The 72,089-nt window shown below is 30.1% G+C and overlaps 5 protein-coding genes and 1 pseudogene across 6 annotated transcripts; 3 read left to right on the top strand and 3 right to left on the bottom strand.

Moving 5' to 3' along the window:
- Positions 1-2,609: 2,609 nt before the first annotated feature.
- On the bottom strand, positions 2,610-9,371 carry LOC112805932 (uncharacterized; annotated as a pseudogene).
- A 4,955-nt stretch (positions 9,372-14,326) lies between these two features.
- On the bottom strand, positions 14,327-18,983 carry LOC112697555 (NADP-dependent glyceraldehyde-3-phosphate dehydrogenase). The gene is made up of 9 exons (XM_025750787.3): positions 18,686-18,983; positions 18,235-18,428; positions 17,800-17,928; positions 17,523-17,642; positions 17,001-17,137; positions 16,468-16,623; positions 15,622-16,000; positions 15,142-15,258; positions 14,327-14,679 (listed from the first exon to the last, which is right to left on the bottom strand). The coding sequence occupies exons 1-9, from the start codon at positions 18,828-18,830 to the stop codon at positions 14,566-14,568; spliced, it is 1,491 nt and encodes a 496-aa protein (XP_025606572.1). The 5' UTR covers positions 18,831-18,983; the 3' UTR covers positions 14,327-14,565.
- Positions 18,984-43,254: 24,271 nt separating this feature from the next.
- LOC112697550 (nudix hydrolase 14, chloroplastic-like) lies at positions 43,255-47,129 on the top strand. Of its 2 annotated transcripts, none has more exons than XM_025750786.2 (5): positions 43,255-43,732; positions 44,974-45,080; positions 45,648-45,740; positions 45,837-45,908; positions 46,783-47,129. In XM_025750786.2, exons 2-5 carry the CDS (start codon positions 44,976-44,978, stop codon positions 46,813-46,815), a joined length of 303 nt encoding a protein of 100 aa, XP_025606571.1. In that variant the 5' UTR covers positions 43,255-43,732; positions 44,974-44,975; the 3' UTR covers positions 46,816-47,129. The 2 variants fall into 2 exon arrangements, with proteins under 2 accessions (XP_025606571.1, XP_025606570.1); XM_025750785.2 differs by having other exon boundaries at positions 45,837-45,920.
- Positions 47,130-58,316: 11,187 nt separating this feature from the next.
- LOC112805931 (uncharacterized) lies at positions 58,317-62,600 on the top strand. The gene is made up of 2 exons (XM_025848249.1): positions 58,317-58,937; positions 62,487-62,600. The coding sequence occupies exons 1-2, from the start codon at positions 58,317-58,319 to the stop codon at positions 62,598-62,600; spliced, it is 735 nt and encodes a 244-aa protein (XP_025704034.1).
- Positions 62,601-66,775: 4,175 nt separating this feature from the next.
- Positions 66,776-68,992, top strand: LOC112698311 (stromal cell-derived factor 2-like protein). The gene is made up of 5 exons (XM_025751613.2): positions 66,776-66,910; positions 67,244-67,384; positions 67,659-67,708; positions 67,805-67,937; positions 68,777-68,992. Exons 1-5 carry the CDS (start codon positions 66,797-66,799, stop codon positions 68,870-68,872), a joined length of 534 nt encoding a protein of 177 aa, XP_025607398.2. The 5' UTR covers positions 66,776-66,796; the 3' UTR covers positions 68,873-68,992.
- Positions 68,993-70,647: 1,655 nt separating this feature from the next.
- LOC140180307 (uncharacterized) lies at positions 70,648-71,526 on the bottom strand. The gene has a single exon (XM_072220774.1). It carries the CDS (start codon positions 71,524-71,526, stop codon positions 70,648-70,650), a length of 879 nt encoding a protein of 292 aa, XP_072076875.1.
- Positions 71,527-72,089: the final 563 nt, after the last annotated feature.

Genomic DNA, 72,089 nt, shown 5'->3' with positions numbered 1-72,089 from the left:
TAGTTCTAAAAGGATAAAATTGAAAAAAATGTTGTTGACTATATTTTGATCAGAAGAATTTGAAGATAGGGATAAAAATAATGCAAATCGAAAACATTAAGAATAAAATTAAAACAAATTAATATTTGGAAAAGTATAGATAGATAATGAGAATACTAAATAATGTGAACAATGGATATGTCGGATGTTCAATTCAATAGGTATGCAGAAGATTATGTTCATTAGTTTTAATTGGATGGTTATTTCTTTTGATTCGATTTACTCATACAAAGTTAACAATGACTGGATGTTCAATTCACTTGGTGTACAGATGGTTATCCTAATAATGTTAAGGTTTATGAGGTAATTTGGAGTGGAGTGTTTTTTTTTTTACTTTATTGGGTCAATTTTAGAATCTATTATTCACATTGTTTACAAAAATTATTGTCTACCTAACAAAATCAATAAAATTTAGATATATTTTTAAAATTTTTAATAAATTTTAAAAACAAAAAATATACTATTAAATGAATACTAGTTGAGGATTGTGTCCCACATTTTTTATGAGGGAATAATAGGCATCCAAATGAATTATTGGACTAATCTGTTTAGTCCATTATTTTTTTGAATTAATTGGACCCATTTTATTTAACCCATAATTTAAATAAATTTGATTTTAATAACAAAATATATCTGTTTAAACAAATGAACAGATTAATGCAATAAATTTAACCCATTTTGAGAGGCCCTAGTCCCTTTCGTACTAAAATTAAAAAAAAATTGCATCCTAATTATTCGGAATCTAGGATGGATAAACATGATGTGGCTGAATTGACAATTCAAGTCATAGTAGGGAATAAGATTCCAATATGATCCCACTAAACATTACGCACTTGCCGCCGGCAAAGATATTAACTATGCCTCGAGCCAAATTATTAGGCCCCAAGTAATTTGGTCCAAAGTATTTCATAAATATAAAATTACCAGAATTAATTAAATTTTTTAAAAAATTATTTCTTTTAATAAAACAGTCAATTTTCTATAAATATAAAATCTAGACATGCCACATATCATTGATTAAGTACATTAGTGCATGGCATACCATCAGTCAATACTACGTCTATATGTCATAACACAAGCCACATCAATGTATCGCTACTGACTAGTGTTATTGGCTGATCAATAAACAGAATAACTTATAAAATATAACTAGTATTTTACCCATAATAACATTACAAAAATATAATCTTTTTAAAACTACGTCGATTTTATCCTGATATTATAGATTATACTACAAAAAATTTAATAAAATCAAACTATTTTTATAAAAAAAAATCGCAAAGAAATAAAAGTCCTCATCGACTAACAAGATCAGGGTTTTCATAAATAAAAAAATTAAATAATAAATTTTTTAGTTATTATTTTTATATGAAAAAATTTATTTACAGAGACTCTGATCTTCTTAGCCGACGGAGACTTTTGTCCTTTACGACCATTTTGTAAATGTAATTTAATGCTATAAATTTTGTTTTATAATCTATAATATCAGGATCAACGTAATTTTCAAAGATTTATATTCCCATAATAGTATTACGGATAAAAATACTAGTTTTAGTTGTAAAGTTAGAAATAGACAATTAACGAATGGTAAAATTTCAATGTTTAAAATAATGCAATTATTTAAATAACTACTAGTTTTTACTCAATATACAACTACTGACCTTATTTGAAATGCATGATAAAGAGAAATTACCATAAAATTTTCAAAAAATTAACGGAATTACGGATAAAAATACTAGTTTTAGTTGTAAAGTTAGTAATAGACAATTAATGACAGGTAAAATTTCAATGTTTAAAATAATGCAATTATTTAAATAACTACTAGTTTTTACTCAGTATACAACTACTGACCTTATTTGAAATGCATGATAAAGGGAAATTACCATAAAATTTTCAAAAAATTAACGAAACAATTACTTTTTATTTTGTTTAATCTAAAGGATGTGTTCAATTTTTAGACTCTCGCCTTTCGGTGTCCATAAAATGTTAAACAATACATTTAGGTCATATGGTCGTACATAAATGCCTATTTCGAATATAGAAATTGTTGCAATTACAAGTATGAATTTCAAGACCAAAAAAAGAAAGTTATGAATTTTATATTCCTATACTTCTAAAACATTTTCGGCGAGCTTTAGAAATATTCCCGACTATTTTTTTTATTTACAATACTTCAAGAAAAGCTTCTATAAGACATTAAATATACCTAAAAAATTACAAGTATTTCCATGATAGGACAGCCATTAGCTTCGACACTTGAAAGGAAAAAAAATTTGCTTAAAGAAGGCTCATTTAAGTTCGAATTAAAAGATATAAAATCACATGACATAAACAGCATGACTTAAATAATGTTACGCCATTTTTTTTCCTTTCACCAACACAACCCTAATCTCCACTTGTGTTGACAATAAGAATTGGAAAGAACAAAAGATTTGCTGTAAACCTTTAAATAAATTTTACTCAAAACAGCATATACAGGATACAAAATTTATGCTACCAAAAGTAAGCAGGTTAATGCTCACTTTGATCTCCATAGGTACACGTGTCAGTCATTTTAGTTCTCATTGATTTTAACGAGTCAAGTAAAATGATTCACGCGTGTACATGGAAGAACCAAAGTAAGCATTAACCTGCAAAAAAATCATTGTGTAAACTAATTTGTGCATGCCTTCCATGCTCGGCTAAATTTCGCTAGTCTATAACTTGTGTGTGTAAGCCTTAACTCCATATGTGTATGTTAAATTTCAATTTTGACCTTATCAAATCGATTAGTTCCGATTTCATTGCTGGAATATTTTTCTTGGCATGATGGAAATGGAGCACAGCAGGAAGCAATGTCGATTCCGGCCACCTCCATAGCATTGCAGACCCATTCAGGAACATCACCTTTGGGGAACTGCAGTAGAAACGTGTGAGAAGATTTAATAACAGTCAACAAATATTTTTGATAGTTTGAAAAAAATGATATTGGTAAAAATATCTTTCAATTCGAAGATAAATATTTAAATTTCAAACATACAAACATTAACATGAATGCAGATGAAATTGAGAACAATAACGAAATGAAGTATTAAATACCATTGTTTGTAAAAAGTCACATACAAACCTACAAAAAAATAAAAATAAAAGGGTTAGTGGCATATAGGGAGGCTTTGAACTTCTCAAGGGGAAAAAGCTATAATTAATAATAGAAAAGAGATCCAATGATAGGAACACATAATTAAATATAAGCATACATTGGGAACCTTCCCTCAACTATTGATGTGTGTAAATTCCTGCTAAGCTGCAAATTTAAAAATACAAGGACTTTAGTTGAACATATATATACATATACTGATCATTAATTTGCAAAATTTTATATAATGTAGAGTTTTCTACCGGCATCATGTAATATAAATTATGATATGATAGAAGCTGAGACCCCATGGCGTCTTTAGTGACAAGGCAATGGATGTAGGCCTTGGTGTAGTTCTTGCAAACCTATGAGGAAAAAAGAAAAAATATATATATAAAAATATGTCAATTTCGTCAAATAACTCATCAAATAAAGAAGTACCCTCTCAGAAGCATACCATACAAGGGCAGGTAGATCAATTGGTCGAGTATCATCAGCCGTGGTTCTATGTTTTAGTTTTAGTACTCCCTACAAACACACCACAAAGATAAGTTTAAAATCATGCGGATGCATCAACAAGTGGACTATGATGGCATGAAAAAATTATAAGGTTATGTTCAGTTAGACGGAAAAGAAGGGCTACATTTTGTGGTGCTAAATTTTAAAGGAAGAAAGAAAAATTTTCAGAGTAAAATTCACTAATTCTACGGATTTTACTTTATATTTGACTAGGGTAAATGTTTGCCCCTGTTTAGTGAAATGCATATTTGAGCTCTTGAGAATTTTTATTTTCTCTGTATACCAAACAACTTGTAATTTTAAGGAGATAATATTTTCCTCCTTTAATTTTTATTCCATAAAGTTTTGTTCCCAAAAATTTTAATTGTAACATAGCCTAAATTGTCCATAAAATGGAAAAAGATCACCTCAGGAATAAGGGCAGTCCCAAAACGTGCTGTCCGGGTGGGGTAGACACAATCATACATGTCTGCACCCAAAGCACTACAAACAACAATATCAAGTGGATAACCAACTCCCTGGAACAAGTACAAGCAAATGGTATGAAATTGATTTAATTTGAAATGTATATCAAAGTAATGGCTGCTATGATGAAAGTTATTCTGACCATAACGTATCACGGTTTATCCTCTGGCAAAGCAGTAGTGCACTGAGCAACAACTTGCCAAAATGAATCTTTATCTTCGCCTCCTGCAAGACCACCAATAGCATAGCTGTGACAAAAGAAAATTATATTAAGCTTCTTAGCAACATTACGAAACTATTGATTCCACATGTCCTCCTTTATTTCACAAGGTTACTTCTAACTGTAGTATGTCAATGAAAGAAGACCTTTATCTATTCATGCATATTTTTGGAATGCTATACTATTTTTCTTCACTTTTTTGATAAGTACTAGATACTAGATCAACAATCCTAGTTTTTCTTTTCTTTTGTTAAATTGAATTAGGAATAACACATTAAATTGTCTCGAGTTAGTTTAACTCACAATTTATAGTTTAACTTTAACAAATTACCCAGTAATGATTCATGAATAATATGACCAAGCCCATTTTATGTGGTGCCTAAACAAAAAGAAACTGGAGCTGACATTCAAACCAGCTAGTATTGTATATTGTCTAGTATAGTTCTAAAAGACAGCACAAAATAAATAAATAATATTAGAAATGGCAATAAGCTTGAGACCACAAAATAGACTATATGACTAAATAAACTTACACTTACCCAGGCAAGTTGCGGTCTACCAAACCTTTGACACAGATGTCCCTGAGTACAGCATATTGCAAATTATAAATTTATAGTTAGCTACTTGTTTCACAACATCCACGTTGATAATAGGAAGAACATCATGGTTTGTGCTAAAATTTACCTCAACTCAGGATCTAAACCACCTTGTACAATACCAAACAAGTTCTGATCGTGAGGTCTCTTGTGCGCTGTTAACAGAAGGAATGTCCATTATATTTATCATTGGAAACAACCAAAGACTTAAATGATACACTTCAATAACATAATTACCTGCTATGCATCTGTCTATCCATCTAAGCGTTTGATACATAGCTTCCTCAATTCTTGGACCAGTAATGGTGGTCTTTACGACATCATCCAAATCCATAATAACATCTGCTCCAATTCTATTCTGTACAATTTATGACGAACATAAGAAAGAAAAATCAATTTTCTTAAAATATATTGTTACAGTTTGCTAGCCGTAAGCTCCAACCAGAAACTCCAGAAGCAGGTACAAGAAACCAGAAATTATTGAAGGGATCAAGAAAACGTGCATAAGAACAACGAATCAATTTCCAGTGCTATACTTTGTAGTCAGTACTACAATCTGTTATGCATTGTCACTTGCAATTTTCTATGAGGCTTAAATTATAAACATTAATTGAATATCTAATAAAAGATCATCTTTTTCAATTTGGAAATACTATATTGGGAATAACTATAACTTAAAATAAGAATTCAATGAACAACTTCTATCTGAAAGCAAATCATAATATGTGGAGTCCTAAAAGTTTTTCAAATTTTAAATAAACTATCAAGTATTGATTGAAAGAAACATATGGAGGAAAAACAATTAATCTACATACTTGTATCTGAATTGATTCTTCGGGTGTAAGAAGCATTGGCTTGCCATCCACCGGTGACTGAAGCAAGAAAATAATTCTATAGTTACAAATAACATAATTTCATTGTAGATTACAATTGCAACCTTTTCTTATTATAATTTTTTGTCTTGTTTTAAAATGGAAAAAAGGTTAGATACAAACTTGCCTGCGAAACTTGAAAATAATATATACCTGAAATGTCACACCTTCTTCTGTGATATCAGCAAGATGCAACAATGAGACCTAAAACATTAGTGAGGTAGATTGGTAAGATTTTTAACAAAAAATATAAATGATTTTTTTCAACATTGTCCCTGAATACAGTTATCAATTAGCGAAAAGATAATACAAATTCACTTCACACAACAAATTTAGCTCCAATGTCATTTTTTTTGTCCTGCCTAAGTGCCTATCTACACAGCCTTAGGCTTCTTTCTGTTATAACCTTGATTACTTTCAATACTTCTCTTAGTATGATCAACATCATTCTTCATTTTGAAGTGACATTATACTATAACTTTTGATTTTGATACAGATAAACTTGTACAAAGGTTGAAGACAGAGACACAATAATAAGAAAAAACACAAGCCACAAACAATGTTGTGCATGAAAAATTATTAGATAAAATTAGTATGCAACAGTATTACTTGATGGAACCCGATGATAATAATATAATTACTAGAATGCTCGAAATTACAACAGTAAAAGGAAAAGGTATACATTAAGTCAAACAACAACCATTTGAAAGCCACCAGAGTCTGTAAGCATAGCCCGTGGCCAGTTCATAAAATTGTGAAGACCACCAGCTTCTTCGAGAAGCTCGGAAGTAGGTCGAAGGGCCAAGTGATATGTGTTTCCCAGAATTATTTGGCAACCAATTCTCTCAAGTTCATTATTTGTCAAGCCTTTGATTGTCCATGTTCATTTAAAACCCTCCAATTAGGAATGCAAAATTGTGACATCTATAGTGCAAGATAACCATTTAGAAATCTGTCAAAAGCCTAGGAAAGAAAAAATCAACTCAACCAATGCAAATATCAACATTGAATGTTCTATGGACATGAGTAACCGATGTCCATAATTTCCCCCCAAAACAACAAACTCAATATGAATGCAATATTATATTATAAAAATATGAAACAATTTGGCAACAACTTTGAAGGTGAACTTTGTTATCTTATAGCATGAAATGGCTTGTGCATGAGAATGAAAAACAGAAAACTTCATTTGCTGTATATCTGATACGTGGTCAGGAGCGCATTTTCGAGCTAAGGGACGGAATGGTAATCTTGTCATATTCAAGGATCTGAATACTAGAAGAATTGTACCAAGCCAGTCGACATCAAGAAGACCAAGAATTCGTCTCTCAAAAACAGTGGTGCTGAAAGGGCGACAACTCATAAGGCCCATTTAGCTAAGTCAGGATAGCAAGACGCCCAATAATGCTTTTCAAATTCATTGGGAGGCATAATTTATTATTAATTTTTGAATTTTCAGGCATTTATTTTGGTTTGTTTGTTGTTAGAGTTTGTTGGAAGATTTGATTTGCTTAGTAGTATTTTTAGGGATTTTAAATTTAAATCAAATCTGATCTAATCCAATAAGATCAAATCTGATTTAAATTAGTTATCTTATCTTATCTTTTAACTAGTTTGTTTGGGGTCTATTTAAACACCTTTGGTGAGACAATTTACATAACTTTTGACGAATAAATTTCTGCGCTTGTTGCATGAGGAAGATTGGAGGATCCAACACTAAGGTGATATGCGTGGTGGTTTCTTTTGATTTTCGTCCCTCTGATCTAGGTTGTCAAGGACAAGTTATTTGAAGGTCTAGTAGGAAATCCTTTCCAGTGACCTAGGTTGCTAAGAACAGGCATCTTAGAGGTCTAGTAGGAAAACCTTTATCTATCTTTTATGTTTTCGCGGTGTCACTTTATGCCAATAAATTCCTCTTCTTGTTGTCATTCTTTTCTTGTCCCCTTTACTGAATAATCCTTATCTATTGTGATATAACTCCTAAGCCCCAATCTAATTCTTATCAATGATAAGGAATAGACTGGGATTTAGGGGTTTTATCACAATAGATAAGGATTATTCAGTAAAGGGGACAAGAAAAGAATGACATCAAGAAGAGGAATTTATTGGCATAAAGTGACACCGTGGAAACATAAAAGATAGATAAAGGTTTTCCTATTAGACCTCTAAGATACCTGTTCTTAGCAACCTAGGTCACCGAAAAAGATTTCCTACTAGACCTTCAAAAAACTTGTGCTTGATAACCTAGATCAGAGGGATGAAAATTGAATCACCGAATTTTATCCATGCAACAAGCGAAGCGAAGCAAATCACTCACCTCACTTCTCACACAATAAAACGTGCTTAAAAGCAACTGAAACTTATTCATCAAAAGTGATGTAAATTGTGTCACCAAAGATGTTTAAATAGACTCCAAACAAACTAGTTAAAAGATAAGATAAGATAACTAATTTAAATCAGATTTGATTTAAATTTTAAAATCCTAAAGATATGATAACTAATTTAAATCATATTTGATCTTATTATATTAGATCATATTTGAGTTAAATTTAAAATCCCTAAAAATACTACTAAGCAAATCGAAAGTAAATCAAATCTTCTAACAAACTCTAACAACAAAACAAATCAAAATAAATGCCTGAAAATTCGAAAATTAATAATAAATTATGCCTCCTATTGAATTTGAAAAGCATTATTGGACTTCTTGCTGTCCTGACTTAGCCCAATGGGCCTTATGAGTTGTCGCCCTTTTAGCACCACTGTTTTTGAGATGGATTCTTGGTCTTCTTGATGTCCAAGACTGGTTTGGTACAATTCTTCTAGTATTCAAATCCTTGAATATGACAAGATTACCATTCCGTCCCTTAGCTCGAAAATGCACTCCTAACCATGTATCAATATTAGAAATGATAAATTGGAAACTCTAACCTTGAGTACCCACTGGCATAAATAATGGTGTTTGACACACAAAGTGAGGGAGGGTCAATTGAGCTGCACGAGCACGAATGAACCGGCCAAGAATCTGAGAAAGCAAACATAATAATAAAACTTCAGGAAAAAAATAACCAAAGAATGGTTCAACAAGTGCACACAGTGCTTCTCAGCCCTTATTTAGAGTTATCACTTATTCTCTTGTATGCATACACATATCATTCTTTCAGCCTCAGTCATCCAAAGGTAAAACAACAACAATAGCAATAAATGAATGTCGTTGATTTTCACATAAATAAGACAACAAAACTTCAGCAATGTAGAGGCGTAAGAGAACTAAAATAGAATGGGAAGTTGAACCTCGAAATGAAGCGCCATGGGCTTTGTTTGAGGAGGGGCGTAGGGGACGCAACTAATGGTATGTCCTAGCATGGAAGAAGAAGGGCCGTAAGCAATGACATTATGAACAACACAAACAAAGAAGTATTACATGAATAGAAGTTTTAGATAGAAAGAACTTACAGAGAGAGAGAGAGGGGAGGAACAAGAACATGCGACGAATGAAGTGCCATAAGCTATTGAAATCGTTAAAGCTGTGGTGTGCGTACCTTCATGGCTGTGAAAGCAGGTTGGCCGGAGCTTGTGATGTGGTAGAGTGTTGCTAATGTTTGGTCTCAATCTCAAAGGAACCGCAATGGCAATGCTATTTCTCATTACAGGATGAAAACTAACCAAACTATACCTTGCATTAAACAAGCTACGGCAACTTCAGACTAAGCCTGGCCTGTAACATGTTAAAAAATCTATCACTACACTAATAATAGAAACTAAAAAGGATTCAAGAGATAACTATCCCAATTGGTGTCCAACTTGCATACTAAATTATCACAAAAACAAGGGGATATATGAAACAAAAGAAGAACCAAATTTGAAAATAAATAAACTAGCTTACTACTTTATAAAAATATTGTCTAAAACAGGATAAGTAAGTAAAACGTGCAGTAGATGAAAATTAAATGATTAAAAGTTAATCATTGTGAACAAAAATTGCAGAAATCAATACACATGGAACAACGAAAATAGATGTGACTCAAAATGCTAACAAGAGCGTGAATGAAACTGATACCTAAAACAGAAAACTCAATAAGAATCAGTATTTAAAAAATAAAATTAGCTTACTATAGCTAGCACGTTCAATTAACTAGGACAAAATAATCAAACATGGTCACATGGACCGTTATGGAAAATTAAAGAAGTCAATGCAGATTCAAGAAAGAAAATGAAAGAAGAGAAAAATTGTAAGGGGGCAGAAGAGAAACCTGTGACGCGAGGGAGAGGAGAACGGGGTGAGGGGGCTTTGAAATGTGAAGAGGGGAGGATGAAAATTTTGAGGGGGGCGGCTAACAAAGCTTCGTAGAGTTGAGTTGAATTGACAATTGAGCACCATTAAAGTGGGTTTAGGGTTTTAAGGTTGAAGTTTAAAATTTAATTATTTCATTAATTAATCCGTCGGCGGAATAGAATTAAAGGACCGCACTATTTCTGTCTAAAGTAAGATAAAATAAATGCAATGGTTGGATAACCTAGCTCGGGGCTTTGGGCACGTGTTAAAGACTTAAAGTACAAAGAACCCACAGCGGTAAGCCGGTAAATGTTTTTTTATTTTTCACCGTACTTTTTAATTCGGTACATCAAAAATTAATCTATTACAAATTAAAATTTTATTTAAAAGCTTGTTGCATAGTTATCAAAATCGAACCGGTAATCAATCCGGTCATATGACCGGGTCACCAGATTACTGGTTCAACCGGTGGGTCACTGATTCACCCAATTAACTCGGTCATAATTAAAAAAATATAAAATTATATAATAAAATTAAAATAACATCTTAAAACTTAAAATACAAGTCTTTACAAACATTAATAATCTAATATCAATGTTTAAACGTAACTAATGATCTAAAAAAGATAATAAAGTGGTTTCTAGTACAAAATATGTTCTCAATTTAAATCAACAAGGACGAACGAAGAACACAATCGATAAATCAAGTCCAAGGAATTGCTGATGATGCTTGTTCTTGAGATGGTGGCGTTTCTAATGGTGTTTGAGATGAAAACATTTTTAAAATTCTAGTAAAAGAAATAAAATATTTTCAGCAACCAAAAATTTACCTAAATGAGTTTTTAAGCAATACAACAACAACCACCAAAGTATTCAATTCAAAGTTTCAAACATTATCATCCAGCAACAAAATTCAAGTATTCAACTAAACCATTATCCAACAAGCAACTCTGTTATGTAGCTAAGTATTCAAATTTTCTCAAAATACAACAGCAACATTAACCAAATTCAATAACAATTCTAAGTTTCTAACTCAAATTTTTTCAAATTCAACAACTCTAAAACCAAATACAACAGCCACATTAACCAAATTCAATAACAATTCTAAGTTTCTAACTCAAATTTTCTCAAATTCAACAACACAACAGCAACATTGACCAGATTCAATAACAATTCTAAGTTTCTAACTCAATTTTTTTAATTTCAACAACTCAAACCAAATATAACAGCAACATTAACCAGACTCAATAACAATTCTAAGTTTCTAATTCTCTCCAGTTCAACAACTCTAAAACCAAATACAACAGTAACCACCAGATTCAACATTGATTCTAGTGAAAGAACAGAGTAGAAAACTTGAAGGGAGCTCACCTAATTGACCGGTTCCAACACCGCGACTGCTGCGACACAAGATGACGACCACCTCCACCCGAGGAAGCAACGGTTGCTTGACTGGTTCCGTCTGCTTCTGCCGCCGACGAACCGAACGCAAGGGCACGGGACAGCGACGGTGACCGAGGTGAGGGGACAAGATGAGAGACTGAGAGAGCGACGAAATGAGGCCGTGGGAGGCTGAGAGCGACGAAGTCAAGGTGAGGCCATAAGCCAGTAAGTGAGACGGAGAGAGCACAGACCACAGAGATGAGGCTGGAGCTTAGCTGGGTGAGGGTAGTTCCACCGTTCCACACTCTCACTCACATTCAGAGTCTCAGATTTTGGATTTGGGCATTAGATTTGAAAGGGAAAAGAGAAGGAGGGGTGTCTTTTGAACGACGCCATTTTACTTTGTTGTTGGCGGACATAAAATAGGCTCCGATTTTCATGACCATAAAACATCTGAACTATTAATGATCTTAATAAGAAAACATATATTTTAGTGTTTTTTTTCTGTGACTATATATTTTAGTGTTTTAATAACTATCAAATAATTTATATTTAATTTTATTTATTAATTAATTTTTTATATATTATTTCATTTTAAAATTTACTTTATATTTTATAAATTATTATTTTATTTTTCATGATATATTTTATATTTAGAATTTTATCAATAAGTTATATGAAGATCAATTTTAAAATCAATTTTATTTTAATTTAAAAATTCTAGTTTTATCTTTTCTCAACCTTAAAATTATTAATTTCATAATATAATTTATCATCAATTTATTTTTCAATTATCTAATTCTATAATTATAATCATTTACGAATTTTTTCTTACTGTAATTATCAATTTGTTGTAGTGACGAACTGACAATCATTGTTTATGAATTGACAGATATGCACATTACACAAATTACAATCGATAGAAAATTAATAAAAAAATTAATTGGTTAGTGAACAAAAGTCCTTTCCTTCTACGTTGTTAAAAAACAATCAATTTTTATTTTCAACTAATCGATTAGTTCGCAAAAAATCTTCTTTTAAAACTGCTCGTAAACTAATCGATTTTTATATCGATTGATTAGTTATTTTTTTTTTTCACAATCGATTGTTTTGTGAGGAAAAGTCAGCTTTTGTGTAATTGAATCGATTTTATTACTCATTCGATTGATATTTATTTAAACAGATTAGTAAGATAACTACTAAACCTATTCAAATTAGTTACTACAGTAAAACTTTTATTAGACATATAAAAACCAATTTTTATTTAGTCAATATTAGTTAATTTTAAAATTTAGATTTATAATTTAGAATTTAAAATTAAGAATTTATAATTTATAATTTATAATTTAAAATTAATAAAAAAATTAGATGATATTGGTCCAAAAATAATAACTTTCTAATATTATTATTATTATGAGTAAAGTAACGTTTTTTTTTTCCAACGTTTGGGATAAGTCCTAAAATTGTCTCTAATATTTAAATCGTCCTATTTAAGTCCATAATGTTTCAAAATTGACTCAATGTTGTCCTGCCGTTGGGTATCTGTTAACAGAATTGAAGGCATGACAAAATTGAGACTATTTTGAAACGTTAGGGACTTAAATAGGACGAAAATATTTGAAAAAAAAAAACGATATATAGAAATAAATTTTAATTTTATCTTTTAATAATATCAATTTTTTACGGTACATAGTTATTTAATTTTTTTAATCACATATAAGTAAATTACACTTAATCACATTACTTTCATTCTAAATAAATTTTTATAATTTTTCTCTTAAAGATTTTTACTCATCATCAAATGTTTGTAGAATGACTAGGATCACATTACTATATTGTATATGTAAAATTTTTTTCGCAAGTTTATGTACTAGTCATTCTACAAACATTTCATGATAATTAAAAATCTTTACGAGTAAAATTATAAAAAAATAAATTTATTTAGAATAAAAGTAATGTGATTAAGTGTGGTTTACTTAGATGTGATTAAAAAATAATTAAATAACTATGTACCATAAAAATTTGATATTATTGAAGGATAAAATTAAAATTTATTTCTATATATCGTTTTTGTTCCCAATGTTGTCGTCCTATTTAAATCCCTAACATTTCAAAATCGTCTCAATTTTATCAATTTTATCCCGCCGTCACAATTTTATCAATTTTATCTCGCCGTCAATTCTATTAGCAGATCCCTAACTGCCGGACAACATTGAGTCAATTTTGAAATATTAGAGACTTATTTAAATAAGACGATTTAAACGTTAAGTACAATTTTAAAACTTACCCCAAACGTGGAAGAAAAAACGATACTTTACTCTTCTATTATTATTATTATTATTATTATTATTATTATTATTTCCTCACGAGTTGTAGCTTGTAGGGGAGAAAACGATTAATGTCTGACTTTATTGAAGTTCGTTTTTTGATGGATATGAGATTGACTACAAAATTTATGGCACATATTGTTATTCTAAATATTGAATTTGGAATATAATAATTAAATTAAACAACTTAAACTCCCCCAAGTTAGAGCAATAGGGGAACCAATCTAATCGGTTTAGTTAACCAAAGTACCAAACTCTTTGCATCGAATTAGGGTTATCATGCATAGTCACTTCTTAAAAGTCATAAACATTTATGTAAGAGAGAACTGATGATTCTTTTGTATTTAACTGTGCTTCGGACAAAAAAAAAAAAAAAAATCTATATCACATTTCTATTTGAAACTTTTTTTATTTATAATTAAATATTTTGGAATGTTTATTCTGCATCACATTAATAACTAATTTGTGTAGAATTATCATATGATTTTTGAATATAAAAAACTCAAAACCATCATTCATGGAGAAATAGAGCCATAAAATTATTCAATATCCATACCCTACATAATGTACAAATAGCCATAGATAGTGACATAGCATTGCATATATATATATATATATATATATATATATATATATATATATATATGTGGGAGCAAACCCCTCAAAGATTGGCACTCCATAATGCATGAGAGATTGGAAGTACGTCCTCCTAATTATATATGTTTATTTGGCATTATTATTACTAATATTATTTACTTCATCCCATGGTGTAAGATGGGGCTGGTAAGTTGATTACTGTAGTCTTAACCTTTGTCATCATATGAATGCTGTTGGTGATTCCTTGAGAACCAATTCCACTATCCTTAATACCCTGCACAAATCAGTTTTTAAGAATGTTTACTGGAATAATATTTTTTTAACTTTCATGGGTAAATATTAGAATGTAACGAATCTAACTCAACTCCAAAAGCTAGTTTAAAAAGTGAAGATCAAATGACATAATATCTCCATATTCACTTAAGAGGTCGCGGGTTCGAATCTCCCTATCTTTGGTAAAAAAAAAAAAAAAAGTAAAGAATGTCTCGCACTTATTAGCTATCTAAAAATCATATTTTGGAATAATGTGTGACTTGTAATACACACCTTTTTCTCCTAAGAATGATCATCTGAAGCAGTATTAGAATTGAGATTGGATAGGCCTAACTCAATCCCAAGCGTTAGATTTTAGGTCAAGTTAGAACCAATCAATTCTACTATCAAACTTCCCAAAATAAATTTTAATTCTACATTTAAACTTGAGAATAATTAAGATGGAGGAGGAGAAAGATTTCACCTGAAATGGAAAGTGATCTGGTCCGCGAGCTGGAGCTGAATTAATTTGAACTGTTCCTGTCTCCATTGCATCACTTATCATTATTGCTTTGTTTATGTCACTTGTGAAGACACATCCCTAAATTACACAAAAAAGGAAATAATCATGGACATGGATCAATGAACTGATTGTGTTGGAGCTAGTTGCTTCCTATAATTATAATCAACATGTTGTAGTGTTAAATGGACAAGAATGATGAGAAGTGGTAACCCTATTAATCCATATAACCAACTCCACTTCATGAAGAAAATACTTAATCCATAAGGTCTCAAGTGTGATATAGAAAAAATAACAATGATGACAACAATATTTGAAAGATATCCACCCAAAAAAGTGAAATGAATCAAAAAATAATGAAACATAAATTGCAATAATTTTGAATGAAGGTTCTCTTATCCTTCCAGTTATGCATATTGTTTAAAAGTGATGCTATATGAATACCTGAAGACCAAAATTGCTAGCATTACAATGGTGGATTCCTTCTTCAACAGAATTTATTCTGATAACTGGCAAAACTGGTCCGAACGGCTCCTCCCACGCAATCCTCATATCCGGACGAACATTATCCAGCAGTAATGGCCATATGAGATTCCCTTTCCTCTTGTATTCCTGGCAGAATGTTGCCTTTTTCTCTTTAGCATCCATTACCAACCCTTCAATGAAGTTAGCAGAGGACTCTGTCACAACCGGCGTGATGTCACAGTCATCCTCCGGCGGACCAACAGTTAGCTTTGCAACTTTTTCGTTGACTTTCTTAACGAGAGAGCTCGCCACCTTTTCCATGACCAAAACAACCTTCACTGCTGTGCACCTTTGGCCACTGAACACAGAATATTATATAATTTATAGTTTGTCAGTGTTTGAGTTAGGAAATTAAGAATTGTCCTTCTTATGAATCTAGAAATGAGCTATATCTGTTGTGCTTAAACATGGTAGGTCCTGATGTTTAATTTAACAAAAGATTGAATTAGTGTAAAGATTTTTTAATGATATTCATTCCAGTTAAATGATTAAACAAGAATATGATAGTGATGGTCCTTTCATGAAATGTTTTCCTTCTTTGGATATGTTTCAAGTAAAGAAATTGATTTCCTAACTATAGATTTCCTACATTACACTCTTTGAGTGCAATTCTTTCTCGGACCCTGCATTGACGAGCGTTACTTGTGCATCGGGCTACCCTTTTATCTTCGATATCTAGACCCTATTATTAGAAATATGATAAATCCAGCACAAGGTTCAGATTAAGCAATTGGATATATTATCGTGTCGCATTGTTCTTGTTACCTATAGGAGAAGCCTCCTTTTACGATGTTAGCGGCGGCCAAATCCAAGTCAGCATCTTCAAGAACAATGCAAGCATCTTTTCCACCCAGCTCCATTTGAAGAGGAACCATGCCAGCTTTTCTTGATATTGATATCCCAGTGTCTCCACCTGTGAAACTGAGGATTAAGGTGAGTTAGATGTCAAATCTTTCAACTACAACTTGTAAAACATCTGTACTAATAACAAAAGGAACTCAAAGGATCTTTCCTATTAAAACATCTATACTAATAACAAAAACTTCCAAGTTATCTTGCATTTTGAACTATGTGCAAATTACTCACCTAAACTTCTCAAATGTGGAATTCTGATCCCTTAAACTTTGTTAAATGCTGTGTTATTTTTTATAGAAAGTTTGTCTTTGTCAGCATGGTCAGTATGCACATTTAGAAAAGTTCGAGAGATCGATTATCCGATGAGTGAACCTTTTACAAGTAATAGTGGACAACACAAAACACTTGTATGAAGCAGTTGATGAAGTGAAGAGGAAGTTTACCTTATGCAGTTCACACCTGGATGCATTGTAAGAAAGTCACCAATCTCAGAACCCTTTCCTGTGACACAGCCAATAAGGCCCTTAGGGAAACCAGCCAAATGGAAGCAATGCACCATGTGAAGTGCAGCAACAGCACCCTGTAAAAAACATAGACATCTTGAACAACACAAATGTGTTTTAATCATAAAATTGTACAGAATTCAGTGTCTCGAATCAGAAACCAGGGTCTCAACATTTCGAAGAGACACAAAATACATGTCTTTTATGGGTGTCTGTATGTAACCGTGTCCTTCATAAATTTATATGACAGCAAACAAACAGAATACACGTGCCACCTTGTTCATCACTCTGATGGGCATAGACATGATCTTCAAAGTGTAAATTGTTGTCACAAATCTTTCTGAGATTAAACTGATGTCAAATGTATCTTTGAGAGTACAACTAAAATTGCTAGTTTAGTCTAACTTTATTTAATCATTGTAAAATCATCATAATAATTTATAAGCAAAAATAGTTGCAGACCTGAGTAGGGGGTTTGAGAACAATGGAGTTTCCAGCAATAAGAGCTGGAGCAATCTTCGAAATAGCCAGATTAACAGGATAATTAAAAGGCGGAATAGCCAGAACAACTCCAATTGGAATCTGCATACAAAAAATACATGCTTATTAATTTGATCTGACATTAGGTGGAGAAACTAAGAGAAATTAAAGAATAAGAACATATATTTATATGATATATTTCAATGTGAAAAAAAAAGAACTTGGTTAATGCTAGTCTCCAAAAGAGTAAGTGAAATACCTTGGAAGTGAGACAGTATTTGGTTCTATCATTGCCTGGAAAACTATCAGAGACCAGAAACTTTCCTTCTCCAAGAATTCTGACTCCTTCCTCAGCACAATATGATATCAAATCCCCTGATCTCACAACCTTTAATAAAATAGCATATATACCATTTTCATATTAGAGAGCCAATTGGGAAATGGAAATTCTGAAAATGTATTGAGTAAACTATCATTTTCTCCATGTTCAATCTTCAGAACATTGACAAATTTACCCATGAATAAGTGAAACAAACTTTCTACCCGCGAAAGATGAGTAAACTACTATTTCTATCTATGAATATTCATAAATGCTGACAAATCTACCTATGAATGAAATTTTTGTCATGTTTTGTGGGTACAAAGCTAGTTTTTGTGAGCATTCTGAATGAATTTTCAAACTAATTACACATACTTCAGTGACAGAATCTTTGGCTGGTTTTGCAATCTCCTTAACAAGGCACTCAGCAATAGGTGCCTTGTTCTCCTTCAATATTGCTGCAGCCTTGTGAAGCAACTCTGCTCTCTTCCACAGTGGTGTCTTTGCCCACAATTTCTGAGCTTTTTTTGCTGAGTCTATTACATTGTTAACTTCTTCCTGGGTACAAGCTGTCATTTTGAAAATTTTCAATCAGAATTAAAATTGGATCAATACTATAAACACTGACGGTGGAAAAAACCAAAAAAAAAAATAAATAAATAAAAAAGCTCTAACCATGCTATCACTTTCCAATTCCATAAACTAAGCAAACAAAATAACAAAAGAGTAAGTAAAAACCAACATGAAGATCCACAGAATCGTTTGAATCAGGAAAAAAACAAGAAATTGAGATGGTAGATTAAAAGGGTATATGTAAATTAATTACCTTGAACCTTGTAGTGGGTGTTTCTGGTGGTGGGGTTGATGATGGGAACAGATTTTCCTGACGAGGACTTCTTCCACTGTCCATCAACATAGTATTTGTATACATCACCATCTATGATCTCTGAAAATGTTCCACTTCCAGCCATGAGCCAAGTAGAGCAATAATAATAATAATGATATTGATATATGTGATTGAGTAAATAATAAATGATGGTTATTTTGTATGTGTGGATTCAGACTGAGTCAAAGGAGGGGATGCAGATGTTGCTATTATTTAGCACTTAGTTTTGTGCCGCATTGACTGATCAGCGTGCTCTTCAGGCACTTTACAGAACCAAAGTAGGTTGCTGTATTAAAAAATTCACACTTAATTAAGATTGTTCTCAAAATATTGAGAAAATTTTATTTCACTTTTAAGATGTCAATGTATCATTTATTATTGTTACTACTTCAACATGTCATGCTCATGTTGGTGCTTTTGTTTCTATTATTGTTAGTCTATTCACTCGATTGTTCTCTCCGAATATTCAGATATATATGCCTTTTGAATTCTGAGACTCATGGAATATTTAAAATTAGTTTATTTTGGCATAGAGGATAGGCATAGGAGCATGTTTGGTACATAAAAAAAGAACAACCATGTTACATCTTGAAAAATCAACTATTAAGATATAAAATATATATTAAAAATAAATTAAATAATATATTTATTTATACATAAATATATAATAATTAATTTTTAATATATCAATCTCCTTTATCAAAGATTGGGGAGAACTATATTCAAAAGATGAAAAGAGTATACATAGCCTCAAGTATCAGTGGTTATTATATATATAAATGTTAAATACACACACAAAAATTAATTACTAAATTTATTATTTATTTTTATATTAAAAATAAGTAAAATCTTTATCTTTATAGTATACAAATGGAAAGCTCATATGCTGACGTGGCGCTCATACGTTGAGTCTGGGAGTTTATTTGCTTAGGTGTCGTCATTAGAAATCTTTATCTTTATCTTTATAGTAATACAAATGGGGAGCTCATTTGCTGACGTGGCGCTCATACGTTGAGTCTGGGAGTTTATTTGCTTACGTGTCGTCATTAGAAATTTTTAGATTTATATTTATAAATTATAAATTATTATTTGCTTAGGTTGTTATTTTCAAATTTTAAGTTTGGGTTGTTTTACTTAGGTGGTTATTTTTTAAATTTTAAATTGTTTTATTTGTTTGGGTTGTTTTATTTAGGTTGTTGTTTTTTAAATTTTAAATTAAAGTCAACCAAATTTAAAAAAATTTAGTTATGATGCAACTATAAAAGGATAAATTATGAGAGATGTAAAGCACCACAATTTAAAGTACATCAATCCTACAATCGACAATTTGTGTGTACGTATACGAGTGATACAGTTATGGACACTATCAAATTACGGAAATTCTCCATTGCCATACTCAATTGAGATGGTTTGGCTCGATGAAGACACGAGTTTTCTACTAATATCCTTTTATCCATGACTCCAAGGTTATTTATTTATTTTTTTAAATTAAAGTCTATGTACATTTGATTAGATATTGAATAAGTCTATATTTAACTTTTTTTTATGTTATTTTCTTTTTTAAGCAGGTATCGAATAAAGCTTGGTGTCATTGATGGTTCTAACGTGCATGTTATGTAGTCTTTGACAAAGATGTAAAACAAGTTTTGGGAAAGAGCTGTGTAGAGATACTTGATCCACTCCTATTGATAAGATCTAACCAATATTTATTTCTAAAAGCATTAGTGAAGATATTTTTATTGGTACTTTTTATATTATTTATTATTAATATATTATGTAATACCCTGCAGAAAGGAGATCTATCGGATACACCTACACTTTTACTCAACCTAATTGATAAGATCTTTCTCTTCATCGTTGAAGTTCAAATATCTGATAATCCACATTTTTCCCCTTCTTATAAAGTTAAGAAGATAACTGATAATGTGGATCTCATAAATAAATTCAAAGAGGCTCACCGTATTCAAATTGTGAGTATATATAAGTGTACTTTCTATTAAAAATTAATTTATTTTTTGCTTTTTTGGTCATTAGTAGTATCTAATTTATAAATAATAATTAATTATAATTTTAGGAAGTTGACTACACCGGTGGTTTGCTTCCAATTTCAAAGACATCCTCAATCATTGAAGGGGAGAAAGTAAAAGGTGCTAAGGTATTTGTTCAAAAAATATATATTTTTTTTGTTCTCTCAAAATTAGATCTTAATTTTATTCAAAATATATTAGTGAGATAAAATCAAAGGTTAGAAAGAAGTCTTTAATTTAACGTAGTTTTTTGTACAGAATTTGTTGATTGAATTCTCCAATGAAGTTACGGCCAATGATGAATCCGAATTATTGGAAAATGCTATTACACCAACTAAGCGACTATCCTCGGAGTCAGAAGATTCGAAGGTGGAAGGAGATACCTCAACTTGCAAGAAGATCAATATTGAGAAAGAAACTTGAGAATTTTGATGCACATGTTTTGAGAATCCCATTTAGAGTCTATCTAATAGAATAATGCCAAGTATATGTTTGTTTTGGTGGAAACATTGTATTTTCTTGAGTTGTTATTTTTTTTTGTTCTTTTCGATTTTTATGTTTGAAATTTCGAATTTTTTTAAATATAAATTGAAGTTATTTGGTTATTACTTGTGGTTTTATTTTTAATTTGATTCTCACCGTTGATATTCTGATAATTTTTAATTTAATATTTAATGTCATAAAGTTATAAATTTCTTCTTTGAATTATTGTTGATACAATTAAGTTAATTATTAATTTTTAATGTGTACTTATTTAAAAAAATCTAATTATAATTTTTAATTAAAGTATTATGTTTAGAATTTTAAATTTAAATTCAAATATACTTTTTTTTAATTTTTACGTAAGCAATTGAGTTTGAGAATATTTTTTAAAAATTTATATAATTTATAAGCTACTGCTAATTACAAAGGATTATAATAAAGTAAATAGAATTATCTTATTAAGATGTGAAGTTATTTATACTATTTAAAAAAAATATAATACTGTTTAAATTTTAGAAAAAGTATAATAAAGTTAATACTATTTATGATGAAACTAAAAAAAATAATTTTTAAATTAACAAATTTCTATATTCCTAATGGACAATGGATGTTTGATTAGAAAAATTTATTTAAAAATTTAAAATTTATACTAGCTAATTAGAAATTTCTATTTAAAAATTTAAAAATTGAATTTCTAATACTAATTTCTAATTAAGTAAGTTCTTAACCATTTCGATTTTTAAATTTAAATTTTTTTACTTGCCATATTTATAAATTTTTATTATTATTTTTTAGATTATCTCTCCACAATAGAAGTATTTTCATCTTTTTCTCTCTTTTTAAATATTTTTTCTAAATTTACTAATTTATAAGGTTATTAATTTTTAGATTATATTTAATTTTATTTATTTTTATAGATAAATAATAGGATTGATACTATTTATGACGAAACTAATAAAAATTATTTTTAAATTAACAAATTCCTATATTCTTAATGAACAATAAACATTTAATTAAAAAAGTTTATTTAAAAATTTTAAATTTGCACTAGCTAATTAGGAAATTCTATTTAAAAATTTGAAATTTAAAATTCTAATACTAATTCCTAATTAAGTGGCTTCTTAACCGTTTTGATTTTTAAATTTAAATTTTTTTATTTGTCACATTTATAAATTTTTTCTATTTACTTCGTTTACATTGTTATTTTTTAGATTATCTCGGCACAACAATAGATGTACTTTCATCTTTTTCTCTCTTTTTACTTATAAGTTATTCATTTTCAATCTCTTTATTTAAGGAAATGAAAAAAAGATTTTAACTATAACTTGAATTTATTGATCGTGAGATTAAACTTATATTTATTTGAAAAAAAGATACTTTTATAAAAAATATATATATTATTTTTCATAAAATATGTTTATGTAACTAAATAAATGAGAATAAAAAAGAAATTAAAGCAACCAATGAAAATAAAAGCTGTGCGATTTTACATAGACATAAGAAGACACTAATTTCATATTCTATATGGTAAGTTAGACATGAGAAAAAATTGTAAAAAAATTAGTGTCTCGGTATTTTAAAGAGACACAAAATACATATTTTTAATAGGTATTTGTGTATGACCATGTCTTTCATTATTTTTGTGTCAGTAAACAAACACCATACATATACTCTGTATACTCCTATGTCTATGTTTTGATGGACATGTATACCAAAAATAAACGCTGCCATATGTGTACTCCTGTGTACTTTATTTTTTTAATAATATAAAAAAATTAATAATAAAAATGTATTATGTATAATGTATATATATTTTTAATTAGTTAAAAAATTTATTTATTTAGTATTTTCAAGTATATATTGAAAGATGCAAGAAGTCCAAAGAGAAGCAAGATTGAAGAGAAAATTGATATCAAAAGACAAAGAAAATATAAAACGGAGCACAATTCAAGATAGATTTTATACAAAAAAATAACTAACATGTCATGAGTATTTTGGCCGAATGAAAGTCCATAAAATACAATATTCTCTATATATTATTTAGCTATTGACAAGTATTTGTCTGCATGTGAGACTGTGTGGAGAACCTTAGCGTATGATATTCATCAAAGGTGGCCTTCAATGATGAGATTAACCTTTCATTTGCCTGGAGAGCAAAATATTATCTTTAAAGATGATGACGATCTTGAAGAAATCGTGGAAGAAGAGGAAGAAAAATGTACGATATTCTTAGCATGGATGGAGGCCAATAAAAAACTTGAAGCAGGTCAAACTTTGACGTATGGTGAGTTTCCAAATCAATTTGTTTATGATAGAGAATCAAGGGAATGGCATCCATGCAAAAGAGGGTATTCTATCGGGAGGTTAAATTATGTTCCACCGGGTACAAGTGATATTTATTATATGAGAATTTTGTTAGCTGTTCAGAGAGGTTGCACAACATATGAGTATATTAGGACAGTTAATGGAATTATATATTCTAACTTCCAAGATGCTTGCTATTCCATGGGACTACTGTGCGGTGATAGGGAATTCATTGTAGCTATTAATGAGGTAGCTGAACTCGCATCTGGTCATCAATTGAGAAAACTATTTGCGATACTACTGATATCTAATAGCAATAGCAATCCAGAGCGTGTTTGGAATGCAACTTGGACATTATTAGCTAATGGAATACTATATGAGAGGAGAAAAGCTTTGAAAAACCAAAGTATTTTACTATGTCTTTTTTTATATCAAAATTGTATTCTCTTATTATCTTTATTTTTATTAATAATATTAATAGTTTTATTTTGGAATTACTTATTAAATATTTCATAAAATCACCATGTGCTTTTACTAGGACTAAACATGACTCATGACGAATTGAAAAATCTCTGCTTTATTGAGATTGATGAGAAGATACTCAACAGCAATGCGAGATCTTTAAAAGACTATCAATTAATGCCATATCCTGAGATGTCTGATGTTCGCCTTTTTCAAAATAAGCTAATAGAGAAGGATTTAGCATATGACACAAATGAGTTGACTCATACAAACTTATATACGAAACAAAAGATGACTCATGAGAAAAGGTTAGTATTTGATGAGATACTCAACGCTGTTATTACATACTCTGGTGATTTTTACTTCTTTATGGGCATGGTGGGTGTGGTAAGATATTTATTTGGAATGGACTTTCTTCTACTATTCGGTCTAGAAGAAAGATTATTTTAAATGTCGCATCCAGTGGAATTGCTTCTTTACTCCTACTTGGTGGCAGAACGACTCATTCTAGATTTTCAATACCCATTACAATTACTGATGAATCTACTTGCAACATCAAGCATGGCAGTTTGAAGGCTGAGCTACTCATTCAAAGTAGCTTAATAATTTGGGATGAAGCTCCAATGCTCAATAAAATGTGCTTTGAATCACTTGATCGGACGCTCAGGGATCTTATGTCAGTTACCGATCAACATAAGACACATAAACCATTTGGTGGTAAGGTTGTTGTTCTAGGAGGTGATTTCAGACAGATACTTCCGGTGATTCCGAAAGGAAGTAGACACGATATATTGGCATCCGCTATTAACTCATCCCATCTCTGGTCATTTTGTAAGGTTCTGAAACTGCATACAAATATGAGGCTTCTAATGTCTTCTTCGGATCAAGATGAAGGTGAAATGAAGAGATTTGCTAATTGGATACTTGATGTTGGAAATGGAAATATTGGCTCTATTATTGGTGATGAATCAGAAGTTGAAATTTCAGATGATCTATTGATTACAACTACTGATGACCATTTGGTAGACTTTGCATATCCAAATTGTTGTAAAACATGTCAGATTACAGGTATTTTTAGAGTAGGGCAATTCTTGCACCCATGCTTGAGAGTGTCGAGAAGGTAAATGATTTTGTCTTGACAATCTTTCCAGGGATAGAAAAGAAGTATTTGAGCTCTAACACAATATGTCAAGCTGATGAGAATGAAGATGTACAACAAGAGTGGTTCACACCAGAGTTCCTAAATGACATCAAATGTTCGGGACTACCCAATCACAAGTTGACTTTGAAGACAGGAGTCGCTGTAATGCTACTCTGAAACATAGACCAGACTTCGGGTTTTTGCAACGGGACAAGATTAATAGTTAACGAACTTGGCAGCAACGTAATTGGAGGGACGATAGTGACCGGTAGAAATATTGGAGATAAAGTGTACATTCCAATAATGAACTTGATCCCTTCAGATTCAGGATTGCCATTTAAGTTCCAACAGAGACAATTTCCATTAACACTATGCTTTGCAATGACCATTAACAAGAGTCAGGGTCAATCATTATCACATGTAGGACTTTATTTGCCAAAATCAGTGTTCACCCATGGACAACTTTATGTTGCTTTGTCAAGAGTTAAGAGTCGCAGTGGCCTCAGGGTTTTAATTCTAGACGAAGACGGTAATCCAAAGTTATCAACAACAAATGTCGTGTTCAAAGAGGTTTTTAATAATATTTAGGTAAGAATAATATTATTTTCACTTTAACAGCATGTTATGATTTATACTTTTGTACAAATATTTACTATAGATATAACTAATTTATTTATAACTCCTTTTTCAGATTTGAAATGAAATGTGTAACAAGGAGCACAACATCCTATGCCAATTGCTTTTCTAATGAAGTTAGTAAGATACTAGATTGTCGATAAATTTTTATTAGCTTTTTGATAAAAAAATTTAGTGTAAAATTAACATGCTATTATTACAATTATATATGTTTTTATTTTTTTCATGTCTCCCTCCTTATGATTCAAGAATATTATAAATTTCAAACTCTTCTATTTATATTTTACTTTGAATAAAGATAAAACAACATATTTAACACGTTTATTATATAAGGACGATAATAGTGTTATACTAACTTTAAAAAATATATAGATATAAAATATTATTTTTAATTTAACTTATCAAATTTAAATATAAGCCCGTGCATCGCACGGGTTTAACACTAGTAAAATATATATTCATACACACTTATATATACACATAGCATTTTTATTCTATGTGCATCTTAAATTTATGCCTTTAATGTCAAGTAGAGGCACTCATTTGTCGCTCCCACACACACACATATTTGATACATATTATAAATAATTTAGAGAGTATTATAATTAGAATTATAAGAATTATATTACAGTACCATATAAATAACAAGTTATTAATATTCTTATGTTCTGCATAACTGAAAAAAAATGAAATTATTTTTAACTAAAATTATTTTAAAATATTATGTGATTAAGTTAATTTTATAATTAAGTGTGAACCAAACATTATTTACTATACTTTTTGTTTTTTTTAACTCGCAGTCTCGCGCGTTCAGTAGAGCTTTATTTTTATGTTTGGTAGGCCACTTATATAAAGATAGCAAAAACAAATTTTTGTAAAGTTGTTTATTTTTTTTTTATTTTTTTTTTGGTGACTTGTAAAGTTGTTTATTTGATCATGGTTAAAAAATATATTTAAAAAAATATAAATTAATAATAAAAAAGGTAAAGTATTTTTTATTTTAAATATTTTTAAAAATATTTTTGATATTTAATTTGTTTTAATTTTATTTTTAACGTTTAAAATAAATTTTAATTTTTTTTAACTGCTAATTACAATCAACTATTAGTTAACGTTTTATTTTTCAGTGATGTGAAGAAAGGTTTGTTTTAAGGAGCGATAGTGATGATGATGTGATGGGAAGCGGTGCGGTACTGGTTTGGGCCTTTGGGGTTGGGAGGGCCTGTGATGTGGGGAGGGTTGGTTGGAATTTGGAGTGGTCCAACTCCTACCAACTGTAACTGAGGAAAAAAAATTAGTATGTGAAGAATATGTGAGTGTGTATTATATTTAAGGTTGAGAATTGTTCAATTCATTTGAAGACTTAAGATAAGAGTAGAAATTGTTTAATCCACCTCACATAAAAAAGTGATGATGAATTATGGTTGCCCGAATAGTTGAGAGAGAAGGGAAGAGTAGTATATAATGAAAAGAAGGGTAAAATTGAAAGGAAAAAAAAGTGTTGATCACATGTTTGACTGAAAAATTGTGACAACAAAAATAAAATTGAAATTTATAAAAAAAATTAAAGATAAAATTTAAATAAATTAAACGTTAAAAATATTTTTAAAATATTTAAAAATATTAGAAATAAAAAATATATTTTATCCATAATTAAAAAAAAAAACAATCCTCTAATAAAATTTTGGTTAAAAATTTATATTTTAAACAAATTAAAATATTAGTATCAAAATTAAAAATAACAATTTTAATAATATAACAATACTTTTTAATAATGACAATACTTTTAATTTCTGTCATACTAGTGTTAAACCCGTGCGATGCACGGGCTTATATTTAAATTTGATAAGTTAAATTAAAAATAATATTTTATATCTATATATTTTTTAAAGTTAGTATAACACTATTATCGTCCTTATATAATAAACGTGTTAAATATGTTGTTTTATCTTTATTCAAAGTAAAATATAAATAGAAGAGTTTGAAATTTATAATATTCTTGAATCATAAGGAGGGAGACATGAAAAAAATAAAAACATATATAATTGTAATAATAGCATGTTAATTTTACACTAAATTTTTTTATCAAAAAGCTAATAAAAATTTATCGACAATCTAGTATCTTACTAACTTCATTAGAAAAGCAATTGGCATAGGATGTTGTGCTCCTTGTTACACATTTCATTTCAAATCTGAAAAAGGAGTTATAAATAAATTAGTTATATCTATAGTAAATATTTGTACAAAAGTATAAATCATAACATGCTGTTAAAGTGAAAATAATATTATTCTTACCTAAATATTATTAAAAACCTCTTTGAACACGACATTTGTTGTTGATAACTTTGGATTACCGTCTTCGTCTAGAATTAAAACCCTGAGGCCACTGCGACTCTTAACTCTTGACAAAGCAACATAAAGTTGTCCATGGGTGAACACTGATTTTGGCAAATAAAGTCCTACATGTGATAATGATTGACCCTGACTCTTGTTAATGGTCATTGCAAAGCATAGTGTTAATGGAAATTGTCTCTGTTGGAACTTAAATGGCAATCCTGAATCTGAAGGGATCAAGTTCATTATTGGAATGTACACTTTATCTCCAATATTTCTACCGGTCACTATCGTCCCTCCAATTACGTTGCTGCCAAGTTCGTTAACTATTAATCTTGTCCCGTTGCAAAAACCCGAAGTCTGGTCTATGTTTCAGAGTAGCATTACAGCGACTCCTGTCTTCAAAGTCAACTTGTGATTGGGTAGTCCCGAACATTTGATGTCATTTAGGAACTCTGGTGTGAACCACTCTTGTTGTACATCTTCATTCTCATCAGCTTGACATATTGTGTTAGAGCTCAAATACTTCTTTTCTATCCCTGGAAAGATTGTCAAGACAAAATCATTTACCTTCTCGACACTCTCAAGCATGGGTGCAAGAATTGCCCTACTCTAAAAATACCTGTAATCTGACATGTTTTACAACAATTTGGATATGCAAAGTCTACCAAATGGTCATCAGTAGTTGTAATCAATAGATCATCTGAAATTTCAACTTCTGATTCATCACCAATAATAGAGCCAATATTTCCATTTCCAACATCAAGTATCCAATTAGCAAATCTCTTCATTTCACCTTCATCTTGATCCGAAGAAGACATTAGAAGCCTCATATTTGTATGCAGTTTCAGAACCTTACAAAATGACCAGAGATGGGATGAGTTAATAGCGGATGCCAATATATCGTGTCTACTTCCTTTCGGAATCACCGGAAGTATCTGTCTGAAATCACCTCCTAGAACAACAACCTTACCACCAAATGGTTTATGTGTCTTATGTTGATCGGTAACTGACATAAGATCCCTGAGCGTCCGATCAAGTGATTCAAAGCACATTTTATTGAGCATTGGAGCTTCATCCCAAATTATCAAGCTACTTTGAATGAGTAGCTCAGCCTTCAAACTGCCATGCTTGATGTTGCAAGTAGATTCATCAGTAATTGTAATGGGTATTGAAAATCTAGAATGAGTCGTTCTGCCACCAAGTAGGAGTAAAGAAGCAATTCCACTGGATGCGACATTTAAAATAATCTTTCTTCTAGACCGAATAGTAGAAGAAAGTCCATTCCAAATAAATATCTTACCACACCCACCATGCCCATAAAGAAGTAAACATCACCAGAGTATGTAATAACAGCGTTGAGTATCTCATCAAATACTAACCTTTTCTCATGAGTCATCTTTTGTTTCGTATATAAGTTTGTATGAGTCAACTCATTTGTGTCATATGCTAAATCCTTCTCTATTAGCTTATTTTGAAAAAGGCGAACATCAGACATCTCAGGATATGGCATTAATTGATAGTCTTTTAAAGATCTCGCATTGCTGTTGAGTATCTTCTCATCAATCTCAATAAAGCAGAGATTTTTCAATTCGTCATGAGTCATGTTTAGTCCTAGTAAAAGCACATGGTGATTTTATGAAATATTTAATAAGTAATTCCAAAATAAAACTATTAATATTATTAATAAAAATAAAGATAATAAGAGAATACAATTTTGATATAAAAAAAGACATAGTAAAATACTTTGGTTTTTCAAAGCTTTTCTCCTCTCATATAGTATTCCATTAGCTAATAATGTCCAAGTTGCATTCCAAACACGCTCTGGATTGCTATTGCTATTAGATATCAGTAGTATCGCAAATAGTTTTCTCAATTGATGACCAGATGCGAGTTCAGCTACCTCATTAATAGCTACAATGAATTCCCTATCACCGCACAGTAGTCCCATGGAATAGCAAGCATCTTGGAAGTTAGAATATATAATTCCATTAACTGTCCTAATATACTCATATGTTGTGCAACCTCTCTGAACAGCTAACAAAATTCTCATATAATAAATATCACCTGTACCCGGTGGAACATAATTTAACCTCCCGATAGAATACCCTCTTTTGCATGGATGCCATTCCCTTGATTCTCTATCATAAACAAATTGATTTGGAAACTCACCATACGTCAAAGTTTGACCTGCTTCAAGTTTTTTATTGGCCTCCATCCATGCTAAGAATATCGTACATTTTTCTTCCTCTTCTTCCACGATTTCTTCAAGATCGTCATCATCTTTAAAGATAATATTTTGCTCTCCAGGCAAATGAAAGGTTAATCTCATCATTGAAGGCCACCTTTGATGAATATCATACGCTAAGGTTCTCCACACAGTCTCACATGCAGACAAATACTTGTCAATAGCTAAATAATATATAGAGAATATTGTATTTTATGGACTTTCATTCGGCCAAAATACTCATGACATGTTAGTTATTTTTTTGTATAAAATCTATCTTGAATTGTGCTCCGTTTTATATTTTCTTTGTCTTTTGATATCAATTTTCTCTTCAATCTTGCTTCTCTTTGGACTTCTTGCATCTTTCAATATATACTTGAAAATACTAAATAAATAAATTTTTTAACTAATTAAAAATATATATACATTATACATAATACATTTTTATTATTAATTTTTTTATATTATTAAAAAAATAAAGTACACAGGAGTACACATATGGCAGCGTTTATTTTTGGTATACATGTCCATCAAAACATAGACATAGGAGTATACAGAGTATATGTATGGTGTTTGTTTACTGACACAAAAATAATGAAAGACATGGTCATACACAAATACCTATTAAAAATATGTATTTTGTGTCTCTTTAAAATACCGAGACACTAATTTTTTTACAATTTTTTCTCATGTCTAACTTACCATATAGAATATGAAATTAGTGTCTTCTTATGTCTATGTAAAATCGCACAGCTTTTATTTTCATTGGTTGCTTTAATTTCCTTTTTATTTTCATTTATTTAGTTACATAAACATATTTTATGAAAAATAATATATATATTTTTTATAAAAGTATCTTTTTTTCAAATAAATATAAGTTTAATCTCACGATCAATAAATTCAAGTTATAGTTAAAATCTTTTTTTCATTTCCTTAAATAAAGAGATTGAAAATGAATAACTTATAAGTAAAAAGAGAGAAAAAGATGAAAGTACATCTATTGTTGTGCCGAGATAATCTAAAAAATAACAATGTAAACGAAGTAAATAGAAAAAATTTATAAATGTGACAAATAAAAAAATTTAAATTTAAAAATCAAAACGGTTAAGAAGCCACTTAATTAGGAATTAGTATTAGAATTTTAAATTTCAAATTTTTAAATAGAATTTCCTAATTAGCTAGTGCAAATTTAAAATTTTTAAATAAACTTTTTTAATTAAATGTTTATTGTTCATTAAGAATATAGGAATTTGTTAATTTAAAAATAATTTTTATTAGTTTCGTCATAAATAGTATCAATCCTATTATTTATCTATAAAAATAAATAAAATTAAATATAATCTAAAAATTAATAACCTTATAAATTAGTAAATTTAGAAAAAATATTTAAAAAGAGAGAAAAAGATGAAAATACTTCTATTGTGGAGAGATAATCTAAAAAATAATAATAAAAATTTATAAATATGGCAAGTAAAAAAATTTAAATTTAAAAATCGAAATGGTTAAGAACTTACTTAATTAGAAATTAGTATTAGAAATTCAATTTTTAAAATTTTAAATAGAAATTTCTAATTAGCTAGTATAAATTTTAAATTTTTAAATAAATTTTTCTAATAAAATGCTCGTTGTCTATTAGGAATATAGAAATTTGTTAATTTAAAAATAATTTTTTTTAGTTTCATCATAAACAGTATTAACTTTATTGTACCTTTTCTAAAATTTAAACAGTATTATATTTTTTTTAAATAGTATAAATAACCTCACATCTTAATAAGACTGGTAATTATATTTACTTTATTATAATCCACATAAAAATTAAAAAAAAAGTATATTTGAATTTAAATTTAAAATTCTAACCATAATACTTTAATTAAAATTATAATTAGATTTTTTTAAATAAATACACATTAAAAATTAATAACTAACTCAATTGTATCAACAATAATTCAAAGAAAAAATTTATAACTTTATGACATTAAATATTAAATTAGATATTATCAGAATATTAATGGTGAAAATTAAATTAAAAATAAAACCACAAGTAATAACCAAATAACTTCAATTTACATGTAAAAAAATTTTAAATTCCAAACATAAAAATCGAAAAGAACCAAAAGAAAAATAACAACTCAAGAAAAGACAATGTTTCCACCAAAACAAACATATGCTTGGCATTATTCTATTAGATAGACTCTAAAAGGGATTCTAAAACATGTGCATCCAAATTCTCAAGTTTCTTTCTCAATCTTAATCTTCTTGCAAGTTGAGGTATCTCCTTCCACCTTCGATTCTTCCGACTCCGAGGATAATCGCTTAGTTGGTGTAATAGCATTTTCCAACAATTCAGATTCATCACTGGCCGCAACTTCATTGGAGAATTCAAACAATAAATTCTGTATAAAACACCACGTTAAATTAAAGACTTCTTTCTAACCTTTGATTTTATCTCACTAATATCTTTTGAATAAAATTAAGATCTAATTTTGAGAGAACAAACAAACAAAAAAATTATTTTTTGAACAAATACCTTAGCACCTTCTACTTTCTCCCCTTCAATGATTGAGAATGTCTTTGAAATTAGAAGCAAACCACCGGTGTAGTCAACATCCTAAAATTATAATTAATTATTAATTATTATTTATAAATTAGATACTACTAATGACTAAGGAAGCAAAAAATATATTAATTTTTAATAGAAAGTACACTTATAATTATACTCACAATTTGAATAGGGTGAATCTCTTTGAATTTATTTATAAGGTCCACATTATCAGTCATCTTTTTAACTTTATAAGAAGGTGAAAAATGTGAATTATCAGATATTTGAGCTTCAACGATGAAGAGAAAGGTCTTATCAATTAGGTTGAGCAAAAGTGTAGGTGTATCCGATAAATCTCCTTTCTGAAGGGTATTACATAATATATTAATAATAAATAATATAAAAATTACCAATAAAAATATCTTCACTATGTTTTTAGAAATAAATATTGGTTAGATCTTATCAATAGGAGTGGATCAAGTATCTTCACACAGCTCTTTTTCAAAACTTTTTTTACCTACTTGTCAAAGACTACAAAACATGCACAGTCAGAATCATCAATGATACCAAGCTTTATTCGGTACTTGCTTAAAAAAGAAAATAACATAAAAAAAAGTTAAATATAGACTATTCAATATCTAATCCAATGTGCATAGACTTTAATTTAAAAAAATAAATAAATAACCTTGGAGTTATGGAAAAAGGGAGACGGCACAACTTGAACATTTGAAAGTTTTTGTAAAAGCATATGTGGACGTGTTGCATTCACATTGGTCGTACCACCAGTCTGGAGTATCCATAATATGAGTTATAGTAGCCAAGACAACACAAATAGCATTCTAAATAAAAAATTAATGATTAAATCCCTAAATAAACAAATAAATAATATAAATTTAAAATAAAATAGAAAAATCTTTATAGTAATACAAATGGGGAGCTCATTTGCTGACGTGGCGCTCATACGTTGAGTTTGGGAGTTTATTTGCTTACGTGTCGTTACTAAAAATTTTTAGATTTATATTTATAAATTATAAATTATTATTTACTCAGGTTGTTATTTTCAAATTTTAAGTTTGGGTTGTTTTACTTAGGTTGTTATTTTTAAAATTTTAAATTGTTTTATTTGTTTGGATTATTTTACTTATGTTGTTATTTTTTAAATTTTAAATTATTTTATTTAAGTTGTTATTTTTTAAATTTTATTTAGATTGTTCTTTTTTATATTTTAACACTATTTTTTTAAAAATCTGTTAATTCTTTTTAGCATAATTTTTTAAAATTTTATTGATTTTTTTTAAATTGTAGCTATATAAATTCTTTTAAAGAAATTTAGAGTTTTAAAAAAATTTACGTTAATTATTCTTCGGTTGTTACATACTAATATTACAATAAATAATATTTACGTTAGTTTAGAATTTTTAAATTATTATTTATTTAAGTTGTTATTTTTAAATTTTAAATTTGGGTTGTTTAACTTAGTTTGTTGTTTTTTAAATTTTAAATTAAAGTCAACCAAATTTTAAAAAATTTAGTTATGATACAACTATAAAATGATAAGTTATGAGAGATGTAAAACACCACAATTTAAAGTACATCAATCCCTTTCTTTACATATATCTAAAATCTCCCTACTTATTCCAATGGCTGATATTCACAAAATTGCTAACATCAATCCTACAATCTACAATTTGTGTGTACGTATACGAGTGATATGATTATGGACACTATCAAGTTACGAAAATTCTCCATTGCCATACTCAATTGAGATGGTTTGACTCAATGAAGACGCGAGTTTTCTACTAATATCCTTTTATTCATGACGCCAAGGTTATTTATTTATTTATTTAAATTAAAGTCTATGTACATTGGATTAGATATTAAATAAGTCTATATTTAACTTTTTCTTATGTTATTTTCTTTTTTAAGCAGGTATCGAATAAAGCTTGGTGTCATTGATGATTCTGACTGTGCATGTTATGTAGTCTTTGACAATGAGGCAAAACAAGTTTTGGAAGAGAGCTGTGTAGAGATACTTGATCCACTCCTATTGGTAAGATCTAACCAATATTTATTTCTAAAAGCATTAGTGAAGATATTTTTATTGGTACTTTTTATATTATTTATTATTAATATATTACGTAATATCCTGTAGAAAGGAGATCTATCAGATACACCTACACTTTTACTCAACCTAATTGATAAGATCTTTCTCTTCATCATTGAAGTTCAAATATATGATATTTCATATTTTTCACCTTCTTATAAAGTTAAGAAGATGACTAATAATGTGGATCTCATAAATAAATTCAAAGAGACTCACCCTATTCAAATTGTGAGTATATATAAGTGTACTTCTATTAAAAATTAATTTATTTTTTGCTTTCTTGGTCATTAGTAGTATCTAATTTATAAATAATAATTAATTATAATTTTAGGATGTTGACTACACCGGTGCTTTGTTTCTAATTTCAAAGACATCCTCAATCATTGAAGGGGAGAAAGTAGAAGGTACTAAGGTATTTGTTCAAAAAATATTTTTTTTGTTTGTTCTCTCAAAATTAGATCTTAATTTTATTCAAAAATATTAGTGAGATAAAATCAAAGGTTAGAAAGAAGTCTTTAATTTAACGTGGTTTTTTGTACAGAATTTGTTGCTTGAATTCTCCATTGAAGTTGCGGCCAATGATGAATCTGAATTGTTGGAAAGTGTTATTACACCAACTAAGTGACTATCCTCGGAGTCGGAAGATTCGAAGGTGGAAGGAGATACCTCAACTTGCAAGAAGATCAAGATTGAGAAAGAAACTTGAGAATTTGGATGCACATGTTTTGGAATCTCTTTTAGAGTCTATCTAATAGAATAATGCCAAACATATGTTTGTTTTGGTGAAACATTGTCTTTTATTGAGTTATTATTTTTTTTTTGTTCTTTTCGATTTTTATGTTTGGAATTTAGAATTTTTTTAAATATAAATAGAAGTTATTTAGTTATTACTTGTGATTTTATTTTTAATTTGATTCTCACCGTTAATATTCTGATAATTTTTAATTTAATATTTAATGTCATAAAGTTATAAATTTTTTCTTTGAATTATTGTTGATACAATTAAGTTAGTTATTAATTTTTAATGTGTATTTATTTAAAAAAATCTAATTATAATTTTTAATTAAAGTATTATGTTTATAATTTTAAATTTAAATTCAAATATACTTTTTTTTTGAATTTTTACGTAAGCAATTGGGTTTGAGAATATTTTTTAAAAATTTATATAATTTATAAGTTACTATATTAATTACAAAGAATTATAATAAAATAAATAGAATTATCAATCTTATTAAAATGTGAAATTATTTATACTATTTAAAAAAAATGTAATACTGTTTAAATTTTAGAAAAAGTATAATAAAGTTAATATTGTTTATGATGAAACTAAAAAAATTATTTTTAAATTAACAAATTTCTATATTCCTAATGGATAACGGATGTTTGATTAGAAAATTTTATTTAAAAATTTAAAATTTATACTAGCTATAAATTGTTTTACTTGCCACATTTATAAATTGTTATTATTATCTTTCTAGATTGTCTCTCCACAGTAGAAATACTTTCATCTTTTTTTCTCTTTTTAAGTATTTTTTCTAAATTTACGTAATTTATAAGGTTATTAATTTTTAGATTGTATTTAATTTTATTTATTTTTATCGATAAATAATAGGATTGATACTATTTATGACGAAACTAATAAAAATTATTTTTAAATTAACAAATTCCTATATTCTTAATGAATAACAAACGTTTAATTAAAAAAAGTTTATTTAAAAATTTTAAATTTACACTAGCTAATTAAAAAATTCTATTTAAAAATTTGAAATTTAAAACTCTAATACTAATTCCTAATTAAGTGGCTTCTTAGCCGTTTTGATTTTTAAATTTAAATTTTTTTTATTTGTCACATTTATAATTTTTTTTCTATTTACTTCGTTTACATTGTTATTTTTTAGATTATAACAATAGAGGTACTTTTATCTTTTTCTCTCCTTTTACTTATAAGTTGTTCATTTTCAATCTCTTTAACTATAAGTTGAATTTATTGATCGTGAGATTAAAGTTATATTTATTTGAAAAAAGATACTTTTATAAAAAAAATATATATTATTTTTTGTAAAATATGTTTACGTAACTAAATAAACGAGAATAAAAAAGAAATTAAAGCAGCCATCGAAAATAAAATCTGTGCAATTTTACATAGACATAAGAAGGCATTAATTTCATATTCTATTTGGTAAGTTAGACATGAGAAAAAATTGTAAAAAAATTAGTGTCTCAAGTTAAAAATTAGTGTTTTCGCATTTTAGAGAGACACAAAATACATGTTTTTAATGGGTGTTTGTGTACGACTATGTCTTTCATATTTTTGTCTTAGTAAACAAACAACATACATGTATTTCTGTGTCTATATTTTGATGGACATGTATACCAAAAACAGACGCTGTCATATGTGTACTGCTTTATTTTTTTTAATAATATAAAAAATTTGATAATAAAAATGTATTATGTATAATGTATATATATTTTTAATTAGTTAAAAAATTTATTTATTTGATATTTTTAGGTATATATTGAAAGATACAAGAAGTCCAAAGAGAAGTAAGATTATATTGAAGAGAAGATTGATATTAAAAGACAAAGAAAATACAAAGCAAAGCACAATTCAAGGTAGATTTCATATAAAAAAATAAATTAATTATTTTATCATTTTTGTTTTTAGGTTAGAATAATATATTTTTTTATTTGGTATTTTTAAGTATGTCAGTTCTATATATTTAGTTTTTATTGGGTATACAAAATAACTAACATGTCATGAGTATTTTGGCCGAATGAAAGCCCATAAAATACAATATTTTCTATATATTATTTAGCTATTGACAAGTAATAAATTATTAATTTACATTGTCTTCGTAATATGTTACTAAATTTGTTTATGAAAAATTACAGGAAATTCGAGTGATAGTTCTAATGGTGTGCATTTTCAATCGGTGTTGTCGAACATTACAAATAGCATTAATACAGATTTATTTTTGGATGATTTTTTTTAGAACTTGCTTATGGGAATGTACATGCACTTTATATATTTTGATTTTCCTACTATTTATTCAATTATAAACTTTAACAGAAAATATGTTCAAAACTAATATCTCGAGTTATCTTATTGGTAATAACCCAACACCACATTGATCAAGGTCTCCAATTACTAATCTACACTCTGTAGATATAAAAAATAATGTTCCAATATTAGTGATATTAGTAATTCGGATATCACACATGAAGCATATGATAGTTCATGTCATCAGACAAGTCAACAACATCTTCAACAAACATCAAATAATATCTACCAGTTACTATGTTAATATGTTTTTATTATTTAAAGACCAAACATTTAACTTTTTAATTGGTCTATTAAAAATAATCATTGGTATATGCTAAATAATTATTATAGATTCATTGGAGTACACAAATCGAATTAGATTGCAAAGGGATGTAAGACTGAACAGGAAGACTATGCTACTTCAAAAGAGACATGGTAAGATAAACATGATAGATTGTAATTATCACAAAGCTAAAATTTTACTTTTTTTATCTTTAATACTACCTTCATAATATATATTCATAATTCAGCTGATTCAAACATTTAACATATATTCATTTTTCTTTTTTTATAATATAAAATACTTGATGTATTATCTCTAATGATTACAGGAGCAAGTACATTTAATTCAAATTTAGATACTAAAAAAAGAATTAGAAGAAGTGTGCATAGCTGAAAAAAAGACACCTGATACAAAGAGAAACATTTTTGAAGGAATTGACTACAAATCTTTCAAAAAGTTTTCAAGAAGTTGAGAATATTATTGAAAATACGACTATTTTAGATGATTCTGTGCAAATTTAATACCCAGCCATATTCGATGTTGCTGAGAATACAGGTAATTTAAGAGGTAGCAATATCAGCACTTTATTATTTACTATTGTTATGCTTTTTATAAACAAAAAATTATCGTTTAGTGTTCAAGTTTTAAAATTCAAACTAAGATATGGTTATATATTATAATTTTTGTATTTGAACATTGATTTATTGTAAAACTTAAATCTTGAGGTTGGCACAATGAAATTGTATTATATGATCTCATCTTTTTAATCTATAAATTGCATTCTTTGGTAATCTTTTATAAATATTATTTTTATACTTAACATGGTGAAAGAAAGGTATATTTTTATATAAATTATTTGTTGCAGATATAACTAAAACAATTTATTATCTTGGTGATTATTAGATGTGATAGATATTGATGACCCAGAATTTTTTGTCGGCATTGCGACGCCATGATATGGTATGAGGAGAGATCAGAGAAGTCCAAAACAGGATCCAATTTTGAGTTCTCAATATGTTGTATGCGAGGAAAGGTACAACTGCCGTTTTGAAGCACTTGATCGGACGCTCAGGAATCTTATGTCAGTTACCGATCAACATAAGACACATAAACCATTTGGTGGTAAGATTGTTGTTCTAGGAAGTGATTTCAGACAGATACTTCCGGTGATTCCGAAAGGAAGTAGACACGATATATTAGCATCCGCTATTAACTCATCCCAGTTTTGGTCATTTTGTAAGGTTCTGAAACTGCATACGAATATGAGGCTTCTAATGTCTTCTTTGGATCAAGATGAAGGTGAAATGAAGATATTTGCTAATTAGATACTTGATGTTGGAAATGGAAATATTATCTCTGTTGTTGGTGATGAATCAGAAGTTAAAATTTCAGATGATCTATTGATTACAACTACTGATGATCCTCTCTCTCATTTGGTAGACTTTGCATATCCAAATTTGTTGCAAAACATGTCAGATTACATATATTTTCAGAGTAGAGCAATTCTTGCACCCACACTTAAGAGTGTCGAGAAGGTAAACGATTTTGTCTTGACAATCTTTTCAGGGATGGAAAAGGAGTATTTGAGCTCTGACACAACATGTCAAGCTGATGAGAATGAAGATGTAAAACAAGAGTGGTTCACATCAGAGTTTCTAAATGACATCAAATGTTCGGGACTACTCAATCACAAGTTGACTTTGAAGCCAGGAGTCGCTGTAATGCTACTGCGAAACATAGACCAGACTTCAGGTTTATGCAACGGGACAAGATTAATAGTTAACAAACTTGGCAGCAACGTAATTGGAGCGACGGTAGTGAGCGGTAGAAATATTGGAGATAAAGTGTACATTCCAAGAATGAACTTGATCCCTTCAGATTCAGGATTGCCATTTAAGTTCCAACGGAGACAATTTTCATTAACAGTATGCTTTGCAATGACCATTAACATGAGTCAGGATCAATCATTATCACATGTACGGCTTTATTTGCCAAAATCAATGTTCATCTATGGACAACTTTATGTTGCTTTGTCAAGAGTTAAGAGTCGCAGTGGTCTCAGGGTTTTAATTCTAAACGAAGACGGCAATCCAAAATCATCAACAACAAATGTCGTGTTCAAAGAGGTTTTTAATAATATTTAGGTAAGAATAATATTATTTTCATTTTAATAGCATGTTATGATTTACACTTTTGTACAAATCTTTACTATAGATATAACTAATTTATCTATAACTCTTTTTTCAAATTTGAAATGAAATGTGTAACAAGGAGCACAACATCCAATGATTTTCTAATGAAGTTAGTAAGATATTAGGTTGTTGATAAATTTTTATTAGCTTTTTGATATAAAATTTAGGGTAAAATTAACATGCTATTATTATAGTTATATATGTTCTTTTTTTTATCTCCCTCCTTATGGTTCAAGAATATTATAAACTTCGAACTCTTCTATTCATATTTTACTTTGAATAAAGATAAAATAACATATTTAACACGTTTATTATATAACGATGATGATAGTGTTATACTAAATTTAAAAAATATATGATTATAAAATATTATTTTTAATTTAATTTATCAAATTTAAATATAAGCCCGTGCATCGCACGGGTTTAACACTAGTATTAGTAAAAAACTCACGTCTTCATCGAGCCAAACCATCTCAATAGAGTTTGGCAATGGAGAATTTTCGTAACTTGGTAGTGTCCATAACCGTAATACTCGTATACGTACACACAAATTGTCAATTGTAGGATTGATGCCAGCAATTTTGTGAATACCAGCCATTGGAATAAGTAGAGAGATTTTGGATATATGTAAAGAAAGGGATTGATGTACTTTAAATTGTGGTGCTTTACATCTCTCATCACTTATACTTTTATAGTTGCATCATAACTAAATTTTTTAAAATTTGGTTGACTTTAATTTAAAATTTAAAAAATAACAAACCAAGTAAAACAACCCAAACTTAAAATTTAAAAATAACAACCTAAACAAATAATAATTTAAAAAATCTAAACTAACGTAAATCGTTATAGTAATATTAGTATGTAACAGCCGAAATATAATTAACGTAAATTTTTTTAAAACTCTAACTTTTTTTAAAAGAACGTATGTAGCTGCAAATTTTAAAAAATAATAGTAAAAAGAATTAACAAATTTTTAAAAAATAACAACCTAAGTAAAATAATTTAAAATTTAAAAAATAATAATCTAAGTACAACAATCTAAAATTTAAAAAATAACAACTTAAATAAGATAATTTGAAATTTAAAAAAATAACAACCTAAGTAAAACAACCCAAACTTAAAATTTGAAAATAACAACCTAAGTAAATAATAATTTATAATTAATAAATATAATTCTAAAAATTTCTAATGACGACACCTAAGCAAATAAACTCCCAGACTCAACGTATGAGCGCCACGTCAGCATATGAGCTTTCCATTTGTATACTATAAAGATAAAGATAAAGATGTCAAAAATATAATACATAATAATTTTTTTTTGTCCACGGTATCTCCAATCCGATAAGTCAATAATTAATTCGTCACAAATCTGAATTTCATTTAAAAATTTACCACTGATTAATAGATTATTGCATGCACAAAAAAAAATTTAACATAACAATTTATTATTCAATAAATAAGATCAAACCTCCTTTTAAATATCTTTGTTTAAGTCTTTATCTTCTATATTTTCTGCATTTTTTTTACTCCTCTACTTAATTCTTCTTCTACATCTTTTTTCCACATTTTTTTTCTCTTTATCTTTTTCCGCCTTTTCTCCTACATCGCCGCTTTTTATAATTTTTTTTATGTGTTTTCTTTTATTTTAAAAAAAAAATTATAAAAAATTAAAAGAAAAATAAACATATATAAAAAATAAAAAATACATTTTTTTGCAATAAATATATAAATTTTGTAAAATAACATAGAGATTTTTTAAGAGAAACAACTTAAGAAGTAAACTCAATTTTTTTATATGTTAAACATAAAAATGTTTTGAAGGTAGAAACACAAAATTTTTATTAAAAAAAAGGAAAAAAAACCTGAAATTTTCTAATCTAATTAAACACGAGTCTTTACGCTAAACACATAAATCTTTTTACGTAAATATACATTTTTTTACGAAAAATATGAAAAATAAAAATAATTTTTTAATAAACACATAATTTTTTTAGAATAAACATAAATTAAAAATATAAGAAGAAAATACAGAATTTTTTAAATCTGAAGACATGAATTTTATATATATATATATATATATATATATATATATATATATATATAATACAATTATATAATTAATTAAAATGATAGATTAAAAAAATTGGATAAAAGATCGAATAATTAACAACTATTTTATAATGATATTTTTGTAATCACTACAAGAAAAAAGGCCTATGGCCACGCTTTTTTCTTGCCACGCTTCAAAAGCGTGGCCAAAAGTGGTCAATAGCCACGTTTTTATGAGGTGGCGATAGATAAGAGATTTGGCTACTCTTTTTTTGTCACGCTTCAAAAGCGTGGCGAAAAGGATCAACGGCCACGCTTTTGTAAGGGTGGCAATTGATTAGAGAAAAGGCCACGTTTTTTTTCTGCCACGCTTCAAAAGCGTGGCCATAGAGAGAAACAAGGACGTTTTAAAAGCGTGGCGACAGGGTTTCATTACGGCCACGCTTAAAAAGCGTGGCTATATGCTGGTACACCATTGCCACGCTTTAAAAGCGTGGCCAAAGGTTTCTTTACTGCCACGCTTTAAAAGCGTGGCCGTAGAGGGCAACAATAACGTTTTAAAAGCGTGGCGAGAGGGGCCCCAACCAATTGACCCAAACCCGGCTCTCAAACCCGGCCCCCAACCCTGTCCCCAACCCTAATCTCTCTTTTCCCTTCGAAACCACTAACCCTAATCTCTCTTTCACCTTCGAAACTACTCGCCTGTATCGGAAGAGCTCCTCCCTTCGCCCTTCGCCCTTCGCCTTCGTCACTGATGGAAACCACTTCTTCTTCATCTTGTTAATCTTCGTACCCTTCTTCTCTTTCTTGTTCTTCGAATCATTGTGGATCTCTCTGTTCACCTTCAAGCTCCAGCAAACATGGTCGAACGGCAAGCTCCTCCCTCTTCTTCTCCTCCAAGCCCTCTCAGCCGCGCTTCCGCCGCCGTTGGTTGCCGTTAACGTTCGCGTCTTCGTTCAGCCGTCGTCTTCGTTCGCGTTCTTCGCCGTTCAAGTTTGCTCGGCGTTCACCGTTCGCGTTCACTCGCCGTTCACCATTCGCGTTCACTCGCCGTTCACCGTTTGGGTTCGCGTTCGTCTGGAAGCCACGTTGCCCTGCTTCAAACTCTGCGACCAACCCGTGCGCTCCACCTAGCCGTCGAACTGCTCTCTTTTGTCGCCGCCGTGAGTTCCCTAAACCCACCACCAGACAATACACTCACACAACACCAATACTCTGCTTGAAACTCTGCAACTTCTTATTTCTATTACAATAAGTAACTATTTGATTTGGCAGTGGTTTGGATTTTTTTCATAGACTGAATTAAAGTATACAATAGTTATGTTCTCTTCTCTATCACATTGATACTAAGCTTTGAATTCTCTTATTTCGTTTCATGTTTTCCGCACTCAACATGTTTGATGAAATGCTTTAACCATATTTCGGGTTGGTTTTATCATTTCTAGCTTTTAGAAACTTAGTAAGTTGATTGCATGTGAAATTAGAATAATTGGATCTTAGTAATTAGGAAATTTTAGCTGCAAAAATAGCATCTTTGTAGAAAACATATTAGCATGATGATTCCACTTGCATTAGTGTTCTTCTGGTAAATTTTAACTGTTAGTGTGAACTTGTTAATTTGCTAATTGTTCTTGTGTTGTTGTTCTGTTGTTCTTCTGTTATTTTTATTTTATTTTTTTGTTGTGATTTTCTGTTTTTGAACCTGTTAAGTTGATAATTTGCTAAATTATTGGGCTGCTGTTGTTTTAATTTGCTAAATTGTTAGGTTTCTGTGATTTAATTTGTTGGATTTTCTATTTAGGTCTTGTTCTTGTTTATTTGCTAAATTGTTGTTGTGTATTTATTGTTGTCTTTGAGATTCTTGCTGGATATTGGTGATCATTGATTTATTATATGCTTCATGTTTTCATTGTTTTCTTCTTCTGAAGGAAAAAAAATTCTGTTTTCATTATTTTGTTGATTGTTTGTTTTGTTTCAGAAATTAATTTTTTGTGATCAATGCTCAAACTTTAAATGCTGTTCTGTTGGTTTTGCAGTGTTTGTTTTGTTTCAGAAATCAATTTTTTGTTATCAATGCTCAAACTCTGAATGTTGTTCTTTACAAAGAGTTGTTTATCTTGTTTCTTTAAATAGCTATGTAAGTTTAACTTGCAGAAAATGTATTAATAAGCTAGAATGTGAGTCAATTTTTGAGCATTTTTCTATTTTCTGTACTAAATTTTGGACTAGCAACTGTGATTATTTGAACTAGTTAATTACCTTTATTCTTGTTCAGCATGGCACTCTCGGGGCACTTGTCCAAGATTCTGTTAAGAGCCACTACTAGATTCTTGTTATCATGCTATATAAAAAACATGTCTCAGTTGTGGTGGTTTGGTTTGGTTTTTGTTGTTTTCCATTGCAGGAATGCTATTGATTCCTCTTTATTCAAGCAATGGTTGCATAACTTGCAAAGTGAGATTTGGGATTCTAGCTGATGGCACCTTGGCTCTGAGACAAGTTCTAATTCAGGTAATTGCATCATCAGTGTTTAAAAAGTGGATATAATTTCTGATAATTACGCCTTGTTAATTGGTAATTTAAGTAACTGACTAACCTGTTAGTCTTCTAGTCTTATTCATGTTCTCAAATCAAAATCAACGAATCTAGTTGGACTCTTTTTGGTGTAAACAGGGTGTAGACATGTTTGGAAAGCGCATTGGGTTTCTCAAATTTAAAGCTGACATTTATAAGCCAGTCTATGTTTCCATTTTCTTGTGTTAATTTTAGCAAGGGGCTATGAACTAATAGACATTTTACCTGTTATGCTCTATATATATTATTCAAAAATAGCTTCTTGTGCTTCAATATCCAAAAATTGGATTCCTCATCATGGCAAGCAATGTATTAATAGTATTTGATTCATAGGCATACCACATTCTGAGCTATGTGGTATCTAAAATGCACAACTATTAGGATCTTTTGCTTCTTACCTTATGTTCTCAGGCATCCATCATTCCTCTTTTGCTTGTAATTTCTGTGCACTTGCACCTGATGCTGATTTCTTTCTTTATATATAATAAAGTAAACCGTGATTAGGTTCCAGGTATTGTATTTGCAAGAGGACCTGCTGTGACTATGTTGATACTTCTGGAATCAGATGGTGAAACTTATGCTGTCCTTACTGAACAGGTTCTTAGATGTTGGATCCTTGCAGAGAGAACTATGTTTTTTTTCAAACATTTTAACTAGAGTTCCATATTATGCTTATTATTTTTTATTTATCAGGCAAGGGTTCCTACTGGAAGAATTATTTTGGAATTGCCTGCTGGAATGACAGCACCTGAGGAATTAGCAAAGGTCCGTCTAATTGTAAGTTTATTTTATTGGTATTGGTAGTTTGGTACTATCAATTTTTTAAGCAACACTAGTTTTACATGCATGGGGATCAACTCTGCTCAAGGTGTTTCCAGTTTTCTTCTATTTTTAATTTCTCTAGTTTCACTATCCATTGCCATTACCTATTAATTTTTGGTATAGTATCCCTAATAACAATAACAAGACGTTCAGGTCGTTGGAGTTGAATTTAGTTTTGAAACCGAAAAATCCATATCTCATGTATAAATTCTGGTATTTAAATTAAAGATTTTGCTAGCGATTGGCTTTTAAGTAGTTAAGAGTAGAATGTTTTTGCATAGAAAATTAAGCAGTCCATCAAATTTATCAACCTTTAAAAGTTTTTCTACTTGTGGATTTTTAAAAAGTAGTAAAACTCTTCAGAATATTGATAAGACCTATGGATTTAATTGGAAGAGAGGAAAGTGTAACAATGTAACATTGAGTAATATTGAACAAATGAAAATTATGTGGTATTTTCTTTTGATATTTTTCTATTTAGTAATATTAATTTATCATATAAGGCGGCATAAGGAAAAAAACAACTTGAATACTTGATAGATATAATCACTATTTTGAAAAGAATGATTTTGACTTTTCCTTTTTCTAGATAAAGCTTGACTATCAAATGCTAAAATATAATTAAGAAAGGGAAAATGATTAAAAAATGCTTTCTTTATTTCAATATACATGTCAAGTTTTTTTTTTTTTTTATAGTAGAATGTGAACCTGGTTTAATTTGGAATTGTTAATACATGCATAAATTAGATTATTTCTTATAATGTTTTTATATATATCGTTTTTGTTGGTTCAATTTGTTGTTGATATTTTGCTGCAGGCTAGTATTGGAATGGATAACTTGAACGCTTAATGCACAAAGTGGAGCAGTTTTAGGTTGATTTTGATCTTTTACCAAGTATTTAGGTTGATGATCATCTCTATTAGTGTAATTTGATATATTATGAGCAGTTCTAACTTGTATTGTTTCTGTATTTTTCTTCGATTTTTAGTTTTGGAATTTGAACTCGAGATTTATTTTGTATTTGAGTAATAGTTTTTTAATGTATAAAACAATTATAGTAAATTATATATCTCACTAATTATTGTTTGATTTGTCTTGTAATAAAAATTGCATACTATATTTGTAGGTTTGGTAATAAAAAAGGATTGAAAATTTATAGTGTAGCAATGAAGATCAAGTAAGGGAAAGAAATTTTTTTTTTAATTTAACAAGGCTTTCGCCATGCTTTTAAAGCGTGGTTGTATATTTTGCTATGGCCACGCCTTAAAAGCGTGGCTGTATATCTTTCTATTGCCACGTTTAAAAAGGGTGGTTATATCTCCACCTATCGCCACGCTTTTACAGTGTGACCATATCTCTACCTACAGCCACGCTTTTCCAAGTGGCAGTTTGTAAAAAAGCGTGGCAAACAAAAAGCGTGGCAATAGACTGCAAAAAGCGTGGCGATAGAGCAACCGTCACCCTTTGATAGGCCACCCTTTCGAAAGCGTGGCGATAGCTCAAAGCGTGGCGAAAAGCTATTGCCACGCTTTTTTTAGCTTTTCGCCACGCTTTAAAAGCGTGTCAAAAGACCTGTTTTCTTGTTAGCAATTTGTTTGTTCGAATAATATGTTAAAAAAGTGAGTGAAAATAAATTTGTGTCAGCGAAGTAATTTTCTGTTTCAAGAATAAAAATTTGTAAATAAAAATGTGGCTGCTTCTCTTCTCCTTCCACTTTTGTGTGCCACGTTTATTGTTGAGAAAACACACTCACACTCTGAGCAAGTTTGGAATAACTCTTCACAGATAAAGGCATAATAAAGAGATATTATTTTGCAACTAACAAGGAAAATATATTCCTAGATGTTCATAGCTACAAGCTAAGTACTGTACGTAATAATATGTATTGTGCTCACAAGTCACAATCAGCAGATTCAACAACAATAAAATCGATCTTGTCCCGCTGGAAAACATATCAAACACTAAGTGGAGAAGATCGAGAAGAAGTTTCAGTCTTGACAAAGTAAGTTTCTCAGTAAAGCTAGGACATTGTACTATATTCCAATGTGATACCACCTTGTTTACGTATGTTTCTGCTGGCTGGGCATGTCATGTTGGCCATGGAGATTGAGATTAAGACACTAAAATAAATGAGTAAATTACCAATTATGTCTCTGAATTTGTAAAACGCTGACAATAATAATTCTGATATTTGTTAACGATAATTATACCCTTAAAAATTTTAAAAATGCAATAAATCTGTCCAACCGTGAAGAAAGCTCTTCCCTGTTAAACGAAGTTTGGTGATGTGGCAGATGGAATTTTAACGTGGCATCCTCTTAAGGGCTTCCGTCCCGTTTCTCCTTTATATGGAGATGAGAGAGAACGTATTCTCCAATTCACCAGAAAGACAAACCCTAACTATTATCATGCATGGTGGAAGCAGAAGCATTTTCAATAACAATCAGAGGACACAGTCAATGAAAAATACTAACTCTAAATGGCTTGAAGAACACGGGAGTAAGCCCTATGACAGGACATGCTTCTGCCGTCTTCAGGTGGTGGCGTTGAAGTCGAAGATGAGGAGAAACCCAAGGAGATGGTTTTTTAGGTGTCATCTGTGGAAGGTATGTATGAATTTTCTGGTGAATCTGTCCTTATTCCCTATTGAGAATTGAGCTTGATGAATGGCTTTTGTGCTAGACAGACGAAGAACACTGGGTGTCATTATTTTCAATGGATAGACGAAACCAACGAGAAATCTGTTGGGCTGGAGGAATCCTCCAAGAATGGAACACTAGTATGCAATGAATGTAGAGTCTTGAAAAGGAGATTTACCAGTGTTGAGACAGAGACCATACACAGAGATGGAAAGATGATGAGGGAGCACATGAAGAGAGTTGATTTGTTTGGTTAGATAGGAGAAGGGATGCATGCAGGACAGTTTTTATTAATGGATGTTATGTGTTATTGTTTTATGGAATTTATGTTGACATTGTTGTAGCTATTTTTCTTACTTGTTAATGAAGTAGATCTGTGTCTTACACTCAATTAAATACTAACAAAAGCATGAATGGAGTGAATACAAATAAGTAAAAAGGGCAACTCAGATATGTTAACTAAGTTGAGATGGGTTTAAGAAATCAAACACTACCAAAGGAACAAGAATAATACCAAAATATTTGGTCTGCATAACATTTAGCATTAACACATATTGTTCCAACCAAAATACTGAATACTCGCTAATTAGTCTTAATATCAGACACCAAAATACTTAAATTGTGCAACAAAGGCCAATAACCATCAATACTAATATCAACATATAACCCAAAAATTAGAAAAAGTATTGCAACTAAACTTCAACTTATAACGCAAAAGAAGAACTAATTAGAGATTCAAGTCTCCTTCAACTAGACTGATTTGGCATGAATTTAGAGAACCTAGAATTGGTTGCTTTACTAGCTCCATTCATGATTTCATTTGACACCACTGGAGTCCTTGTGGTGTTTAGAACTCCTAAACCAGGGATAACAATTGAAGTAGGTCTAACGGATCGTATTTGTGGGGGCCTAAATGGTGGGTTAGGCCTTGGAGTGGCTGCTGGACCTAGGGGTGGAAAAAGGGTAGGCGGCCTACCAGGGGCCTGCAGCCTGGCCTGTGTTTGGCCTGACCTGGCCTGGTCTGTTATAAAATAGGCACAAGCCCAAGCTCTTTTAAAAGCCTTAATATGTTAATAGGCCAGGCCCAAACTCACTAATTAGCCTTATAGACCTGTCAGGCCGGTTTGGGCCTGTTAAAATATAACTAAATATATAAATAATTATTTATTATTAATAAAATTATGAGATATTTTAAATTTATTATATTTTATTATAAATATTTTTGTATATTTTAAATACATTAAAGTTTAAATTTTTTTATAAATATTAAATATATTATCATATAAATATTTTTATTAAAAAATAATTTTTTTAAATAATATTTTTATTTTTGTAAAAAAAATTATCAGGCCTTTTAACAGGCTTCAAGCCAGGCCAGGCCTATTACTTTATAAAGAGTCTACAACAGGCTGCAGGCCAGACTCAGACTAATTAACGTATGATAGGCCAGGCCTGTTAAGAGCAAAGCCTGGCCTGGTCTGGCTTGTTTCCACCCCTAGCTGGACCTGGAGCTGTGGGCCTAACTTGAGGTTGCGTTGCTGGAGTTGTAGCTGTGGGCCTCACATGGGATCGAGCTGATGGGGGCCTCATAATAGGCATCTTTACCCTGATTCCTTCCCTGCTAGTACATGCAGCAGCAACAGCAGCAATATTGGAGGGAGTTTTAGGAGTTGATATAGCACCTTTGCTAGATCTGGTTGCTCTGCTTGCAAGGTTGGTTCTAGGAGCTCTCCTTCCAACACACTGACTTGTTGAACCGGATATGTTGAGATTGGCCTACAAAAAAATAACTCTAAGTACCACATGTCACGTTACTGTAATCAGTATTGATTGATATATATGCTACCTCTTCATCAGCTTCAGAGTGTGGGTGGTCTTGTGTGAGCTCCTCTTCTACTGCATCCATGGTCTCCTCCCAAAACCTCTCATGCTCTGAGTCTGACATGTCCTCTAAGCTCATGTGTGGCAGATTTTCTCCTGCTGCTGGCTAGACATGTCCTCCAGCTGGCTAACCTGCTTGAGGTGTTTGCTGTGCATTTACATCTTCCTTAGTTGCCACATGAATCTTCTTATCAGGACAGATTCTGGAGTTGTGCCCCACCTACGAAGAAAACATCATTCCAACCATCAATAGATGACAATACTCAACAGCAAGAGTGATAGAACAAGTTAGATTTTATATTTATCTTTTTGCAATATTTACAACTTATTTTGCCATAACTCCTCTTAAGTTTGTACTGGCTACCACTCTGTTTCTCTGATTCATGTCAAGCTTTCTTTTTTGTAGGCCTTCTTATTGGCCTCTTATAAGGTGGAGGGAGATATGGCTGTCCCTCTGTATCAGCCCAGTATTCCTGACTAGGGACTGTATTGATGTGAAATTGGTAAGTTCTGTTATATGCCTCCATAGTCAGCCAATGGTGGGCATAATCTTCTGGCCTTTGATTTTTTCTTTGAATTGCAGCAACTCCATGACAGCACGGCAGGCCTGTCAGTTGCCACTTTCTACAGGTGCAAGTCCTTTTTTGAATGTTGACCCGAAGTGTGCGACCATGCCTTCTAACTTCAAATATATTGTGGTCATCATCTCCCACCCATTGAGCTTCTCAATAATTTCTTTCCTTCTTTTCCTTCTCTAATCTGCTAGTCTGGATAGGAGCCAATTTGCCTGTGTAGGCTATTAGTGCATCTTTATGAAATGCCATAGTTTTCATCAGGTAATATCTAATCTCCTCCATCATGGTAATGATGCTCTTGCCTCTTAGTCCCACCATTGTTGCGTTAAGTGATTCTGCATTATTATTCGTTATGTTATCTACTTTCGGCCAAGTAGAGAGTCTTGACCTTGACCAAGTTCCTTGCTCATATGCAGACAAGTATTCGTAGGCAGATGTATTAATCCTCTTAATTGCAGCCATACCCTCATTAAATTCCTGATCAGTCAACACCCTTGCACATTAAAATAGCAACTGTTTAAGTTTCAGGTCTTTCCAACGCTTGTTGAAATTTCTCCACATATGCATAGTACAAAACCTGTGATTAACCCCTGCAATAACTTCTTGCAGAGCAGGAATTAGCCCCTGTCATTGAGTAAGTTAGACAACATATACCATAGCTGGAGGTATGACTAGTTGAATAAAGTAGTTGAATACACATATTAAAAACTAACCTTCTACTTATCTGACATGAAGTGTCAATCAAATTGCTGGTGGTCTCCGATATCTGCCAACAAATATTCAAGGAATTCTTTCCAGTTTTTCTTTGTTTCTGCATCAACTACTCCATATACAACTAGGAATAGATGATTGTTGACATCTTGAGCAACGGCAGTCAGCAGCTGCCCTCCAAAATAACCTTTCAAAAATGCTCCATCAAGACATAGGAAAGGCCTACATCCTTACTTAATCCCCTTTTGCAGGCATCTAGATAGATGTATAGACTTCTAAACTTAGGTAACCCTTCCTGTTGTGGGGTTGTGCCCATATGGCAATTGGATCCTAGGTTGGCCTTACAGAGCTCATTCAAGTAAGTTATCAACTTCAAATACTGTTCCCTTTTTGTGCCCTCAATGACATCCTTAGCCTTTTCCATTGCCCTAAACATCATCCTCTCTCCAACACATATATCAAACTCAACTTTGAACATATATCTAGCCTCTTTCTAGGACAAATTGGGACAGATCCTAATCTTACTAATCAACTCCTCCAAAACCTATTTACAAGTGACTGACCTACTTCTATTACTCCTAGGGCACATATGCTCATCAACCAGTGTTTTTATTTGGTAACTAGGTGACTGATTTCTCCTTGCACAGTAAATTTCCCATGGACACGTTTCGTTGTAACAGATGACCCTGCACCTATGTGGTTCAACCTTGAGAAAAAATTCCTCTTTGCCCATTTGAATACTATATTTCCGGACTGCATCCTTAAACTTCTACATCGTGCCAAATTCCATACCTAACTCCAGTCTAATTTTGCCAAACTTTGTATTAGGATTGTGCTGAGGAAATATTGGATTTTCATCCTCAGAATCAGAACCAGGCGGGGTCTGCAACTCCTCAGATTGGTACTGATATTCAGTTGGCCCAGCATCATGGTCATTTTGGTTAGGAACAACCACCCTTGGAGCCTGATTCTCCTCCCTGGGTGGCAGAATCCTCTGACCTGATGGAGGGGGTCTTGGATGATGCCTCCGAACTTGTGATGCATTCATATGATTAGGTAAGTAATTAACAGACAAATTTTGGCAATTAAAATAGAATCCCAACAGTAAACAATATTCATCCTAGGATCTACAATTCATTAACATCATAATTGTGAAAATTTGCATGTTTTAACCAACAAAAATATACAATACATATAATAACTTGCATGTTCATCACCATTGTTTTGTGGGGCAGGTTGCGCTCTACCAGATGGTTGGGGCCTTCCATGTTTCTTCCTGCATTTTCTTCCCCATCCATCAGCTTCTTCAGGATGAGATTACCCCTCTTCGCCTTCGACGTGTGTCTCATGGTTGTCTCCTAAATTGGGTTTCTCATTTTCAATAGTTGCAGCTTGAGTTTGAATGAGTACGTTATCAGTAGCTACGCCATCTTTCTCCGATTGATCATTCCCCCTTTTACTCAACATTGATTCACCTTCTGTTGCTGTTGCTCCTCGTACTGTGGGGGATCATCTTGATGATTTTTCTGATTTTTTGAAGAAGCTCCATCTACTTCTATATCATCTGGTCATCCATGTTCCTCATGCCGTGGGAAATCCTGGTCATGATTTTGCTGGTCTTCTGAAGGAGGTCCCTCAACTTCATCAACTAACTCTGGATCGGCATCAACAGGATGTTCAAAATACAAGTGGATCCTGTTTTCATTCTTCAGTGCAGCATCACACAACTTAACCACATCGATATCCTTTCTCAGCACCCGTAACCCGTTAGCTAAATCCATCCCTGGCTCCAACCAATACACTTCATTATACCTAGTATAACCTAAATCCAGAAATAAACCCTCAACAAGGAACAAATTACATGTATCAACATACACCCTGTCGATGATACTCACTAAACCATCGTTATACCTCACCACACCATCCACATCCTTCTCTAACCAATCCCGATGGTGATATACAAACGTGATATGAGTTGCCATCTAACAAAAAAACATCAAATAAGTCACAATCAGATAAATCAACACATTAAGACACCTATAAAAAAATTTTCACTTCATCCCCAACAATATGCAAACCCCAACGAACTGATAACAAAAAGAACGAAAACATATAATGCTTACCGAAACCTTCACTGTTCAATGGAGATTTCTTCACCTAGTCTCAATGCCAAACATGAGATTGCATGTGATGTTAACAATTCCAAGAGGCGAATGCAGAGACACATGAGACGAAGAGAAATAGAGACCAACACTAGGAAACTCTTCAGTTTTCCGCGTCCTAAATGGTCATAGTTAAATGGAGTGTTTCATTTAAGGTTAGCCTGGTCATTTACTTGGAATTGGGCAATTAGGGTTTCATGAATTAGGGATAAAGGAGAAACGGGACGAAAGCCCTTAAGAGGATGCCACGTTGGAATTCCGTCTGCCACATCACCAAGCTCTGTTTAACGAAGAAGAGCTCTTTTCACGGTTGGACAGATTTGTTGCGTTTTTAAAATTTTCAAGGGTATAATTGTCGTTAACAAATATTAGGGTTATTATTGTCAGCGTTTTACAAATTCGGGATCATAATTGGTAATTTACTCAAAATAAATATTTGTTTTGGTTGAAGCCAATAAGATCAGTGTACTTAATTGAAATCGAAAAAGTGTGTGAACCACTAAAATATTGATCAAATTCTGTAAAAAAAAAAGAAAAAAAGAAAAAAAGGAACTTGATCAAATTTAAAAAAAAGCCTATTTACCTTCTTTTTCTTTTTTTTTTCTTTTTATATACATGTAAAGAAATATTTACCTTTAAAATAAGGATGAATATTGTTTTGGTCCCTAAAGTTTGAGGTCAAAATCGAATTTATTTTTAACCCTTTTTTTTAATTCGAAATCGTTCTCAACGTTTCATTTGGTATTAAAATCGTCTTTTTGACATTTTACGGATAAAAATACATTTGCATTTGTTGTGACACCAATATCATCATCTATTATTATCACTCTTACCACTATCATTATCACCACCAAATATCAACAATCAAATTCAAGAATACAACATTCAACAATACCAATACAACATTTAAATCCAAAAAATTATCAATTTCATTCAGTGTAACCTAATTTTTTAAATTCAGCAACAAAAACAACACAACATTCATTTTTGAAAGAAAGAAAAAAAATTAGAATAGAGAGAAACCAAATATGGAGTGATGGGGGAGAAGAAGAAAAAAGAAGAAAGAAAAAAAGGAGAGTTGAAAAATCGTTGACCAGCTAACCTCCTCCAATCCTTACCGATTTATTTGGTTTCGACGGATTCATGCTTCTTCCTCCTCTTCCTGCTTCTTTTTTCTTTTTAGAAAGGAGCTTCCTCTTGAGCACGAGGTACATGAAAACCACAGCTCCAACGGCGGTAGCCATTGTCCTGGTGGCCACGAATTCACCTTCGAATGGTGATTGGAGAAGGAGAATTACTCCTATTCTCTAAAATTAGTAATAATTAATTTTTTTATCAATAAGTAACACATGAGTGACAAATCACTAACAATTACTTAATCAAAATCTCAACAAAATCTAAAATGTCTAAATCACTAAAATTATAAAAATGATATCTTTTCATCAATTTCATAAAATTCTTATAATAAATAATAAAAAAATTTTAAAAATTAAAACAAAAAGCTAAAATTTACTTAAAAGAAGAGGTTCTAGGACTAGGAGATGTAGATGTCGCTGAAAAAAATGGAATAAGGTGAAAGAAGTTCTGTTGGACAACTTGCATCCTACGGTGTAGTCGCATTGACAATTTTCAAAATGATGGTGCCAGTGGCGCGTGATGAACAAGCTCAAATTCTACAAGCTCCATTACTTTTAAGGGCGCAACCGCCAGCATATGCAAAAAGTTCCGCAGTCACTGAAACTTCAAAGAACAATGAGCATTATGAAAGGACAAAACAACACTACTCAAAACGATATTGTTTTAAAGAGCACCGAAATTAAGGCAAAAATTTTAAAGTGAATGATGTTCAGAAGGAAGAAGAGAAAATTATTAAGGTGTTCATAGAATGGTCCGATTAAAAAGAAAAAGAAAGAGAAGTGTGATACGCATTCGGAATTACCATGGTTCTGAAAACCGGACCGGACCGACCGGTTCGACCGGATTAACAGAGAACCGGTCTTATGGCCAATCCAGTTGACACGCAAAATCGTCTTACAAAAAATCGGTTTAAAAACCGGCCAAACTGGTGGTTAACCGGTGAACCGGCTGTATCAGCAGGGTCAAAAACCGATTCTCTAAAAAAAACACGTAAAACCCCCACCCCCCAAAACACCCGACCCCCCTTCTGTTTCACTCTCACATTCCAACCAAATCCCTAATTTGCCTAACCTTTGAGAGAAAACACCGCCGCCACCATCAGCTCCCAGCCACCGCCCCACTAGCCATCGTCAGTCCCCCCAGCCACCGTCAGCCCCCCAGCCGCCGCCACTCTTCTCTTCCTCACTGTCTCTGCTCGTCGCGAAGCCCCACCAGCCATCGTCACCCCCAGCTGCCGCCACTCTTGTGTTCACCGTCTCTGTGCTAGTCGTAAAGCCCGCCGCCTCTGTGATCGTTGTCGTTGGCAGTGACAGAGGGTGCCGTCGTTGTCCTCGTCGTCGATCCTCTTCTCCTCTATGTCACGCAAACGGTTACTCAATCCTCTTCAAGCGCATCTCTCCTCCGTGAATCTCTGCCCAGAGCCTCACCGTGAAATCACTACTCGGGGACTCGCCGTCGCAAAATGATCCTCTTCCGAGCTTACTCTGTTACCGCCGTTCTTCCTTCGCCCTATCTCTGATAATAATTAAGCCACTGCTTCTTCAGTTTCAATTTCTAAGATTTTGACTTCTAAATTGGGATTGTGTTCTGAGTTGGATTGCTGCTCATGTGGGTTTGAATTTAGTTTGGAGGTTAAATTTGGATTGTTTTGGTTAGGTTTTCTGTTTCTAGATTCTCTGGATTTGGATTTGGATTTGGATTTTGAATTTAGTCGTTTATTGAATGTCTGAGTTGTGAGTTGCTGAATGATTCTGTTCAATATTTTTTCCTGAGTTAATTTTGTTCATGATTTTTTTGGTTGTATGTTAAAGATGGAACAATCACAAAGTGATCAACAGCCACCAGATGATTATTGATAATTGATAACTTACACTTACATAATGTACTGAAGGTGTTTGAACCTTTGCTCATTTGAATGATACATATCTTTTGTGCACTTGATTATGCCATTGATTTTTGTTAGTGGAAAAAATCTTTTCTCCTCATAGTAGGAAAACACAGCCTGTTGCCCACCAGAATAAGAGGCCAATTTTCTATTCTGTCGAAATCTAAGGAAGAATCAACTTGGTGGTGTCATATTTGGTTGCAAGAACAGTACATTGAAAGAATGCTAATCTAAACAATTCTTTGGTTAGCCTTTTTTGCAACTGTTTGATTTTTATTATATTCTTTGTAATAGATACTAATAACAATTAAGATGTGATATTTATACTTACCCTTGTATACTAATAATATGTTGTTTGTGAACTTCTAATATTAAATTATGAATAATTTATCATCTAAAATTGTAAAATTTTTAATTTTATTAAGTTAGAAATTATTGAATTTATATATTTAAAATTATATATAAATTTTTTAATAATTTTAATTAATATTTAATTAAACCAGTTGAACTCCGATTGAACTCCGGTCGAATCAATAAACCATTAAACCAGTGACCTTACTGATTTATTGACCGATCCAGTTCTCGCAACCTTGGGAATTACTAATGATGGTTCTGCAAAGGGGAGGACAACCAAACAAAGAGGATGATAAGGGATATCTTCATTATTAGACAAATATTTTAGATTTAATTATTCTGTTGGTCTCTATAGTTTTACGAAATTTTTAATTAGGTTTCTATACTTTTTTTTTCCTTTTAATTGGGTCCTTATACTAATTTTTTTTTCAATTGAGTTCCTACAATTTTTTTTCTTTTATTTGAGTGTTTGCACCAATTTTTTTTTAGTTGGGTCCTTATACAATTAAGCTAATTACTACCAAAAGGGACCAAATTGAAAAAAAATTTGATGCAAAAACCCAATTAAAAAGAAAAAAATATAAAGACTTAATTAAAAATTTCACAAAATTATAGAGATCAATAGAATAATTAAATCAATATTTTATTCAAGAAGGCAATTTTAATACAAAATGAAATGCTAGAAATGATTTCTAATTAAAAAAAAATTATGGACGATTTTGATTTTAATCCTAAATAGACTAAAACAGTACTAATACCTTTAAAATATAACTTGTCATGAAAAGTATAAGATTTCCTTCTTCCTAACAAAAGGGAACGAAAAAAAGAAGATCGAATTTCCTTATACCAACCATCATTCTCACTTTTTACACATATTTATGTGAAGGATTGGCACTATGCATGCCCAATTAGCCAATTACAAACTTGTACATCCATACATATTATTAAATAACTAAATAAAAAACAGCACATAGCTAGTTAGTATCATTGTGTGGGAATCTGAAAAATGGCAAAGAAAGTAGATAAGTTGGAAGAAGCTGCTATGTCCGGAGACCTGAACAAGCTGTACGAAGCAATTAAGGAAGATGCACACATTTTGGAGAAGGTGGATGCAATACCATTTGTGGAGACTCCTCTGCATATTGCTGCAGCTGCTGGTCATGTTCACTTTGCGATCCAGATTATGAGATTGAAACCTTCTTTTGCTTTGAAGCTCAATCAAGAAGGATTAAGCCCCGTCCACGTGGCTTTACACAACAATCATCACAATCTGGTGCGTCGCCTCGTACAAATTAATGGTAACCTGATCAGAGTGAAGGAAGGAAGGGAAGGCCTCACCCCTCTTCATCTTGTGTGCCAATTTGATGATGATGAAGAAAACTTTACCACTTTACTGGAATTCCTGGACACTTGTCCGGATTCTATTGGAGATGTGAATGTGAGAAATGAGACTGCCTTGCACGTTGCTTTGAGATGTGAAAACATCACAGCCTTTCAAGTGCTTCTTGGCTGGCTCATCAGAAACGTCAAAAAAGGTGCTGAATATTTAGAACGCTCCGTGATGAATCAGATTGATGAGGATGGCAACACCATTTTGCACATTTCAACACTCATGGGGAATACACAGGTGCATGCGCTCTCTCCTTTAAATATCAACGTTATATTTATTCGTATAAATATTATATCAGTAAAAATAATTATTTTTTTATATTAATTATATAAATGATCATTCAAAAAAGTCGATGTAATTTTACGACTGTGTAAAATATTTTATACTATCAATGTATTAAAATTAAATTTTTATATTTCAATATTAGTTAATGTTTTGTTAATATTTTATTTTTATATTATTAAAATTTAAAGTATTAATTAAATATTGACTAAAACTACTAATTTTGTGGACTATGTAATTATGTATCATCACTTTTTGAAAACTATTAGATAAATTTCTATGAAAAATATTGTGTATAATTTTTTTTAAATACTCTTCATATATATAATTCATAAAAAAATTATTTTACAACATCTAAATCCTAAATTTATAATATTTTAATTTGAACATAAAATACTTATCACGTTACGTAACATTATTATATTTGCTATTATTATATACATAAAAATTAAAATAAATCAATAGATATATGAATATTTATTAAGACACTACTTTATACATGATGAAAAGGAAAAGCTTATATATTATTCTATCAAAATATTCGTATGTATTATTGTAATTTATTTCATCCAACATTTAATCAAACAATAGAGATTTCACTTTTGTACTCTTCCACTCCACTTTTTATAGAGTTTTGTATGTATAGAATGAAGAGTAATACTTAATGTTATTTTAAAAGTAAATAAAAATAAAATGATATATATATGATATTTATTTAATTATTTATAAAAAATATATTTTCTTCACCATTTCTTTTTCCGCACCATAACATGTACTTTGATATATATATATATATATATATACACATACATACGTACTTGCCTACTCCTAGAGTGCAATGTTAGAAACATGTGTATGTCCGAAATTTTGTTTTTTTGTTTTTTTTTCCGAGAAACACGTATATCTTTATTTAGGTCAATTAAATTAGGTTTTCCGTTTTTCACTAATATTACCATAATACACCATAGAATTATTACCTTTGTAATTGATGAGCCAAATAACGTTCCGACGTAAGAATTATATTAAATGCATTGATAAAATTGCTTTAGGCTAACTATACTATCAAACAACTAGGTCACAACAAAAAAAAATATCAAACTAATAGTATTTTATTACGAGTCCTGCTAGAGAGTCAATGAACTATTTGTACAATATGTACGTTATTGAATTACAAAATGAATATTTCCTATATTATCTAAAATAACCATCTGAGTATTAATTTTAGAATTCACCAAAGATTGAACACTTGACCTTTTAGTGCAAAGGCGGATTTAGGGGACCAGCATGGGCCATGGCCCCCTAAATTTTCAAAATTTAAAATATATTAGATATAATGTTTAAATGTTTTGACAAGTATATTTTTAGTTCAGTGGTTAAAAGTAGGTATTCTATACTTTAAAGCATGGGTTCAACTCCCATGTCAATCATTTAACATTTGTTTTCTTTTGTTCTTTCAAGTTTTTTTTTTTAATTTTTCTATCCATTATTATAAAAAAATACTTTGATTTCTATAATAATTTATAATTGAATATAATAAAAAAATATATACATAAAAATAAATTAGATTAAATTTTATTTTGTATAATATTAAAATCAAAATATATTAAGTGAATTATTTATTAATATGAATATATCTTATATATTATATTTATTAATTTATTTTAAATACATATATTAAAATTATTAGAGAAACAAATTTATATTATTTATGTTATATCTTTTATAATAAAGATAAAAATTAAAATTTTTATGAAAAATTTTTTTGATATAAATGATTTTTTTTAAATTAATTTTAGTTAAAATAATATTAAAATATACAATTATTTTTTTATTAAAACTTTCAGTTTTAATATGGCACTTTTAATTTTTTTATTTTCGGCCCCCTCTTTATAAGATTTCTGGATCCGCCATTGTCTTTAGATCTAGAATTCTAATACGATGTCATGATACCACTCATTCCAAAAGTTTCAGCTGATAAAAAAAGGTAACACTAATAATTATATCTCTAATACTCTTCTAAACTTCCATTGTGCACATCGTACAAATATTCCAGCTCCTCGTACTTTCTCTTTTATTATATATGAATCAGCATTACTCTAGTTCATTTGAGAGTTCAGCGTTTTGCGCAGGCAGTTAAATTATTGGTAAGGTGTCCCTATATGACCTTGAATTACAAGAATTCGTTGAATCAAACAGCACTAGACTTGGTAAGGTGTCTCTTTCATTCTATTATTGTTAACGCAATCTGATTTTTTTTATCAGTGTTTTCTTTTTTTAATTTTGATTTTGTTGTAATAAGTTATGGTGGTTATGTGTTATACTTTATTTAATGGTGCCAGATATTTCTCAAAGCTCAATCTCAGTTCATTGTATGTGTGCGGTGTGCCTGAATCGCAGAAATCAGATTCAGAAAGATTGCAATTGATTGAGTAACTATTGTGTTGGGAATCACCGAAGGATTATCCATTGTTGCTCACTTCAAATCAAGCAAGAAGGTTAGGAATTGAAGAATCTAGATCGAAACAAAGATGATGATTCCACAATCTGCATCTGAGAGCTGAGGAGTATATATATACATGCACTTTGATTACATCACTAGCAACTAAAAAAATCTTTCTCTCAACTAATAACCAACTTAACCAACAACTACCTAGTAAGTAATAACAATTGTCAACCCAATTTCGCTAAGTAACCAATAAGAATCTAACCAACAATAAGTCAATAAATATTTTTGAACTGTATTCTATATTAATTAATTGTCAATAATTAATAATTATTTAATTTTTTTAAATATAAAATTAATTATTATTAATTACAGTTGTTTAAAGTTAATTGGCTATGAAATTATTTATTTATATTTTTCTTTGTCAACCACTTGGCTAACTGAATATGCCAGCCTAAACCCTACACCCTAAATCTTAAACCCTACTTTTATTAAAATTTGTTCAGTATTTAATCAGCAATAGAAAAGTGAGTAATTTTATACTATTGGATTAAATTTCACACCATTAAAAATACCAATAATAACTAATTGATAATTACAAATTACAAAATTTACTAGTCTCCTACCACTCCTCTCAGTATTAACCTTTCTTATTTCTAATAACAAGCTAAACTCACTTCAACAAAAAAATTTATCACATTTAGTTCTAATTTTTTAGTGTCAATAATATAAACCTCATTATATATTTTATTTAATTTTTTTAATAATTGATACTACCCACCAAATAATAAACTAACCTCATAATTTGGAATGTATAGAAAAAGTTGGACACAAAATTTAAATAGTCAAAGTCTATCAACAAAACAACTTCTCCACAAACGGAACTCACTTCTTCACCAAAAGAATTACAGAATACTCCAACAAATCAGTAATTTATTCATCTATATAACCAACCACTCACATTTAGAGAAGAACAAGTTCTATTTTACCTTACTTAAAATATTTAATTAACATCTTTATTAAGCCTTTTACTGATTTGAACATCGAAATATTTTCTACAGATATATTTGCTACAATATTCAAGCCAAGCCGACTTAAAGCACTTCGGAACAAGTGACATATTGCTCGAAAAGAATCGTTATAGCTTGAGAGCTTCTTACAGAACAGAACAATAAAAATAATATAATTTTTGTAATTATTAAAAATATCTAACAATTATATAATTATTACTAAAGATTTTTAGTAATAAATCATAAAATAATTAAGATTTAATTATTAATAAATATATTTGTGATTATTTTTTATTATCACTAAATACAAATTAAATAACCACTAAAAATAATTTTCTATATGCGGTTGGTCGAATACTTTATAACATACCCAAATCAAACAGGATCTTAATACTATAGTAAAGAGGGTTTTGAATTGAGGGCTGTTCTTATTTTACCGAAGGCTTTGAATTGGCCCTCCATCTTATTATTAACCGAGATTAAAAAAAATTATAAGATAATATTTTTTATTAATATTAGTTAATATATATTTTAAGTCAATATTTTATTTTTATAATCAATTCTACTCAATTTTCTTAATTTTAAAAAATAAGATATCACTTATTATGTGTCATATTATTATTGGTGAAAATAAGTTAGTTCATTATATGATTAAATTTAACTCTTCATTTAATATAAATTTTGATAACTTAACTAATCATTATGTATGATATAATTTTTTGCAATTTATAAAAACATCAAAAAAAGTCTTATTTTATACCTTTTTTTCTTTGTTTTTTCTTTTTTCTCAAACCACACAAGTATTAATCGTTTTCAATTATAAAAAATATCTCAAAAGATAAAAATAAATAAATAAAAAATCAAAAAAACACCAAACATTTTTTAAATTTTACAAATAAAATTGATTGAAATTAAAAGTTATGATAATTTTGAAAATAATTATATACATTTAAAATAAAAAAATTTGTTGGCATCAATCGAGGCAGCGGCGCAACAGTGGGAATCAGAACCGCAGTGTGAATGGGAGTGAGAGAGAAAAGAGAGCGGAGGTGCAGTTATTTTTTTAATTTTACTGTGTGTGAAAATAAAAAGTAAAACTAGAGTTTGATTTTTTTTTTTGGTTTTCCACGGTATCCCCCAATCCGGCAGGCTAAGGACTAATCTGCCGCGATACTGAGCTCCATTTAAGGGTTTGCCGCTGGTACTAGAGTTTGATTTGAATAAGGGTGTGGGTTGATTTTTTGTGTTATTGGACTTTTTTGCTGCCTTACATTATAGTTAAACAAAAAGAAACATTCAAATTTTAACAAAAACATATCTATCTCACATTTATCTAAATATCCGTCTCCAATCTGCAACAAAAAATGCATGTAATCAGACTCTCGTGGGTAGCACCACGGCAACGCAAGACGATGTGTGCGACAGTGGTCTGGGTCAGTGACCCACGTGCTGGATATCAGAGAGCAGGGGTGTTTACGGTGTGGTTTGGTACGGTTTTAAAAAAAAAATCATTCGATCCGAACGCTTAATTTATGTGCGGTGCGGTTTAGATTGGATAAACTTTTTTGAAATTCAATCCGATCCGATCCGATTATAAGCGGTTTGGATCGGTTTGGATTTGCGACTTTTTAAATTAAAAAAATTATACATATAACAAGTTTCAATATCAAATTTTAAATAACCAACAATGACATAACAAGTCTTAACAATATTTAAAAAGTCAATAATAACATAACAATAGAAATAAAATTATAGATGAATTAAAATAAATGAATAAATAATATTTTGAATATAAAATATTTATTAAATAATAATAATACATGAATAATAGAAAAATGTATAACAAATTGAACATGTTATAAGTATAATTGTAAATATAATAATAAAATAATAATATTATAACACATTATGCGGTTTGAATTGGATTGGATCGATTATGAAAAAATAGATCTAAAATTTGATCCAATCAAACGATTTGTAAAAAATAGAATTAAATCAAATTTAAATTAATGTAATTTTATTAATTTTTAATTTAGATTGGATAAACTGTTTAATTTAAATCGGTTGCTACAAGGGAGTGCACAGATTGTGACTTCGCAAGAAGAGCTTAGACCTCGATAGGCATAAGCGATGCGGTGTGAGAGAATTCCGTTGAGAACTGTGGCGCGAGAAGAAGGAGGCGAATCACAACAGGAGAAGAGGAGAAGCAATGTGGCATTAGAAGAGGAGAAGAATGACGTTGCGTGTTTTCTTATGAAACGACATTTTTTGAACGCATATTTAAATTTTAAAATTTTTTAAATTAGATTTTTTTATTTTTAAAAAGTTGTTTAAGTTAACTAAAACATGCAGTGAGACTTGATTTGATAAAAATTTTCAGAGAGAAGCTTGTCAAAAGCAAAATCACCTCATTTTATATTTAGTAAATTAAAAACTTATGTACTTATACTTGTAATTTTTAAAAGTATAAAAAAATTTTAAAGTTGATTTAATTTATACTTATCAAAATTAAAAAATCTAATATAATCTTATATAATAATAAATATCTAAAATTATCCTTATCAATTATTAGCACTTAAAAAAGTAATTATTCTTTATTATATATATATGTATATTTATTATGGTCCTTTTAATTTTTAAAAGCTATTTTACCAAACATTTATGGTTATCAAAGTAATTTTTTTAGCTTGATTTTACCAAATGCAGGTTGCAGTTTTTGAAAAGTTGGTTTTTAAAAGACAGCTTTCATAAGTTATTTTTGAAAAGTAAAAATTTTACCAAATTAAGGTTTAGTTTAGTAAAGTTTTTATTTTTTAAAAATAGTTTATAAAAATTAACTTTTAAAAGATGACTTCTTAAAAGTTGTAGCATTTATATTTGGTAAATCAAATTAAAAATAGCTTTCAATAAACATAAGTAATATCAATTGCGTTTGGCAAAATAACTTTTAAAATTTAAAAATACTATAATAGAAATAAATATAAATATTAAATTTGAAAATTAGTTAAGATATGAAGTTATATTAGACTTTTAAATTTTGAAAAGTACAAGTCAATTTTGAAAAGTTCTATTTTAGATGCTTTCAAAAGTATCCCAATCTTTTAAAAACTGCAAGTACAAACACATAATTTTTTTATTTACCAAACACAAAATAATGAGTTTGAACCTTTAAAAAGCACAGCATTTTTAAATTTTAACTATTGATAATGAATAATGAATCTCTAATAAATAAAACATATTTCTAGTATTTTTTGTTAATTTCATCAAATTCTTTTAGTAATTTTTTATTTAATAGTAAAAATTAACAAAATAAAAATTAATTAATGATTTTTTAAAATAAAAAGCATACTTAATTATAATTAACAAAATAAAAATAAAAATAATTGAATTAAATGAGATGTTGGGAGTACTTTGGTTAAAGGATTATATTCTCCCATTTGCAATTCTAATTGAATTGTTGGAGGGAAAAAAATGCCCTACAAATAGGTTTAATATTAGAATTTAACTGAAAGCGTTTTAAGGATATATTCCTATTCCTAATTCGTAATTTCCTGTACTGAAGTGATCAAGTGTATTATATATAGATCATGCAACGAACTAAATAACATGAATTTTTCATAAATAATTATATTGCCTTTCTCATTCTTATTCTTATTCATCTCATGGCTTTGGCCTTGTTTATCTTCTTCACTCTTCTCCTTCATTCTTCTTCCGCCAAATCTCCTTCTTCCTCTGAAAGTCCCTCCGAGGTTTCAATTTAATCCATTATTTTTCTCTTTCTTTCTTTATATATAAATGCGTAATCTTACTTCTTATTAATAATAAGGTAGTTAATTGATACTGAAAACATGTTACTTCTGATAATATACGTGATGCTATGATTGATCCTTATCTTCAGCCATTGTAGGGACTTTTGCGTTACGAAGGCTATTACTATAATTGTGATTAGGGTTTTAAATTCCAATATTATACACTTTTGGATGCGACTTTTTCTCATACACTGCATAATGTGCGATGGTTTGTATCTGATTACCCTGCCATTTATTGTAACTTGAAATGGATTGGATTCATTGCCACCTTTGTTATTTGTTGTAACTTATTGCGGATTTGTTCCTTGAAAGTTCTGAATTAGCAGTTACGAATTTCAGTCTTGTTGTGTGAATTAGAGTTGTGGTGACTGCAACTACAAAATTATTGTGTCACATCACTCAATATTGTTAGCTGCTATGCTCTATTTAGCATACACATAGCATAATTATAAAGCCTTCATTGTTACTTTATAAAATCTAATGTAAGATTAATTTGATGTTAGCATATATTGTATATAGGTGCTGGTAACATATGGAAGTGTTCTGAAGCTGATGCATGAGAAGACAAAATGCCGTTTGCATTCTCAAGACGTTCCATATGGTTCTGGCAGTGGACAACAATCGGTTACTGGTATCCCCACTGTCGATGATTCCAATAGCTACTGGGTTAGTATAGCTTCTTTCTTTTATGTTTTTATTTATTAAAATTGAATTATAATATCTAATTTAACCTTTTTCTGATAGTGGCTAATCCAACCTTTTAAGACTCTGTACAGAGAGTCTGTTCATGTAAAAAAAATTCTGAATGGTACTTGTATGGCAATTTCTTGTTTTCTATTGAACACCTAATAACCTCTTTTGTTGGTAGACATATGCATTGAAACTTAATGGTCATAATAACATTTTTTCTAAGCTAAGATTCTTCATTGCTAAATAACATGATGGAATAGTAGTTGTGGTAGTTCTCAAAAATTACATGGCATTAACATTTTGTTGCAGATTGTTAAGCCTGAAAAAGGGAGTCCTGTCAAACAAGGTGATACCATTAAAAGTGGAACAATTATTAGATTGCAGCACTTGGGAACAAGAAAATGGCTTCACAGCCATATGCATGCTTCCCCAATTTCAAACAATCTTGAGGTTAGTTGTTCATTAATTACACTCTTCCTTTGGTATTCTCATAAGGAGTCTATTAATACTTCTATTACTTTTATAAATTAATGTATTCAGACATAATTTATATCTTGATATATTGAGTTATAAATAAATATACCAGAAACGTTAAAATGGCTTATTTATGGAATAGAAGGAGTGATTATTATCTAAATAGTTTTCATCATTGATGCAATTTGCAAAGGAACAAGTCTCTTTTAATTTATTTTCTAATATTTTTCAAGTGGAACTGCACATATAGGTGAGTTGCTATGGAGACGATTCTGAATCGGACAAAGGAGACAATTGGAAGTGAGACATTAAATTTTATCTTTGTGAGAATATTTAGATCTCAACATTCTCTAAGATGCTTCATAAATTATAAGTATTTCACTTTTTTTCCTTTAGGCTTCTAATAGAAGGAAGTGGGAAGAATTGGAAACAAGATCAGAAGATTCGGCTTCAACATTTGGAAACTGGAGGCTATCTACATAGTCATGATATGACATACTCATCAAGAATTGTTGGGGGACACCATGAGGTAACAGTAATTAAGAATGTTTTTTTCTATGAAATTTTTTTTTTATTAGTGCACTCAGACATGCTTTCATAATTATCCTACGGTATTGCTTCTACTTAACAAAGTAGTTATTCGCTTAACACTAAAATGAAACACTCTAATCTTTTCAATACTAGTGTAATTATAAATTGTCGAGGGACTACTTTGTCAACAAATTAATCTTATGCTGGTTAAATGGAAAGTTAATTTAAATGTGAAGCACTTGGGACTTGTATATTTAGTTCAACAACAAAATGTTATGCTCCCTTTTCTTGGTTTTTGAGACATGAAAATGTTGTGCTCTTTGTTTTTGGTATAAGGCTTGCTCTTTATTAAGTTTAGCTTTTATACCAAAAAAAAAAAGTTTAGCTTTGACTTATGAAGAACAGGAAATGTTATATTATGATCATGAGATTCAAAAGCCCAATATCTTAATTAGTAATTGTAGGGTTAGGTAAAATAATCCAATTAGTAGGATAAGGGTTAGTTATAATATAAATCACTATATAGTATAGTACATTAGTAATTGTATGCATCATGAAGTAAAGGTTTGAGTTTCCTTGTTCTGTTTTCTAAGTAGTGTAGAAATCCAATTTTGTGTTCCTTTGATTTCCAATTTTGTACCCCAATTTTGATAGAAAATCACATTTTTATGATTGAATTTCCACAAACACAACATGTTAATGGGCCATTTCTTTGATGTCCAATTTAACATAGTTTTAGAAGAAAATTTACAACTTATATATATATTTCTCTTAAATGAGCTTTAAAGTGTTGGAATTGGATTATGATCATAATTATGATTTACTTTATTTGATTAGGTTTGTGGTGTTGGTGAGAAGAATGCTAACAACATTTGGTTGGCAGCAGAAGGTATTTACCTTCCAATAACTGAAACCAAAAAGAGAGATAGTTGATTTATTTCAATGCATTCTACTATGTACTAATTTAAGAGTAACACAAAATTTGGAGTTTGCACATTCTCTAAAATCAATTATAGATGTAGATAAGTAGAATAATTCATAAGCATATTTTTGAGGAGGATCTTCTGCAACATCTTCAGTTTCTTATGTAGATTTTATTTATTAATAACTCTTATGGCAGGACTAAGATGGGAATATGACAGAAATGAATTTTTTTTAAAGGAAGTTTAATTCCATCACTTCACAATTCAGATTCAGCTCCTGTTAATAAAGTGAACCATTAATTTTCAATTATATTTCTTTCAGTTTGAATGTTGATAATTTAAATAATTAAAAATATAAATTAACTTCATATTCATTAAAGAAAATTGGATTAATTTAATAAAATTATACAAAATAGATAGTTTATGCATTCGGTAATTTTATTAAACTACTCAACCTTTCATGAGTATTGAATAATGTATATTTTCATGAATACAATTGTCTGACATCTTAATTTTTTTATAGTAAAAAATAATAATTTTCACTTTTAAAAGAGATAATTCTCCCTAACTAGGAGAGTATTCTCTTTTTCCTTTTCTTTTCCTTTTTCTGATAAAGCTAGAGCCAGTGTCACTTGACTAATTAACAGAGAGAAGTGCCAACTATTCCAAGTTGATGATTAAGGTTACCATTCTTCATTATTGATAGCTAGGGATTAAAATTCTCATATATTTGTTAAGATAAATAGTAGTATCAAAGGATAAATTGTTAGCTAGTACATTAAATACTAATTATAACAACATAATATGTAAATATGAAAATGACAACAAAAACCTGCAAATGTGAGCTTTTATAGAAATATCTAAAAATTGAAATGACGACAAAAATTTAATTTGAGAGTGTGGATTGTATCCCCAACCTAGCAAATGCCCATGCTCCAAAATGTATTATAACTAATAAATATATAAACTCAAAAAATAGTGTTATAGAAAGCTAATGAAAAAAATAATATTCAAAGGAGTGAGAGTAAGATTTTTTTTTTCAACAAAAACCTTCCCAACCAACTATTAACTTAAAAATTAATGATAAAAGATTAATCTAATTATTTTCCCTAATATATATAAAACAAGTTTAATCACCCGTGCCATGCACGTAATAATATTGAAATTATAATTTTAAGTTGTTATGTTAAATTTCATTTTAATTATAATAATTTAATTAATAAAAAAATAACTTGTATGCGTTATTTTTCTTTTCTTAATATAGTATCAATCGTATTAACTATAAAATAGTTATTTAATCTACTTTTTTCAATAAATCAGGCATATATACTCAATATGACCATAAATAATTTAGTAATACTTAAATCTACCAACAAAGTTTTATATGTTAGTTTATTGTGAAGTAAGAAAACATCAAAATCAGCTCAAAATGAAGAACAAATTAATAGAGAATTTTAATGCAGAAAGTTTTGTAATAAACAATAAATAATTTAAACCTACTGAATAACAATTCAATGCTATCCTTTGATACCTGCAAAATATATACATGAAATAACACCGTATCAATGTTTGTATATAAAATTATATGATTAACGTAATTATAAAATTGTTTGTCAAGAGAATAAAATTATACGAATTTTAATGATAATTTTAATATTCTCAAACTATTAATGTACAATAAGAATTCATCTATTAGTTCCTAGAATTTTTAAATTTTTTTAAGTGATAGTAATAAATTTTAATAAATAAATAGATTTAGTAAGACATTTTGTTATTACCTTTTTATTATAGGCTCTCAAAAACTTCTTTATATAACACATTCATCGTGCAGTTATCTTCCAAGTGTCCATGATCTTGCAACAGCACTCGCAGACCATCTTTACTCGTTACCTTTGATAACGCAACATACAATTGACCATGGGTGAAAACTGGCCTTGGAAGGTAAATTATAACTTTCGATAGAGTTTGTCCCTGGGAATTATTTATTCTCATTGCAAATGACATGATAATTGGGAATTGTCTTCTTTGAAACCTGACCGGCAATGTTTCATTATTTGGAATTAGATTCAGTCTTGGAATAAGAACAATACTTCCAGTTTTGTTACCAGTTAAAGTCTTACATTCTATCACATGATTTTTCATTCTTCTAACTTGCATCCTCGTTCTATTGCACAAACCATTAGTTTGGTCTATATTCCGCAGCAACATAACAGGAGCGCCAACCTTCATAACCAACTTGTGTGGTGGTAGACCTGAACAATTTATTCCATTTAGAATCTCCGGCGAGAAAGCATCTAACTCAAATTCCATATTTTCCTCTTCAGCACACACAGAGTCTGAACTTAAGTAGACTCTTTCTTGTCCAGGTAACCCTACAATCATCTTGTTGTTGACACCAGCGACACAATCCAAAGTTGGTGCAAGAATTGCTCTATCCTTGAAATAATTTTCAACGGATGAATTGGATAACATTTCTGGATACACGAAATCACTGAGGTCATCCAAAACTGTCTCAGAGTTCTTAATCAAAATGTCAGATGGTATATGAACGATCGATTCACCATCTGTTGTATCACTAGCCAAACCATCACCAAATTTGTGTAGCCATTCTGCAAAATTTATGAGTTCTTGTATGTTGTTGTTTTCACCTAGTGACAATCTCATGTTTTTTGTAAGCTTCAAAACCTTACAGTTATGTCACAAATATGAAGAATTAATAGAAGACTGAATTATTTCTTGCCTTGAGTCTCTGAGAATCACAGGTAAAATTTGTCTAAAATCTCCTCCGAGAACAACAACTTTACCTCCAAATGGCAAATAAGCATTATACGAATATAAGTACCTTAAGATGTCTCTGAGGCATTTGTCTAAAGTTTCGTAACAATACTTACTTATCATTGGAGCTTCATCCCATGTGATTAATTTGGCATTGGATATTAACCTTGTAAGAGGACCTCCCTACACAAAGAATCCTCATTTATGACCAAAGGAATTTTAAACCTTGAATGTGCAGTTCTTCCATTAGGCAACAAAAGTGTAGCAATCCCACTCGAAACAACATTTAAAATTATACCTCCTTTAAACCTAATTGAGCATGATATAGTTGACCATAAGAATGTTTTTCCACAACCACCTTGACCGTATAAGAAGAAAAGTCCACCCATATTACCGCTAACAGCACCAATTATTTGATCGTATGCAAATTTTTGCTCATTAGTTAGCCTTTC

This window comes from Arachis hypogaea, chromosome 16 (genome assembly GCF_003086295.3).
Source record: "Arachis hypogaea cultivar Tifrunner chromosome 16, arahy.Tifrunner.gnm2.J5K5, whole genome shotgun sequence".
In the NCBI taxonomy this organism is placed as follows: Eukaryota; Viridiplantae; Streptophyta; class Magnoliopsida; order Fabales; family Fabaceae; genus Arachis; species Arachis hypogaea.
Note: the sequence above shows the minus strand (reverse complement) of the source record. Positions and strands in the feature narration are given on the sequence as shown.

Bases quoted from the DNA above. Each gene is read 5' to 3' on its own strand.
- LOC112697555 (XM_025750787.3), bottom strand. From the start codon at position 18,830: ATGGCTGGAAGTGGAACATTTTCAGAGATCATAGATGGTGATGTATAC. The intron at 17,138-17,522 runs GTCTGCAACTAT...TGTTTTTTACAG, and splicing joins TTCTCAAACCCCCTACTCAG to GGTGCTGTTGCTGCACTTCA. The intron at 16,624-17,000 runs GTAAACTTCCTC...CTTAATCCTCAG, and splicing joins CCAGGTGTGAACTGCATAAG to TTTCACAGGTGGAGACACTG.
- LOC112697550 (XM_025750785.2), top strand. From the start codon at position 44,976: ATGCTATTGATTCCTCTTTATTCAAGCAATGGTTGCATAACTTGCAAA. The intron at 45,081-45,647 runs GTAATTGCATCA...AACCGTGATTAG, and splicing joins TGAGACAAGTTCTAATTCAG to GTTCCAGGTATTGTATTTGC. The intron at 45,741-45,836 runs GTTCTTAGATGT...TTTATTTATCAG, and splicing joins ATGCTGTCCTTACTGAACAG to GCAAGGGTTCCTACTGGAAG.
- LOC112805931 (XM_025848249.1), top strand. From the start codon at position 58,317: ATGGCAAAGAAAGTAGATAAGTTGGAAGAAGCTGCTATGTCCGGAGAC. The intron at 58,938-62,486 runs GTGCATGCGCTC...TATTTTCTACAG, and splicing joins CACTCATGGGGAATACACAG to ATATATTTGCTACAATATTC.
- LOC112698311 (XM_025751613.2), top strand. From the start codon at position 66,797: ATGCATGAGAAGACAAAATGCCGTTTGCATTCTCAAGACGTTCCATAT. The intron at 67,385-67,658 runs GTTAGTTGTTCA...CTGCACATATAG, and splicing joins CAATTTCAAACAATCTTGAG to GTGAGTTGCTATGGAGACGA. The intron at 67,709-67,804 runs GTGAGACATTAA...TTTTTCCTTTAG, and splicing joins GACAAAGGAGACAATTGGAA to GCTTCTAATAGAAGGAAGTG.
- LOC140180307 (XM_072220774.1), bottom strand. From the start codon at position 71,526: ATGAGATTGTCACTAGGTGAAAACAACAACATACAAGAACTCATAAAT.